This window comes from Lolium rigidum, chromosome 3 (genome assembly GCF_022539505.1).
Source record: "Lolium rigidum isolate FL_2022 chromosome 3, APGP_CSIRO_Lrig_0.1, whole genome shotgun sequence".
NCBI lineage: Eukaryota > Viridiplantae > Streptophyta > Magnoliopsida > Poales > Poaceae > Lolium > Lolium rigidum.
The window spans coordinates 50,129,368-50,201,456 of record NC_061510.1 but is presented as its reverse complement, the minus strand read 5'-3'; the positions used below and the strand labels follow the sequence as shown (position 1 = coordinate 50,201,456).

Sequence of the window (72,089 nt, the reverse complement as noted above, 5' to 3'; positions counted from 1 at the left end):
TTAACAGTCCCACGACATACCAGTATATAAAACAATGTTCTGGAAACTTATTGATGAGATGTGCCAATGAGAGTTTGTGGGGGATTGCTGGAATTTGGGGCATTTGGCCTTTGGCCCATGGCCCATTATCAAATTCTGAAACTCACATGGCCCATTCCAATAATCAGTGGCAACACTAGTGGGAGCTAAAGTTTAGTCCCACATTGCTAGTTGGGAGAGAGTTGGAGTGGTATATAAGGTGGGCTGTTCTAGTCCTAGTAAGTGAGTGAGAAGAGAGAGAGCCCTCGCGCACTCCACCTCCTCCGCAGCCCGCCTCGCCTCGTCACGACGCGCCGCGCCGCGCCGCGGGTTGCGGGAATCTCGCCGAGCCGAGCTTATTTTTTTTGCTGTTTGGGAAATTAATTGTGTAATCAATTTCGAGTCATTAACGGACGCGTTACTCAGCCGTTTTGCCTTCCGGTTTTTTCTGGATCGTGGCTGTGCCGACTCGGACGTGGGCTGCGTCCCACGACCTTCCCGAACCGCACTATATAAGCGCGGACTCCAACCCTAGTCCGTACTCGCACGCACATGCGACTACCTGTTTCCGGCTCATTGCGCCGCCGCCTTCGTCTTCCTCATCCCGTCTGTCGGCGTGCACCGACTGCCGGGACAGTAGGCCTCCGGAACCCCGCCTCTCGTGAACCTGTACGGGTGAGGGGCAATCAGGTTTTTGGGGAGCGCTCCGGCGCGACTAGTGGTATCACGATGTCGTCCTCGGACGACGAGTTCCTCCACACCGACAACTTCTTTCCGGACCTCGCCGACTTCCTCGGCAACCTCAACATGGGCGACAACGAAGCCGCTGCGAAGTATGTGATCTTGTCGTTTCTCTTTCAGCTTCGTTAGAGTTTCTTCTTCTAGTTTCTATGGTAGATGCAATCGGTTTGTCTTGTTTAGATGTGATCTGTTCATCTACTTTACTAGTCTGCATGATTAGTTTACTTGTTATTTTTGTAGTCATGATTTATCAATTATCTGTACGAATTATTTCATATGGATATTTGCTTATATATTCAACACCATCAACCCTGTTACCATTGTCTAGATGGCCTTGCCTCCATTCTCCACTCCTAGAGAAAACGAGAAGTATGGAGATAGTGAAATCAGGCCAAGGTCAGGATGTGAATGTGAACCAGCCAAATTCATATAAAAAAACATGGTACATACAACTTGTATATATAACAAATGGAATCTTTCCTGATACATGTCATTGTTTTCAAGTAAAACCTAGACTTACATCAGTAATAATAAAAATGAAATACATAATCTAATAAGTTGATCGGCAATTGAATCACTACAAATCTATATGAACCAACTTTTTTGGAGAGAGAGGGGTCGGTTCAGAGAGTGGGGAGCCTAGCAGGAGAGGGAAAATTTGAGCACACCTGTTCTCATTGGCAGCAATAACTTTTCAGTCAAGTAGAAAAAATAGACGCATGGTAACAATCTTTGCTGAACAACACCATTCCTTTAATTTGACCCATCTAGTAAAAAGTTGCTTGGCTGCTTCACATGAAGAGTATGATGGGAAAACGTGATCACAATCCATTACATCCATCAAAAATACTTAACATATAAACATGGATATAGCTACAGATCAAAGAAGTGGAGAAGGACGTACCATGAGGGATGACTCCAGCAGAGAACGCGAGGAGGCAGATCGGCGTTGGTGGCCTCGCGCGGTCGCGCCGGAGTGATCTTCCGGTTCACCTCTTTCTCCATAGGCTGCTCCACCTCCCCCTGCTCCTATTACCTCCTTCTCCTCCCTCCCGCATCAGCCGTCAGATCCATGGCGTGTTGATGTTGCTCGCGTGGTCACGTGCCCTCCGATGTCAAGGGGAGGCGCGTGCGAGCAGGAGGACGAGGGGCGCACGAGCGCGAGGGCGCGGGTGGATCCGGCTTGCGGGAAGATGGAGAGGATTGAGAAGGAGAATACGACAGGGGATTGGGGGAGGGGAAAGAGAGAGAGACGAGGTGGGGACTGGGCGAGACACGCAAAGGCCAATTTTTCCCTGATATTTTCCCTCGCTCGGGCCAACCAGATGCTGACGTGTGGCCCAATCGCTGAGAAGAAGCGAGGCGCTCGCCCAGCCCGCGCTCGCCTGGTGGCCTATCGTGGATGGCCTCTCCATGCCCCATGGGGGTGCAATAATTATGCCTTTAGATGCTTGTAGCATATGCAACCTATCTTTACTTTGAAGCAAGTGGGAGCAATAGTACTAGCCGTCAAATGGGAGTGTAAGTGTGGCACCTTAGATATTTATGCCTTGCTGATGACAAGACTATAACTCTGATCATATAGTCTATAGTATATATTTTGATTTTGTCATGTTTGTTTAATCAACATATCATGTTGGCCCTTCCGATTTGGAGCGCCTTATGAGAAACAAAATTTCCTTGATTAAGGACTGTTTATATCCAAGCTGGCTTAGATCGCTTAAAAGTAAAGTTGCAAAACCATAATTCATCATTTGCTGAAAGTTCACCAATATTATTAATACGGCAGAAAGAGGTGCTTAATGAGGATGCACCGAGGAAGATGAAGTGGTAGAGATTAGCATGTCGGAGTACATGGCTCGCAGTATTAACGATATGGATTTTTGTCCTTTCATGGCTAATGCCATTAAGGTATTCTCTTTCTCCCCCGGTACAAAAAGTTGAAAAAAAATCAGTTTTTCTTCAGAAGTTATAACAGAGGTTATTTACAAAAATGTTCATCTTTAATTATGATAAAGTGATATGACTGTATCACTTATGATAATTGATGCTTACCAAACAGTAGACATAGATGTAATAGCTACCTTGTAAGACAGATTTAACTACTTTTGCCGTGCTACTAATATTTTGTTAATCTTACATGTTAAACTGTATATCTCTGCAAGGATGTAACGGTCACTGATTTTTTTTGTTGCTGTCAGAGAGCACCTGATTCGTGGAACATACCTGTGGCTTATATCAGTGTTATTATTTTTCTTCCTATCATGGGAAATGACATAACGATAGGTGTTTTCTTGCGGTAATGTCAGCACTTGTTCAACTAAGTACGCTGCTGATATTTTTTTATATAAAGTGCGAAGTGTGCTGTTGGTCAATTCGTAGTAGAAACTGTCCTAGAGAGGTGGAGTTCAAAGTCAATATTTGGTGTGTTTTTGAGTGAATCACAAGTTCATTACAATTTGTGTTTTATTATTACAATTAGTGTCCCGTTTATTATGTAAGGCGGTTACCCCTTACACCATAAACTTGGGTTGCCAAAAAACCATATGCAATCGGGAAGGTTATTATATATGTTGTGTTGTGATTTTGTTATGATTAATCGAGACGTGCGTTGCACGCGCATGCTAACTAGTAGTACAAGCCCACGTGTATTTACTAGCCCACTCGAGGTTTTAGTTGATTCAGTTTATTATACATATTACCGTCTATATGATGTATTCATGTTATTGCGCATACTTTCCATCAGGGCACTATACTGGGGCGATCATTGCTAGTACTTATTATGGATTGACATAAGAGAGTATTTCTGAAAATTACGTGAACATCTCTTTTAAACATTCTTACACATCTCTTTTAAACATTCTTGCACATGAGGAGCTCCATCCAGGCCACTTGAATCCTGGCCGTCGGATTGAATGACGTGGCGCAGCGATGACCGTCTATTTTCCCGATCGTGCGATCTAAGTCGTCCAATCGGCATCTTGGTACTGCTCACGTGGTCCGAACCCTCCATTCCCGGATCGCTCCATGTCCGTGTGTAGTATACCCGCCGATCCACTGATTTGTGGGCCTGCTTTTCGCTGGATCCCACAGTCAGCGAGTGGGTGTACATGTCTGCTTGTGGACATGGAACCCAACAGTAACGTGCGGTGGTTGGCCCCGTGGATTCGCATCCAACTCAGGGGCAAAACGGTCTTTCATGTCCCCATTTGTCCTTCCTCTCCCGTCCCGTAGGTGCGTGGCGGAGGGCGACGCGCCGCCGTACGTGCACGCTACAGGGCGGCGGTCGGCGAGGCCCCTCCTCTCTATCTTCTCACCTTCAATCCCATCCTCTCCCCGTTGCCTGCTCTCTCTCTTTCTCTCCTCGTCCAGATCGGCTCAACATCTTTTAGGCCTTGTTTGGTACTAGTGTTTCAGTGGGGATTAGTGGGGATAATACTTTGGAGTATTGGGTGAATCACTGCTATCACCCAATCCCCACAAAACCCCATCTCCAATCCACTAGGTAGGGGTAGAGTATTGGGGATTGGAAAAATTACACTAAAATTTGGGGGAAAAGTGGGGATAAGTGGGGATTAAATTCTCTCATACTCTAGCACCAAACATGCATTGGGGATAAGTGGGGATTTAAAATTTGGAGCGGATTATCCCTGCTAATTCCTACTAAAACTCTAGTACCAAACAAGGCCTTAGGGTTTCTTGGAAAGAAGTCTAAATCACCCCCCTAAGTATTGCGTCACGGGCGCTAACCCCCCTTATGTATCAAGTGGGGCAAATTACCCCCCTAAGTATCAAAAACCGGACACATTACACCCTTAAGTATAGTTTAGCTGTTTTGGGCTCTCGTATTGCCACGGTGGACTCTGGTTTGAGCCACGTCGGTCCAAAACACCCCCCTAAGTAATTTCCTCTACGTCCTCAGTCAGAGAGCGAAAGAAGTCTAGATAACCCCCCTAACTATTGGGTTTGGGATGCTAAACCCCCCTAAGTTTGGATTGGGGCACTTAACCCCCTATGTATGAAATACCAGGCAAATTGCCCCCTCCAGCTAGTGATGGTGGTTTTGTTAGCTGTTTTCGTCCACCTGGACAATGGTTTTATCCAGCGTCGGCTCGACCAGAGCAAATAACCCCTATCTTGCGCACCGTCGACCTCCACTTTACCACGCGGATGTCTCCGGCAAGTCCGGCCACTGCCGGCTCGCCATGGACCTCTGGTGAGCTAGCGCCTCGTTCCCACCCATCTCCCCTTCTTCTCCGCCTCGCAGATGTCATCTCCGTCCCAGACCCGAGCGTGCACGCCATGACCACCATGCCAAGCTCGGCGTACGAGCATCCGCGGTTGTTGTGCACAAGCAACGCGCACGAGCGCGTCCGCATATCGTCCCATCACTCCAGCATCTCGAGCACACGGGCGCGCCTCCTGGTTTGGGTTCCCTTGATCCGTGCACAGATCGAACCAGCCGGCCGTGCCCTGCTTTCCTTGGTCCACGACAGGACGCCGCCTAACAGGCTACCACCCTGTGCTGATCGCGCTCGCCCGCAGCACCAGCATCGGCCGTCCGCTCGAGCCGCTCCAGCGCCACACCCAGCGCGCCCGATTACCCTGGCCCCGCCGGTCTCCTGCCGCCTTCGTTTTTCTGCAGTGCCAGGCCGATCCAGTAGTTCAGTGCCCCTGCCCGCCTTGGGTCCCTTGCGCGCATATAGAGCGGCCACTCCCATCCAGGCCCCAACTACAGCGCCACCGAGCTGCCTCCAGTGCCATGCATCCGCCAACCACTAGGCCGACGAACTTCTTGCCCCACCCGTTCTTGTCGCGGCTGCTCTCGAGTACGCTCGGCCTTGCACCCCGGCCAGGATCACCACGCCGTGTTGGACGTTGACGACGAGCCACATGGTGTCCGTGCCGCGTTTGTCGCCCGTCAGGCAGCCGAGGAAGCAGCTCCCGCAGTGGTGCCCCTCCGACAAGTTTTGAGTAACGGCGTCAACAGGCAGCCGGAGCGCCTCGCGTCCACGAACACCCGGAGCCCGTGCTTGCGCAAACTCCCCTGCAGGTGCCTCGCGTCCACGAACACCCGGAGCCCGTGCTTGCGCAAACTCCCCTGCAGGATGTCCCGTTGCGTGTGGATGCTGGCCCATTGTGGCCATTAAGCGCCAACATGGCTCAAACCACTATCCACGTCAGCAATACCGCCCAGCTAAACCGCTCTCATCATGCAAGGGGGTCAATTAGCTGGTATTGCATAGTTAGGGGGGTTAAGTGTTCCATTCTAAACTTAGGGGGGTTTAGCATCCCAAACCCAATAGTTAGGGGGGTTATTTGGACTTCTTTCGTCAGAGAGCCCACCCGCATCGTTGACCCGCACCGTACTGAGCCTCCGCCTCCCATCCACCGCCGCCGGTCGCCTCCACCCGGCCCTGGTGATCCTCCTCCGCGGCCCGCAGATCAGCCACGGCCTTCCCCGCCAGCGTCTCCGCCTCCCTCCTCCTCGCCTCCGCGGCCTCCCTGTCCCTCTCCGCCGCGGCCAGGGCGCGCACCAGGGCCTTCACCTCCGCCTCCAGCTTCTCGACCGCCTTCGCTTCCGTCCGCGGAGGCGACCATCCGCCGGATTTTGGTCTCTGCCTCGACCGACGAAGAAGAGGCCACCCCCGCCGTCCGCCTCCGCCTCCCCGCACCAAATCCGGCGGGGATGAATACTGGGAAGGCGCGGACGGTGGCCTCCGCCTGCACCGACGAAAAAGAGGCCACCCCCACCGGCCGCCTCCACCTCCCCGCACCAAATCCGGCAGGGATGAATCCTCGCAAGGCGCGGACGGTGGCCTCCGCCTCCACCGACCAAGAACAGGCCATCCCCACCGGCCGCCTCCGCCTCCCCCCACCAAATCCGGCGGCGATGAATCCTCCAAAGCTGCGGACTGGCGCGATGGCCGGCCATTCCCCGACGGGCGAGTTGGAGGTGAAGAAGAAAGCTTTTGGACAAGGAGACAGCTTTTGGTGACAATGTAGTAGTAGAGTAGCAATGTAGTTTGTAGCCTTTTGGAGATGGTGTCATGTAGGTTGCAGATGATCAACTTTGTTAGCATTGCATGGATTCAGTTGTGTTTAGCAAGTGTTGAATTCATACAAGCTTTGTGATTGAAACAAAGTTGTATCTTGGTAGTCAGAGTACCAACGTAATGTTGTCTTGTTTCGATGTGAATATAGATCACTGGTTTGTCGGAATTTCTTTCCAATTGTTACTGTTTGCAATTGTTTGTATTTTTGCAGATTGGATTTAAATGGAGACAAGAAAAGGAGGTGAAGTGTTGAAAAGCTATGGCTGTTGGTACTGATATGTGGAAAAGGTATGTACATTATACACACTGTTCTAGCACATAAGCTTTCCATGTTGTGTGTACTATGAACTAAATGTGTGTACTATGAACAAGTTAAGGAATGATGTGAAGCTGATTCAGTTACACATCTGGTGCCTGTTTCAGGGTGTCACCATTCTGTGTGAGATACACAGGAGAATGACAAAAAGATAAAAAATTTAAGAGTACTGATATCCTGGTGCATGCGCTATGTAGTTACAGAATTTTCATGCATATATTTGTTCTGCATTCTTCGGCAGCATATGAGTTGGTCATTTTTCCGGGTGCCAAGAAGGATTCATAGTTCAGGCGATAGTAAACTAAACTGAACAAACTAAAATGTAGAGGGCATAAGTTCATTTTCAAACCAGATTATGTAAAGGGAAACATTCTGTAATATCAAATTACATGAAACATCTGTAACTAGACTTATGCATCTGGATCTGGTGCACCTTCTTGACCTGTCTTGTTATTCCCCAACATGAACCATTTAAGTCTCCCATGCTTTGGCACTTGTTCTGTGACAACTTCAGACATTGGTATAGTTTGTCTTCGTCGAAATGTTCGATTGTGCATTGAAGAACCTGTCTGACTACTTGACTCAGTAGAATGTTGAGAACTGGAGTGACCCATTGCAGCTTCTGCTTGCTTTTTCTTTGGTGGAACAAAAGGCCTGTGCGCAGGAGGTTGCTTCTGCTGTGTAGGAGCTTGTTGTATGGCTGTAGGTTGTTGTCCAGCTGGATGTTCATGCATGGATGAAGGTTGCTGTTGGGCAGGAGCTTGCTTCCTTGACCTAGGCTGCTTTTCAAAATAGAGTACATGTTTCTCTTTAAGTTGGGCAGTACCATCCTGTAACAATCAATTTAGCCATCAAATAAATATACCAAACCAAGGATAATACTAACTAAATATTAGCAGCAAACAAAGGATAAAAAAATATGAATAACCTTAGTTGCTACTTCATCTTGCTTTTTCCTTGCACTTTTGGTTGCTCTTTTTTTCTGAGCATGTTCTCTCACAACATCTGGATCACTTGTGCACTTCCTGTTGTTATGATTTTCCCCTCCACATGCAGAGCATCGAACTATGCAACCTTTTCTGGATAATTTGTTGCCCTTTGGTTTCTCTTGTTCTTCTCTTTTTCTTTCTGTCCGTGGCCTTCCAAGCATATTCTTTTTAGCAGGTGCAAATGGCCTAGGGTTTGGAGCTACTGGCCAACTTTCTTTCCCCTCAACTGGCTGCAATACATGACTGTACACCTGGTCGTACAGATCAATCCTGTAGCAAGGTGCGATAAAATCGTCCAATTCTTTGTTTATTCTGTAAATAGCACTAATGGCATGGCAACATGGCAAACCAGATAGATCCCAGTATCTGCAACTGCATGTAAATCTCTCTAAATTCACAGTGAACCTTCTGCGTTCCCCTTCTTGAACCTCAAATCCTTCATTTCCATTGTACAGTACTGTGCAAATGTTGGATCTTTTCACATTTAGCTTCAGTTTCTTGAATATGTTGGGGCATATTGTACCGGACCAACCTTGTGACTTCACCTTGTTCTCTGCTATTCTAGCCATTACCTTTCTCCTCATTATTTCCATAGAAGTAATGACTGGATAAAATCTTGCTCTCATAATAGAATTGTTGAATGACTCACACAGATTATTTTCAACAGAATCACAGTAGGAACCAAGCCTAAAATTGGCTCTACACCAATGTTGAGGAGCAGTCTTCATCATATCCTTTGCACCATCTGGTGTTTTTTGTGCTAGCTTTGCCCTATTGTAGTTGAACTGAATCGTGTCACTTGACTTAGCACAAGCCCAAAAAGGTTTCTGGAAAGCCTTGTCTCTGTGCTTCTTTCTCCAATTTGCATAAATATGTCTTGCACACATTCTGTGTTCAGCCTCTGGGATTATCTCATTGACAGCCTTGATCAGGCCCCTTCGCCGGTCGGATATTATAACCCATCCGTCACCTTGGTTATTGATTTGTATGTCCTTTTGAAGTAGTGACAAAAACCAGCACTGGCTATCATGGTTTTCTCCTTCAACTCGTAGCCCATGCAATTGGGTACATTTGATTATTTGGATCTCACGCCAATTGCACACAAAATCGCTCGCGAAGCTGCACCTTTGAGGAAACATCCATCAAGGCCAACAACTCTTCTACACCCGAGCAAGGAAACCTCTCTTGCAACCTTCAAGGCAAACATACATTCTTTCGAACACGGGCTCGTCGGTTTCATCGGGGTTTAAAGTAACGCTAACTGTGCTTCCAGGGTTACTTCTTACAAGCTCCATATGGTAGTCGTACACTCGGGCATATTCTCCGTTAGTTCCATCAACAATCCTCTCCATTACAATTCTTTTAGCTCTCTTGCATTTTGAGTCACTAACATCAGCACACATATCAAGGAGCACTGCCTCCTGCATCTTCTCGATCCTCCATCCAGGGTTATCCTTGATCTCTCGAAAATATTTCTCCGCTATTACTGTGCTAGTAACCAACTTGTTATTTCTCCGTGCTACACAGTTGTGCACGTTTTCATACCTGCTGACTGTAAACCATGATGACCTACTAGGTACCAGTGAGCCGTATATTCTCCACTTGCAACCTACCCAGCTGCATTTCCCCAAGACTCTTGTCCTCTCATCTTTGGGAAATATTATGTGTTTGAAATTTTTTAAGCCATAATTGACTACTGCTTGCTTGAATTGTCTGCTATCTTGGAAAGCTTGCCCAACGAAAAACTCTTTCACCTCACTTGTTTCATCGTACACTCTGTGTTTTGTTTTCCTTGTGATCACATTTCCATCACTGTCTTCGTCATATGAAAGTTCGTCTTCCGTGTCGAAGCAATCACTCCCATCTTCGGCCTCTTCTTCAATTTCTTCTGGAACAATGAATTCTTCTGGCACTTTGGTTCCTTTATCCTCTACCTCTCCAAGCATTCTTCTTTTAACTATTTTCTTCGAGTTCCGATAGCTTGTTTTCTGTAACATATGGCCTCGTCATCATCACCACTACTATCTTCACTATCTTCCTCATGGACATCATCATAGTCACTATCATCTTCTATATCTTCTTCAAGAACATCTTCATGTGCACTGACATCTTGAATGCCTTTGCCTTTGTCTAGCACTTGCCTTGTTGCCCTCATAGCTGGCAACTTCTTTGCTGCATTGGGCTGGATTTGCTCATTAAGTTGCTCAATTAGCACCCCATCTTCTTGTTGTTCTTCTGAGTGGTGATGGTCATGCATTTCTGGGTGCTGCGCATGCATGTCTTCCTGCTGCTCTTGTACATGCTGATTTTGCTCAACGTGATGCTCCTGTAGGTGTTGCTCCTCATAAACTTGATACTGGTTAATGTCATGATGTGCCTCTGAATATTGTTGCTCTCCAAAGTGTTGCTCCTCAGCTGCGTCTTCTTCTGAACTATCTACTGTGACATTTTCTGGAATTATTGCGTAAATGTCAACAAAGCCATCTGCTGCTCTTAGCACATGCCGAGCCATGCTGATAGCATTTGTGTCGTCAACAATGCTGCACACAAAATTCAATTTTTTTTCATTGTCAAGTAGTCTCCAACTCAAACTTGTATCCACCAAATCTTGGTCCGAAATTTTCAAAAATTCAGCCAAGTGACTCTTCAACACTTGTACAGAGAGGTTTGAACCAGTCACAGTTGACATTCCAGTCCTTCCTCCTATGTACTGCCAATCCTTGCCATCATGTTCCAATCTCCCCCGAAAATGGAATCGAACCGACAAAACATCCATCCTACAGTAGTAAGTACCATCAAAGTGCAAAATTTAGCAATATGGTACTGTATTAGAGAAGCTAAGGACGGAAAATCCTACAGGCTGTAAATGACAGTACATTGATAAGTGACATTTGAGGGGAGCCTTTGATCAAAGCAAACATGAAGTTTATTCAGGTATGGAATATTTTCATTATATTCAGTTATGAAATGATGCCTAGGATCATTGCGTATTGTGGTTTGATTCCCTAGCTGAACTGAACATTGCCGGGTATGCATGCAAACTTAATGAAAATTACATAAGGAGGTGATATATAGCATGAGGCAAACATCAATTTTAATTAACTTCTGAAACATGAAACCAGGTTCTCCTGTACTGTCACCCAATCAACCATCCAGGGCACAAGTTTAATGCAAGTAATACTACATCCAGGGCACAAGTAGATCCTACAGAGGGTTCTTTTTGGCAGGAAATTACAGCTACTTCACATGAATTTCACAAAATTAGAGATGCTTCATAATGTATTTACTTCAAACAGATGTTATTGTATGTACAAGCACATGATATGTAGAATGCGAACTGAATTTCACAAACTAAATTTCACTAACTGAATTTGCAGTAACTGAATTTGTACTAACTGAATTTCCGAAAAACCTCTCTTTTCACAGCGCAGATTTCGGAGAGGAACTGATCTTAGCGTGCTGGAATGGGACGAGGGATGTTCCATGAACTCACCTGCTCGTCGGCGTCGCATTACAATCACCAGATGAAGCCGCCGATTGTCCGCCGTCGCCTCTATCCGGGGGTAACCGTCGGGGCCTTCGTCCACATGGAGGCGCCATGGTCGCAGGGGAGAGCGGAGATGGTAAGGGGAGAGAGGAGAGCTGCGCTGGATCATGAACAAACAGCCGTCGATCGTCCACATACCTCGCCGCCGTCGGGAGAGAAGATGGCAGCGGGCGATCAGGTGCGATCAGGTGACGACCAGGAGCGGACGATCAGGTGCGATCAGGTAATGACCAGGTACGTCTTCATGGCCCAGGTGAGTCTTCATGGCCCATGTCCGGCTAAACCCTGCCAGCGTGGAGCTAAACCAGAGTCCACCGTGGCAATACGAGAGCCCAAAACAGCTAAACTATATAATGTGTCCGGTTTTTGATACTTAGGGGGTAATTTGCCCCACTTGATACATAAGGGGGGTTAGCGCCCGTGACGCAATACTTAGGGGGGTGATTTAGACTTCTTTCGGGTTTCTTGTGGTGGAGACGCGAGAGGTGGTGGAGGTGGAGGGCAGCCGGCGGCGGCCACCAGGGGCGGAGCCAGGCCCAGGGCAACATGGGCCATGGCCCGGGTCGCAGGAAAAATTCTCCTTACCATAACCAAAAAAAAAAAATTGGCCTGGGGCGTTGGCCCAACTCAGCTGAAGCCTGAAGGAGCAAGCCTCGTTTCCGTAACTCCCCAAACGCGATCGCCCCACGACGCCCAGACCACGCGCAGCTCGCGTCGCGTAGATCGATCTCGTCAAGAACAGCGACGCCGGACGCTTTGCCGCCGCCCGCCCCGACGCCCCTGCCTGCGTGCTTGTACGTCGCCGGCTCGCCGCGCCTCTGGCCTCCGTTACTGGCTTACTGCTGCAGTGCTGCCCGGCCGCGGGCTGCCGCTGATCGGCCCCTGCTTCAGTTCTTCTCGTTGATCTCTGGGCAAACCTTTGAACTAGGTAATTTTTTGTTTTACAAATAGACAAGGATTAGGATTCAGGAAGTTGGAATAAATAATGAATAAGTATGGTTTAATAATTATTTGCAATTGGTTTCATGTTTAGGAACAGAAGATGAAGAGATTTTTTCCATCGATCTCAAAAGCGAATGCATCAACGAACCCTCAATCTGAAGAAATTGCTCAAAGCGAAGAACCTCCTCAAAGCGAAAATGGTACTGAAACTGAATCGACTCCCCAAAGTGGACCATCCATCGCATCTCGTGTTGCCAATGCAAATACTCGTCTCGGAGCTGGTATGAATGTTATTATTTCGGATCCCGGTCTTAGGACACCTATTGAGGATTTAGATCCTAACATACAAGATGTTGCTAGAAGGGAGTATGTTAATTTAGGTCCATGCCAACCTATTGGTCACAAATATAAGAGGACACCGTTTGGAAAAGCCGGTAGGCTTAGAAGCTTTCATGATAGTTGGTTCAAGAATCATGGCGATTGGTTAGAGTATAGTGTTGATAAAAATGCTGCATTTTGTTTCTATTGCTTTCTTTTTAAGCAAAGTAAAGCACACAACTTTGGCATTGAATCATTCACTAAGGTGGGCTTCAAAAATTGGAAAGATGGACCTAGTGTTCTTAATGCACACGTTGGTGGACTTGATAGTGCTCATAATAAATCTAGACAATGTTATGTGGCTTTCAAGAATCAAAGGCAATCAGTGACACATGTGATTGAGCGTGGTACCATAAAGGAACAACAACAGTACAAAGCTCGTCTTATCATTATTTTAGGTGTTATCAGATTTCTTATGTTGCAAGCACTTGCTTTTCGTGGTCATGATGAGTCTCCAAGCTCAAAGAATCAGGGGAACTTTTTGGAAATGATGAAATGGTACAAGAAAAAAGATCCAAATGCTAGGACTTTGCTTGACAGTGCCGGTGGGAACCATTTGATGACTTCTCATCAGATACAGTTGGACTTGTGCAAGGCTTGCGCGGAAGAGACCACCCGATCCATTATCGCCGATATTGGTGACCGGAAATTTTCTTTACTTGTTGATGAATCTAGAGATGCATCTATAAAGGAGCAAATGGCTATGGTTTTGAGGTTTGTAGCTTGTTTTTTGTTTGTTTATTTACATGTTAGTTAGTTATTTGTTTACTAATGATTATTTGTCTTATGTAGGTATGTTGACAAAAAAGGGTATGTGATTGAGAGATTTATTGGGATTAATCATGTTCCTGACACGAGAGCAGCTTCACTAAAGGCAGCTTTGGATGGTATGTTTCTTGATCATGGCTTGTCTATGTCCAAATTGAGAGGGCAAGGGTATGATGGAGCTTCTAACATGAGAGGACAATTTCGTGGCTTGCAAAGGTTAATACTGGATGAAAATCCATATGCATTTTACATTCATTGCTTTGCCCATCAGTTGCAGTTAGTGGTTGTTGCAGTGGCCAAGTGTTGTTCCTCCATATTGGATTTTTTTAACAACAGCACTTTGATTGTCAATACTGTTAATGCTTCTTGTAAAAGACATGATGAAGTAGCCCAACATCAACATGACACAATGGTGAGCAAACTAGAGTCTGGAGAAATATTTTCAGGAAGAGGAAAAACCAAGCAACCAATCTTGTAAAACCCGGGGATACACGGTGGGGCACACACCATAAAACTTTGTGTAGATTCATTTCAATGTGGGAATCTGTTCTTCATGTATTAGAGAATGTTCATGATGATGCGGAAAATCTTACACGGAGAACCACAGCTGGTGGCTTGATTACTCAGATGGAGAGCTTTGAGTTTGTTCTCATATTGCATCTTATGATCAGATTATTGGGCAAGACTAATGATTTGTCACATTGTTTGCAAAAGAAAGATCAAAACATTGTTCGTGCTGTGAGTTTGATTGGCGTAACATTGGAAAATCTTCAAGGTATCCGAGAAAATGGTTGGGATGAACTCTTCAATGAGACAAATGACTTTTGTGTCAAATATAAAATTGTAGTACCAAACATGGATGATACAATACCCGCTCGAGGTCGCTCCAGGGGTCGTGGAAGTACAATGGTAACTTACTATCACCGCTTTAGATATGAAATATTCAATGTTGTCCATGACCAAATTATTGTTGAGTTGAATAACCGCTTTGCTGAAAAGTCAACTCAGTTGTTGAGGTGCATCGCTTGCCTTGATCCAAAGAACTCATTTGCTAACTTTGATGAAGACAAACTTGTTGAACTTGCTGCGATGTATGCTGATGACTTCTCCATATATGAGATCTCTTTTGTTCTTAGAAACCAACTTGAGACATTTATTGCTGATGTGAGAGGTGATCCGGATTTTTTGAGTTGTCATGACCTTGGTAATCTTGCTGTGAAGATGGTTCAAACTGATAGACACACTGCTTTTCCTTTGGTGTATCGTCTTATTGAGTTGGCATTAATTTTGCCCGTTGCAACGGCATCAGTAGAGAGAGCTTTCTCGGCTATGAATATTATCAAGACCGAGTTGAGGAATAAAATGGGTGATGATTGGATGAATTATAACATGGTATGCTATATTGAACGAGACGTATTTCACTCTATCAATGATGATGATATCTTATATCGTTTTCAAGGATATAGCTCACGGAGAGGAATTTTACCTCGTCGTTTCGGTAAGTTTTCATTTTTGTATGAATAATTTTCTATTGCACTTCATGTTTACGCTTTTCCATAAGAAATATTCTTGCTTTCTTGAAGGTATTGGTTCCTCTTCTAGTGCTGATGAGGTTGTTGACGAAGTCATGGGAGGCACGGCCGCACAGAACTAGTGAATTGGTACCATATTTTGTATCCCATTAAACTATTTTAAGTTTTTTAGTTATTTCTTATGCATGTTCTTGGAGAATTAAGAAAGGATCTGAAAATATATATTCATTCTTGCTACCGTACCAATTTTTTTGTGCTATTACAAGATTTTTTTTAGTAGTTACTTTTGCGCTTAGTTTTTGGCCCGGGGCTTGCTTCAATCCTGGCTCCGCCACTGGCGGCCACGGCGGCTTACTCGCTGATCCTCGTTTGATCCAGTTGGGTGGGGGCCGAGTGGAGGCCAGCGACGACCATGCCAGCCCGCGCTGCGTGGCCAGGAGGATCTCGTGGCATCCGGGCGCGGCGGCGTCGACCAGGGAAGCTCGTGGAGCGGCCAGGAGGGTCTCTCCGACGAGGTCTCGTGCCTCTCGAGTAAAGGTCTATTTTCCCCTCTTTCCTTCTCAGATTTTTGCGTTTTAGTATCAGATCTGTTGGTGAACTGCTGGATTGGGAGGGATTGCTGGGCGTGGAGTTAATTATTTGGAGTAGTTCTTGACGAGGTTCCATGGGGAGCAGCAAGCAGGCAACCTTCTTCTTTTCTAGATTATTAGTAACTAACTCCCATGTTTTTTGCCCACAGATTTGGGGATCCAACGATTATGGTTTAGAGATTTTGCTTTCCACCTTAGACCCAGTTTGATTTTGGGGATCTTATGCCGTGGAACCTGCCAGGAGCAAACCCACAACACAAGATTGAAGAAGGTGAGCTCATGTTTTTCTTTGATTTCTCTATACTATTTCTGCACATCATTCAATGGATTATGATGTGATACTCTCCTATATAGTTGTGTCATAATTTCCTATTCTTAATTTGAGTAATGATAGTCACATCTTACTTGCAGCTACAATAGTTGAATTAGCTCACTCTTATGTTTCGACTAGCATAGTAATAACTGAAGTAATGAAGTTGCCGTTTTCTTGCCATGCTCCTCTAATCTCAGGAAATGAATAGCTCCAGTCTACTGTTTTATGTCGCAAGCTGTACACTACAGTGCTTGATGTCTTTCCTCCAATTTTTGGCATCCAGTAAAACTTTGAAGAGTGGTTCTGATTGTTAGCTGTAAGAAGCAACTTCAGTGACATATTATGTTCTTGATGCACTTCATAATATAACCGAATAATGTTGACTTCCATTTAGTAGGCCGTGTTCCAGAAAGTTCCCATTTCATTTTTTATTAGAAAAATAGGGTTGCTCCCTGGCTCCATTTAATCATGAAACAAATAGTTCACAGAGTCTCAATGCAAAGATAAGGCCGGAAGGGTCAGTGAACAAACAATGTTCTCGGAGGGTATCATAACAGAGAGCTATCCTATTACAATCCAAGAAGTTTTGACCAAGATTCATTCTCTTTGATTGATGTAGGAGGCGGGCAAAGAGCAAGAAAATTCAGAGGATGAGCAAGATTCTAAGCAAAACTCTGATATTCCAGATGGCCCTGATACATCTTCCTTTAGAGCATTCATGATCTCATTTTTTTCGCCATCTAGCTCTTTTAACGCTTCAATGGAGGTAATTCCTGAGCAGAGCGAAGATATTGGATACCCAACCTTAAAACCGGTTGGAAAGGCAAGCAACCTAACGGAACAAATGGCTCGTCCCACAGTAAGTCTAGATTCAATGGATTTAGTATCAAGAATAAGTCTACATTCAATGGACCTGATTATCTCGTACTCTTCCCAGGCCCATCCGGCTCTTCAGCTACTCTCCTCTTTCCTCGCTATTAGTACGAGCAAGTGGCGAGTTGTCCATGCCCACTCTACTCACTTTGCCTTTCCAATTTCTCAAATTTACTCTTGTTCTTGCCTTGCTCTACTCCGTGCTGTATACATGGCGTCGGCAGCGGTAGAGGGGATCAAGAGCCGGGTGCTGGTGATCGGCGGCACGGGGTACATCGGCAGGTTCATCGTCGCCGCCAGCGCACGAGAGGGCCACCCCACCGCCGTTCTCGTTCGCGATCTCACGCCCGCCGACGCGGCCAAGGCAGCCGTCCTCCAGGGCTTCCGCGATGCTGGCGTCACCCTCGTCAAGGTGGTTCCTTTTTTTATGTTTCTTCTGCCTTCGTGTGGTTAGTGGTTCTACCTAGGTGTTGTGATCTTGGTTCAAAAAAAAAACAGCTATTATTTGAAAAGGACTAAAAGCATCAACTCTGCAAATGACCTCTAATATACACTTTTTGTTGAAACAAGATAAAATATTTGCCATTTTCATTAACTAGGAGAAGGGAGGTGGCCGAATACCAGCCCCAAAAATGATACAAACACCCAACAATAAATTGACAATCTGATAATAGGGTTAGATGCATAGGAACACATACAGAAATGACGTCTATGTAGTGTTTCATAACAGTCCTTCTGCTGTTCGACAAAGAAAGTTTATTTGATGAGGCTGCACCTGCACGAAGCCAAAAATCTTTCGTGCCATCTAAAAATAGACAACAATTGTAGCAAGGACAATTACCATCTCTGATTGTGTCAGTATCTTACTATGATTAATCACATATTCTTATAAGATTGCATAGTGATGCCAAACTGTTTCGTTACTATTCGTCCTGAAGGGTGATCTATATGACCATGAGAGCCTGGTGTCAGCCATCAAGTCCGCAGATGTTGTGATCTCGACCGTGGGTTCTCTACAGATACCAGATCAAACCCGCATTATCGCGGCAATCAAGGAAGTCTGGGAATGTAAAGGTGAGCTTCAAGAGGTCCAAATCGTCAATATCAAATTATTATGTGTGCACACTGCTTTATGGCTTACTAAGAATGTTTAAACTGATATTAGTATTGTTCAGTTTTCTATATTATTGAAGAGTATGCAGTACTAATGCACAACGGCTTGTAGGTTTCACCAGTAACAAATTGTGTATCCGTTGAATTTCTTTGGGCTTCTTTGATTCATAAGATTCGTATAGGAATTGTGTAGTATTTAGATCCTATGTGAATTTTTCCTACACTAGTTGTTTGATTACTAGAAACAATATTCTATACGAACTAATCCTATAAGAATCGTGTAGTGCAAATCCTATAGGAATAAAACATTATGTCATACCTCATGGAAAATTTTCTTCGGGACAATCAAACACAACTCATCTTCATGTAGGATTCAATTAGCCGTGACATCTCAATCCTATACTTTTCATATTTCAATGATTTTCCCATCCTACCAAATAAAAGAGCCCTTTATGTAAAATAGTTCTACCCTGTTGAGCACAAGAAAATGGAAGGCATTGTTTTTTTAAATCAAAATTTGACATTCGGCCTCTTTTTTTTTTATGTCTGGTAGACTGCTACAAATGTCTGATGTCATTTTTCCGATGAGCTCTTCACAGAGATTCTTCCCTTCAGAGTTTGGTAATGATGTGGACCATGTAAATGCGGTTGAGCCTGCAAAGTCGATATTTGCTTTGAAAGCTCATATAAGGCGTGCCATTGAGGCTGAAGGGATTCCCTACACATACGTCTCTTCCAACTTCTTTGCTGGTTATTTCCTGCCAACCCTTGGACAGGTTGGGGTCACTGGACCACCAACTGACAAGGTTCTCATATTAGGTGATGGAAATGTAAAAGGTAAGTTTGATATGCCTTTACATTTTTATTACATTACAGTGGAGTGTCTATTTTGAAGACATCATCGATTTAATGAAAATATCGCTGCGTCTTTATGTGTATTGTTGACAATAGGAGTATTTTCCGTGGAGGACGACGTGGGCACATACACTATTAAAGCTGTTGATGATCCAAGAACTCTAAACAAGACCCTGTATCTGCGGCCGCCAAGCAACACTTTGACTCATAACGAGCTTGTCTCACTATGGGAGAAGAAACATGGGAAGACATTTGAGAGGGTCTACATCCCAGAAGATGAAGTCCTGAAGCAGATTCAAGGTCATAGGCCATGTTTTTTTTTTCACTTGAAACACTGAAGTTGTCGTCTACACTCCATACTTTTCTTTTCTTCCCGGACAATTTTTGGACTGAATTTTACCTCTTGCATATGTTTCAGAGTCTCCGGTGCCTCTGAATATAGTACTATCAATCAGCCACTCTGCCTGGGTGAAGGGGGACCACACTAACTTTGAGATCGAGCCATCATTTGGAGTTGAAGCCACTGAGCTTTACCCCGATGTGAAATATGTTACCGTGGATGAATACCTAAACAGGTTCATTTGAACTCCAAATTCCTATTGGCACCAATATTCATATGCACTGAATAATTATCGGAAGTCATGTATCTTACTAGAATGCCAAATGAATTATGTAATCAGAATGTGTGAGACCTCAATCTTTTGAGTTGTGAGGAAGAATGCAGACCATACTGGCAATGCATTGCCTTGATCTTAGGCCTCAAGATTGTAAACATGTTAATGTAATGTTTCTATAATGGATACTTATGGTTTTATCTGGTAACATCAAAAAGTTTAAGCCTTCAAAGTCTATGATATGAACATTAGCCTCCATCATTACAACAATGTGTAAATGTCGGTATTGTTACTTGTGCTCAGAGTTTATATTGTTCTAAAACTTCAGGACATAAAATCATTCAGCTTTCCTGATCCAGTTCATTGTAACAAGTTTCTTGAGCATAGAGCAGAGTTTATTCAGTCAATGGGGCTTACTACTATGTTCGGTAGGAAGTTATTTAGTTATTTCGCTGAAGATACTTACCACCATGAAAACTCATTTAAGAAACACGTAATAACCGGCATGTCCACGCCTCCAATCCTCATGGCAATGTTGTGAGCCATGGCTGAGTCTTAGATGTTGTGACAAAGCACAACAAATGGGAACAAAAAAGAGAAGGAATAGAACCACAATTAAAAATTAAATCTGGTCATTTACACAATGTATTTGGTTGGAATTTTGTGACACCATCAGTTAATAGTTGGCTTCTAGCATGCCTACAAACAAGGAATAACAAAAAAAAAAGAGGTAAATTGTAACAATAATGTGCTTCTATGCAAGATTTTTAAAAATAAAAAGGAAATTGTACTTGCTTTGGGTTGTTGCTCATTAAGTTTCTGTCCTCGATTTCTCCTGTTTTTTTTTTTTAATTTTCATCTCGTACGGCTCAAGCAGAAACACAAAAGTTATCAATGAATATTAGAAAAAAGTTTCAAAACTTCATCAGCAACTGGATTGGGTTTATTTTTGCCTTGAACATATGAAATAGTAAAAATTCTAAAGATATTCTTTGTGATGATAATGCCAAAAAATATCAAGTTGGCTCATCTATCTTTTTTCCTTTCCCATATGACAGTCATTAGAGGCCTCTTGACTTTTCTCTTCCCTATTTTGGATTTTTTTTGTGCATAATCGTAACATAGAAATTATCTTGTCGCGATCCTATGAATTAGTTCAATTAATACCTTAGATTCATATTAGAGCCACGATGATTGAGTCTAAAGCTAAACCAAGTGTTTTTTCGAATAAGAACCACTTGATAATCATTTAGTGAATCAGTGTAATGATTCGACAAAATCGGTGTCAGCATCTTCCTTTGACTTTGAGGAGGACCGACACAAAAAATAAACACGTGGCACACAAGTTTTTCAGACCACCCTAAACCCTATTCTAGAAAATAACTAAAAGGGAGTCTGTTGAAAAGAAACATAATCTAAATGAAAAAATAACAAACTTAATAACCGTGTACAAATATTTTTGTGTAGGTAGGTTGTGAAACGATTTTAGTGTCTCGCTAAAACTTGATCATGAATTTAGAAAATAACTAAACGGGAGTTTGTTGAAAGAATCATAATCTAAATGAAAAAATAACAAACTTAATAACCGTGTACAAATATTTTTGTGTAGGTAGGTTGTGAAACGATTTTAGTTTCTCGCTAAAACTTGATCATGAATTTAAGACCTTAGCAAACTTGCTGCACAAAGCATTTCCATATGAACATTTAGCTTAAGGGTACAAAAAAACTACATCAAAAAACACATAGGGGTAAGGTGAAATAAAAGCAGAAAAGTGAAGCATTGTTGAAGGGAACAAAAAAAAAGTGAGAACACTTGATAATTGTTAAAGATGACAAGCGTTTCAGAGGCCTTTACGATGCACACGAGTTGGAGTTGTTCTTGTACAAATCTAAGTAATATGCTATTATGTTCCCTTTTCATAGAAGCAAACTTGGAAACATTTCAGGGAGGGAATTTAACCCAAAGACAATTATCCGAGTAGGACACACGTGTAGGTTGTTGTAGTTAGGTGCATTCCTTGGGAGGGTAAAAACTAAGACTTATGAAAATGGATAAAGGAAAAAACCGAATAAAGCTTTCTGTAACTGGGCAATCAAAGACTCAATTCGAGAGCATAGTGGCATCTTCCCATGATCCCATCCACGTCAGCGTGTTTGCAAAAAAATGTGGCTTGACGGGTGGAATTCAGATAAAAATATGACAAAATATATTCAAGACTAGCCTCACAATATGGTACAAGCTCAATCCCCTCAGCTCGTAAATCAAGAGTATTGTGGATAGTTTGTTTTCGTGATAGGAATGTCCTTTTGGTCCACTAGATTTCAGAAAGCACGCAGTCAAAGTTCCCTGCTACCCCCTTCACAAACCTAAGTGGGGGCATACTTCTTGTTGAAATTTAGCAAACATTCTAAGTCAAAATTTGTCATGGTAGATATTTGCCTCATAGTCAAACACTTGTCTAAAATGAAAAGTATGTACTTGATAGCATACTGTGTATAATTATTTGTACGTGCACCCTTTGTTTCTGCCTTCTTGATCTACACAAGATAGAAACAAGAAGTTAAAAAACTAGAAAAAATGGAAAACTCATCAATTAAAGAAAAATAATGTAATACATAAAAAGCCCTAATACACTATGTTAGATGTAATCTTCGGTTTGAAAGCTCTTCATTGTCTGGAAAGACAAAACATAAAACCATATTAGAGACCAGAGAGGTGGTAGATGCCCACAAAAACGGAAACAAGTTCCGTATTAACAAAACCCCAACAATGCATTATCAAACTTTTCATCTTCCACTGACAGATCCTGACAACAAATCAAAAGGTAAATTTACGAAATAGAAAATAAAATATGAAGTGTCCGCATATAGGGACTCTTATGTAAAAAAGCACGCGGAAAGGAAAATAGTCAAACATGGAGATAAAGCAAGTAGAACACCACATTAGCCGCATCTTCACGAATGTCCTCTTGTAAATGAGGGATTGTCTTTTGCCCAAGAACTGCTACATATTTGCATACCAAGCGATGTGTGTTGCAAAATCTTCCAATTCTACTGAATCATGAAAGCAATCAAGCTGGCAAACTGTGTATTTTAAAACATACCATATGAACACACTGCAGAAAACATAACCACTATAAATTGTAAATGAGGGATTGTCTTTTGCCCAAGAACTGCTACATATTTGCATACCAAGCGATGTGTGTTGCAAAATCTTCCAATTCTACTGAATCATGAAAGCAATCAAGCTGGCAAACTGTGTATTTTAAAACATACCATATGAACACACTGCGAGAAAACATAACCACTATAAATTTGACCCCCCCCCCCCCAAGAAATAATATTACACTTGGTATGCAAATTAAGGAGTTTGTAACCATCAGTAGCGTCAGCAAAGATCAAAATCGGTTGCAAGCCCTAGACGTTTGTAAGAGAGTTCAATTCTCCAAGTACATAAATAACACACAAACACATGGCGTAATGAAAGACAAATAGCTCATATACCAAACTCCGCGCTCTTCGAGCACCATCTCTTGGCGCAAAACAACATTCTATGTATTCCCCTCAAATATCGTTGGCAGATACAAAAATAAACCAGCGGCAGCAAACCATAGTGTATATCGAGACAAAGAAACCAAATTGTGAGAAGCAAAATGGTTGAGTGCTATAGGAGGGGACCGGTAGACATGGAAACAATGATTAGCTTAAAGAAAACAAAAAAATCGACGGCAACCACCGATTCCACAAGTTTTCGCCCACACTTGCTCTATATCGCCCATAGGATCTCGGGCTCTCAAAGCCAATTTTTCACCAACCCCTCTTCCCTCTCTACATGCCGCCACAAACAAAATGCCACCCAATGATTTTTTTAGAGCAACCACGTATTTATTAATAGAAAATCAAGTTACCTAAGTAAACAAACATGAAAAAAAATGGGGAGAATTTTACTTCCCAGCCACTGCACCAACCAGGGATGTACACAACCATTTGACATGAGTACTAAGATTTTTAATCTTGGTTAAGATTAAAGCATAGTCCTCAACATAAATTGCATGAGTATCAGGACCAGTCTGGACCTTAAGTATAAATAGGAACCTTAATTCGCGTCCGTGAGGATTTGAACTCAGGTGATGGGTTTGTACATCCACTTCCCCAACAAGTTGAAAAGCTGGCAAAACCCTACCTCCTCCTCTCCCGCACCTCCCGGGCGGCGGCGGAGGATCCGCCCGCCCCGCCCCGAGCAGCCACCCCCCGGACCGCCGCCCCACAGTCATCGCTGTTGCCGGCCTCGGCCCCGGCTCTGGCGGCGATGGTGGCGCCCCTCCATCGAACGATGAGGGGGAGGAGAAGGCTTCCACGGCGGTGTTCCATGGGAGGTGATGAAGCGCCGGTGGAGGAAGCCGAGTGGCACGGCTACTTGGCCGGGGCCTGATGCTCTCCGTCGGTAGCCATGGAGGATTCGATGGAGCGGTGGCGGCCTCCACCCCTGGTGACGGTTCGGCGGTGGTACGCATGATCCACGCCGCCGTCCTCTTCCCTGGTGATCCGGCAAGAGGGATTGGCGGCGTGGGGGCTTCTGGTCTTGCTTTGTTTTTGGTGGCGGTCCTCGGGTTTCTCGCAAGCGAAGATGAAGACCTACCGGTGGTCAGTTTGCCTTCATCTGGCTAGAGAGATGAGTTCCGAAAGCTCCGCCGGCGAATGGAACAGCGCATCTTTTGCCTGGATTTTGCTGGATCGGTTGGTATTCGGTCGCGCGCACCCATGTTTTTATTCCGACTGTTTGGTTCCGGAGGGAGCGACGCGAAGCTCTATTTTGTGTTGACATCAGGTGACTTTTTGGTCCATGGTGAAGTCAGAAGAAGGAACATCATGAAGTCTGGATTGGTGAACTGGCTAAAAGGAGGTTCGAGTTTCCGTGATGCTAAGGAATTTGCTTGGCGTTCCGGGCTCTGCAGCAGTGGTATGCATGTGGGGGCAGCTCAGGGTGAAAACCCAAGGTCCGGCGTTTATTGTTTGTGTCTGGCAATGACCTTTGTTGGAGGCATTGTTTTGAGAGTGGGGGCTATCTTCAGGGTGAAAACGCGCGTTGGAAGAGACGTCGAGCCTCCACCATTGCTTAGTCCAAATGAGCACCATCGCTAACAGGGACTACACTTTGTGAGTCGATGAACAGACCCACTACAAACAACGGGACACGTGTCGTTGTGGCACGTCAACCGGGGGATGTCCCCGCACTAGCTTGGACCAAGGGGAACACATGCCTACTAAGGAGAGGGAAGCATTCCATTGCAAAAATCATTAACAAAGCAGCTAGGATGAGCGGCTTCAAGCAAAACGCAGAGCCTAAAATTGGCAGAGAGGTGGCAAATCATGCTGAACCAGTTGCACCTGTATTAGAGCTCGAAGAACCGAAGGAAGTTAGTTCCTTGAAGAATTTGCCAGTCATGACAGAGCCATCTGCCCATTTGTCAAAAATGATGCGATCCATTCTTTATTCCCCTCTTCCTATTCTCTCCCAAGGAAGGAGCTGCGTTTTGCTATACAGGTTTAAAGTCTGCTATCCCTATACCTTGTGACTGCACGTATCAACTGTTGTCTAATATTTATATTCACAATTTTGCAGCACATGGAGGCATGGAATATCTTATCTAATTTATATAGAAGGACTAAGCTATGCCCTGGTTACTCACTCTTGGTATGTTTCTTAGGTAGCTTGATGTGTATTAGGGTGAAGGCATGATATAGTTTTTAATCAATTTAATTTCATTTAGTCCGCTGATGGGGAAATCTGAAGTGTTCTGTAGTTGGATGCTCCAAAGGTAATTCTTTTCGGCATATTTTCTATCACCTTTTCTTGATGTTTATCAAGAAACTTGGATTCTATGTGTAGGTAGATGTTCCTGTAACTGTTTGTACTATGAGAATGAAATAAAATATATAACTTGATTGAAGCCATTAGTAAGCTACATCATTATACAGGGTGGTTTGGTAAAAAGCGATTTATTTGTTTTTATTTATTAAAAGAATACACAGACTACTCCCAATTATTTGAAATGATAAGTTACCAAATTTACTTTACACTAATACTCTCCTGTCAGCAAAGCTACATGGTTAGATGGGATAGTACCATGAGATTATTTTTCATTTTTGTAAGTTGGTACAATCTCTGCTTGTCTGGATTTCTTTATAATGAATAAGGTTCACCAAATTAGCATGATAATAGGATTTAGTTCATCTCTCATGCAAAGCTGCAACACTTCAGTGTATATAGGATCTGAATGCATGAAGTATTCATGAAGAGAAAACTATTGTTGCCAGCTCATTCTCTGTACTACCACTGATTAAGCAGTTCTATATGATAGGTATGGCTTGATTTTTTGGTTGCTTTGTGTGTCTCCCCTTTTACAGAGATATATGTGCTCTTGAATTTATAGTACCCGTGTGAGTTCAGTCCTTCAGTTAATAGCTAAAAAAATTGTGCGCTGATGAGCTACTCTGGTTTTCTTCTTGCTTTGTATGTCTCCCTTTTACAGACTGTTCTTGAATTTGTAGTACTCGTGTAACTTTAGTCCTTCAATCAATAGCTAAGTTTTTTGTGTGCTCATGTGATACTCAAGGTGATATAAGATTCTTCTTGCAATTGTGTCTTTAGCTTTTTGTTGTTACTTTCGTGATGATTTTAAATTGCTCTGCAAGTGCTATTTATTTTGACATGTTACAGTAGATTGTGTAGCAATGTCTTTTTGTGCCTGTACAGAAATAATGCCACCATCTTCTATGGAATCCTTTATGTGTTCAATGTTGTTCTGGCATCAGCAAATTATTCATTTAAGAATTTTGCGTTTCTTTGTAAAAAATACAATGGTGGAGCAAGATACTGGCAACGATCACTGATGTGTATTTCTTTGTCAAAAATGCAAGAGGCGGAGTTGCTGGTGCTGCTTAGGGAGAAGCAGGCCTAAGAAGAAGACAGCATGATCCATATAGATATAAGCGACGAAATGACGAATGCTGAAAAGAGTATCTTGGTGAGTGTTCATTTGATTTCTCTGAGGTACTCACTAACCATTATAAAAACAATTTAGAACCCTGAGCGAATGGAGTGGCTCTTTTCTATTTTTTACATAGATGTTCTATAGGAGATAGCACATGGTGCTGGTGGAACGCAGTTGGTTTAATTTAGCTTAGTGATAGTTTTCTGGCCCTGGGCAGTAGTATTTGTTTCTAGAGAACCTGAAAAATAGAAGCTGATATAAAATGAAGATATTACTATTAGATTCACGCTATAATTGATTGGAACAAATTTGGTAATTGCAGTTTCTATAGATAACAGTAGTAGTCTTTGTTAAATTCACTTATCAATATCATTTTAGTATGTTATTCCACATTGAAGAGGGAAGATGCTATTGAGGTCACTTTCTCCTAGCTGTAGTTCTAGCGTGGTTCCAACTTCCAAGCATGTACTACGACTTCTTTTTGTTTCTTTTGCTTTACAGATGGGTGTTCCGGTAGTTGAGGTATCATTGTATCAATGATACCTTTTTTTTCCATCAGTTGCTTCAAGGACTTCTGTACATTATCCAAAAGTCACGAATGAGTTAGTTTAGCTAAGCTTAAGCGTAAGAAAAGGCTTGAGGTTAAGCTAGGACGAAATTGGTCATTGGAATGCATACCACATGAGAATAGTGATACTTCGGCAATCACATATGTTCCCATGATATCGACAATCATGGAATGAAAATAATCTAGATTGAGATTTGCTCCTCATGGAGATAAATTCTTCTAACTGAACAACATGCTATACTATAATTCCATGGTAAAGATGCAAGCATGTTACCTGGACTTCATGAGCTTTTATTGTTATGTATGTACTTAATCACTCTGCTTAGGCAGGAACCAGGTGAGGCTGAAGCACAGTGCGCATCACTTTGTGAGAACCATAAGGTGACATTGTAAGAATTATTATCCCTTCTACCCAAGTAGTAAGACTGGACTACATTTTAGTGTGAGTGATAGGAGTATGTTGTTATATGGACTCACTGCATTTTGGCGCTCAAAGATTTCATCGCCGCGAAATTGATCTTAGTTTAGAAAAAAATCATGTAACAGAGTTTGAAGTGCCAAAGGTAAATTCTTCTGCTTTTTATCTAGAACTTTTTTCCTTTTGAGCATCATGGTAATTCCTATGACCTCTGATCATTCTGAAGCTATTGTTAAAGATCATGCTCACAAGTGGAATGATGACATGAGAGATTATTTAACACATGTTTTTTAGGTACGCGAAGAACTACCAGAATAAAAATCCATGAGAGATCAACAATGTCCATTGTAAGGTATTTGTTATTATGCCTGGACTTCCATCTACCTACTTTTGAAAGTAGTTTATATGCAACTTGTAGTTTTTATGCCTGTATAACTGAATCTCCGCCCATTCCTCGAATATTCGGCATGATTTGCTTTTTAATTACTCTCCAAATGTTTTTGCAAGTTAGCTTTGGTCTTTATTTATAAATTGCGTACTCCATACCTTTGTTATTTGTGGACTAAGTGAACGTCTAATGTAGTGACATCAGTTCTGGAATCTGCATGTTCTGAAACTCAGTTAAATGAATCTAAAAAGGCATCGGCATGTTCTAGCGAAGAATTGAACTTAGAAGGGATCATATCAATGGTGAAAATATTGGCACAAAAGAACATTCAACGGTGTGTTCCTTTTGCTTGATTTTTTGTTTATAAGCATTGCCATACATATCTTATTAACCTTGGGGTTCTAAAGGCCCAATATATGTATTTATTTGTGAACAAAGGGGGTGCCAAAGATGTAGTATCAACAACTAACAGTCAATGCAAGAGATGGGACAAAATGAGGGAGCTTCTGACTGAATGGACACCCTACATGGCTACGCTCTTCCAAACAGAATTGTTTCTTTTTCCATGGACTTAAGATATCTCAATCACATATTTTATTGACTTTAAGAGGTACTGCTAAAATTTCAGTACATGAAGTGATGCATGTCCATCTCCCTCGACACTGATAGATACCTTCTTACAGGTACATACGAAATTGAAGAGGAAAACGACTTCCAATGGCCCAACGATTGCTGCGCGAAGAACGAGGCTCTTGTTTCTAGGTGCCGCCAGCAGCTCCACAAGGAGCTTTCTGGCTACAGGATGTAGCTTGATGGCGGCAACCTCTCAAGCAAAGATATGATTGTCTGCTTGTTGGAGGAGAGCACTCTTGGACTAGCAAGGTTGGTGGATCAGACATTTGAGAAGTTGGAGGAATCGAGGGTATCTCGGTGGCTTCTGTTCGTAGTTGGGCAGAGCTAGCCCAGATGCTGATCTATCAGAAGATGAATCAAAACCGTCTCTAATTGGTGCTTGGAGGTAAATCCGATGTTACTAATTTACAAATTGGTGTCATAATAGCTTAGTTCACTGCCAGTTTCTTCGGAAATATTTGTTCTGTTAGAAATTTGTTTTGATCCTCTGTGGTAGCTCATTTTGTTGTTGTTAGCTTACACCTACGGATTAGCATGATGACAACAAAGTTCTCATCTTATTTCATATTTTGAGGATAACACCTATTTATTTTAATTTAGCATTTCATTACTAAAGAGCGCCTCTGAAGCTTCATTGGACATGAAATCAGTTATGTACTTTGAGGCCTACATTTTAGAAAACCGCACTGAATACTCATTACACAAGGAGTTACATTTACTACTATGTGCTTGATTCCTTGAGTATTCAATTTATTTAGCTTAACATATACACTTATGTTCCAAACCAGAATGTATATCTGAATTTTCTTATATTTGTTCTACTGAATATTGCTCTAACAGACTTGCATACAATATTTTTTTTTGTCTTAGTCTATGCAGGATACCGAAACTATCTAGATTTCTGCTTAATTATTTGTGTTGGATTGATTGTGACCATGCATGAAATAACAATTCTCAAATTTGAAGTCCATGTTGTTGTCAAAAGATTTAGACTTTTGTATGCCTCAAGCGTTCCAACTATGCTTACTCGGAGGAGACATTTCTCTTCAGTCTAGGGTACCTTCATGAGATGTTTCCTGGTCGCCTACCCTATTTACTATGTAGCCAACTTTTACTGCCCTTGCTCTGATTTTTTTTATTTGAAATTCAGTATAGTTGTTGATCTTGAGTAGTTTTTATCCATTTCCCACTTAGTTATGTTTATTTCCTCCTTGATTAATGCATACATGGATGAGACTATCCTATGTCCATCACCATGTTCGCTTTGTAACGGATACTTTCCTTGTTTAATGGATGATTTCCTAATTTTCTTTTGTTGGTTCTTGGACTGCAGCATTATTGGTTTATCATCATCATGGCTAGGATTAGCCCTTCACAGCCATAGGTGATTCAACTGAGACCATATCTGTTTTCATAATGGAGTCACTGCCTTTGTACTGTATTGTTGTTCTAGGGATAGAGGAAACCGAGTGTAGTATCTCTGCTTCATGCTATACCATTATCATGTTATCATCCAGCTGTACATATCTTGATCAATAATAAATGCACAATTGTTGAAGTGATTTTCACTGCATAACACACCTTTGTTCACATGAATTGTTTGAGTCCTTTTGTACAAATACACACACAAATTTTGATACTTATATAGGATTTATTGCTGACGATTTAGTTGATAATTTTTTTGTCCCCGAGTACATGTATTCTTATCTCTCTAAACTTGAAAAATGAAGATGCAAAAATGAAGTTACCTTCTAGATTTGTTACTCCTTCTATGGGGGCACATGGCTTCATGCCTTATACCTTTTTGTCCACATTTACTCACATCACCCCAATGTGTATTTAAAAGCATATTTTTTATTGACTATTCATATATGGTTGCTCGCCGTAGGCGGGCAAGCGCGCGGCAAGCCGCGGCTTCCTACCTAGTACTACCTCCATTTCAAGGAATAAGGCGCACGCGTATTTTAAGACGAACTTTGACCATACAAATTGAGCAACAAAATCTTGATTATATTATATGTATATAGTATCGTTGGATTCGTATTGAAAATCACTTTTTAATGATACTAATTTCATACAAAAAATATTTATCTATTTGAAGTAATTCTTGGTCAAATAAAAAACTCGTAAAACGAGGGCGTCTTATTCCTTGAAATGGAGGTAGTATTTATAGATATGTGAAGATATATTGTCTAAATTACGTAATACATATTTTGATAAGAGGGTTTTTTTCACATGATTATGCTTATGGGCCTGTGACCGGATGCTGGCCCTATAGAACCCGGGTCCCATAATTCGAAAAGGAAATCTCATGGGTCGTGGGCTAATAAGTAGTGGATTTGGGCCGTTCTACAGAGATTAGGCCTCGATCTTTGCTTATCAGTTCAATTCTAATTAAGGTCAGTGTCAGAACACTGCTAGTTTCGTAAATATTTGAATCTTAAAAATTGTTTTTTGTTAAGTCTTAATTAGTTGCATTCCGGTGTACATACATAAGTTTCAAAAGAAAATCCACCCTGCCAATTATGGACTCAATTTTCTTTATTTAGTACACATCAATTATCTTGATTTGAGGGAACATTTTAGAGTATGAAAAATGACTAAATAAGGAATGCTTAATTATAGCAATAAATTTTGATTCAATTGGACAATTAATTTCTTTATTTTGAGGAACACTTTGATGGAATGTTAATTATGCAGATAATAATTTGATTGTTTGTGATTTAGTGGGCGGCCTATATATAGGGCAGATGCCTCCGCCTCAGTGCACTATATATACTACTATCCTAGCCCTCATATTAAGATATATATCGACTATAAACTTTGCGCAATCGAAGCAACAAGCCATGGCCATGCAACATATACTGCTCCTCGTCTTCGTCTCCATAGCTTCCATCCTCCACGCCGCCTCCTCCACCTCAAGTAACTCAACGATAGATGGTACGACTGTGACTGCGTACGACATCCTAGAGCAAAACAACTTGCCACGGGGTCTTCTCCCGCTTGGTGTGGAATCGTACGTGCTCCATGAGGGTACTATAGAGGTGACACTTCCGGGCGAGTGCAACTTCTTTGTTCCGATCGGTGGCGACCAATACAAGTTTCGGTATGGAAGCAAGGTCGGCGGGGTAATTAAATCCGGATCCCTAACCCAAGTGTATGGCACTAGATTTCAGGCGGTATCTGAGTGGCTTGGGTTCAACACGGTTGAGCGCGTCGGTGATCAGCTCACAATCCAGGCCCAAGCGTTGGCAAAGTCATTCCCGGCAAGCGCATTTGCCAATAGCCCCAAGTGCAGCTAAGGGCCCAAACGACCAGCACTAGAAAGCACACACTGTCTTTTGTTTGAGGTGCCTCATGCATGTGTGTTGCATGCAAGTTTTTTCTTATATTTTAATATCCAACATGCCTTCTTGTGAGTTTGTCATATATGAATAAATATATTTGGTGAAAGATTAAGGTCCGGAGTATGCCAAGTAACTACTCTATCCTCTCACAAAAATTTTACTCGCTTTCGCCTATTTATTTGTCGCAGACCATGTACAATCAAGCATGTTGTTGAACAATTAGGTATAGGAGAAAGAGGGAGTATATATTATAGGGACGTGTTCGATGCTTCGTTAGGAAAGCGCAGGTCAAGAAACTCTACACGACGCGTCGCCGTTAAAAAATATGCGGGTGCTTCTTTCGTCGCCTTTGTTCGCGAGGGATTTTTTTTTCTTTTACATCACATGATTATGAAGATATTGTCTAAATTACGTAATACTTATTTTGATAAGAGGATTTTTTTCTTTTACATCGCATGATTATGATTATGGGCCTGTGACCGGATGTTGGCCGTATAGAACCCGAGTCCCTTAATTCGAAAGAGAAATCTTATGGGTCGTGGGCTAATAATTTTTTAATTTGGGCCGTTGTGCAGAGATTAGGCCTCGATCTTTGCTTATCGGTTCAGTACTAATTAAATTAGGGTTCTTTTGTGGTACCCTCAAATAAATTACAGCCATTAATTTCTGTCCATCCAATGGCTCAAAAAGATTCATACCACAGACTAAAACTAGAGAGGTATGTTACATACCTCAAGCATTTTTCGCACCACAGAAAGAAAAACGTAGACGGACCTGGCCCAATAAACGGGCCCAGCCCAATAGACTGGTCCAGCCTCAGATCTTGTGGTCGCAGGTCGCAGCGGGTAAGGTTCATTCTCTGCGGAGGTCCTGCCGCCGCCGCCGCCGCCGCTCTCTCTCCATCCACAACTCCGGCGCCACCGTCCCCTTGCCCCAAATCTTCCGCAACACCAGAAGCTCATCCTCGACACGCATCCGCCTCCTCGCATTCCCGACTACGTCGCGGACGTCCGCTCGCGTCACCGCACCGGCATGTCGTCGCCCTTGTCGGTCTTCTCCACTCGCGCATCAGCGGCGCTGACCCTGCTTCTCGGCGGCGTCCACTCATCCCCATCTGCCGTCTTCCCAATACTATCTCGGCGGCGGCAGCCTTGGCCCTTGGCCTACGCGTGGATCACTCATCACTGGATCCAAGATCGGGGGCGCCGTCTTCGTCGCTCGCCAAGGTGGCCAAGCACACCACGCGGTTCCGGGAGCGCTGCCTGGCTGTCGTCTTGGCAGTGCTGCAGGAGGTGGTAGGAGGCCGACGAACTCCTTTCATTCGAGGTCAAATGGAAGGAGTCGATGGTAGGCGTCGCCGGCGCTTGTTTCGGTGGTCGCAGGCGCGTCTCCTTCTCCTCGTCTCTGTCTTCGATCCTTCCGTGTTCTCCTCTGCATGCTGCTCCATATAAGTGCATTTGTGGTACCAGTTTTCCATTAGCACCCAATCATACACATGAAGCAGCTTGTCAGCGTGGATCCAAATGGCATAATTGCACTAGTTCTAGAGTTCCAGGCCTCCCAAAGTTTCCTATAGGTTGTATCTGTTGGGTTAGTTGACATTTTGAGATCAAGGATGAGATATGATTAGGCTGCAAGTTAGACTGACACTTTGCCCCCAAAACAATTGCTTAGGTTTTTGAGGAATGAGATCAGATTGCATATTGTGCAAGTATGTGTATGCAATTGTGGGTGTGTGTGTGACTGTATGTGCAGGGCTGATCAGTTCTGCTGCATTTAGTGTAACATATCCACTCAAACCACAGTCCTAAAAATTGAAGTACCTAGTGTAAGAGTCACCCAAGCTTGTCTATTTTATATGAGCATTGGTAGGAGTTTTATTTATGTTTATATTTTTTAGAACTATTAACATTAGCTGAGTTAAGGTGCAAGATCGGGTGATTTAAACTCTGTTGGCATTACGTTGCTAGCATGTATAAGATGGTACTTTCTTTATTTTTTTTATGTACTGTTTTATAAAATATTTATCTATTTGTTAAAAAAGTGGAATAAAACATGTAAGTGTTGATTTGCGGTAAAACAGTTGTTTTGCTTCAATGTTTGTGTCTGTAATCACATGTTCTCTTCCTTATTCTGTGGTGGAGATGAATCGTAACTTTTTTGTTCTGGATTTTCAATTGGTTCTGTGTGACAGTCCGATCAAATTAAGCAGTCACATAACATAATTTTATAGTATTACCAATTGGTTCTGTGGATTGAACTAAGTATAATGGTTATAATAATATGAATTTTGTGTCACTTCACATGTTGGCTTGAAGCTTATGTGAGTGGTGTCTTAGATCTATAAACAAGTTTCTTGCTCCTTAGTGCTACCTAGTGTAGTTCTGTCTGTTACATGTTCCTTATCTCTATCTTAATTGTAGTTTGAAATTTGACTTTCCTTGTAGTTTAAATATTTGTGTACTTTACATATACTGCCAGTCATTGTCAATTTCTCCCAGGTATATCTCCGATATTTCTGTTTAGTCATCTCTGACTACTATAGGCTTACGGTTACTTAGGATTGCTTCTTCAGTTCAACTATGGTTGTTATCAAGTGCACTATAACCGCTGTGCTACTAATAATACTCCTTTAACTCCTTTGATAGGATAAATCTTGGTGTGTCCGCTATATGGTTGCCAATTAATTATATCAGCTTTGCGAGGCTGTTGGCCCACAGCCTACAAGGTTAGTGTTGTTTTTTTCATCTATTCTAACATTTTTTTTTTCCATATCTGTATATGGTGTATGGATTTTTTTTGAAATGGATGGTAATTGGATATACCCATGGGGCAAGTTATGTATATGTCAATAAATAGATTTTAACCCGATTGATCTATTTGCTCATGTGTTGGGTAATAGAGCGGACCTGGTGCCTGCATATGTTTGCCTGCTTCGTGATAATGAGGGTGAAGTGTGGAAAGTCACGAAGTTCTGTAGGATATTAAGTCCAGAACTTGCAATTGCGCACATTCTTCCATGTGTTAAGTTGGGAGGACAGGGCCGTCACTGAACATCGTTTGTATTCTGCTGCTGTTATTGTCTACAGGCTAACTTGTGCCAATTATATTTGCAAGACTTATCATCGGATTTGTCTCAGCATTTCCTTTGTTAAGCTATAAGACTTGGAAACCAACGTCATTGTTCTTTTTCATGGAGGTGGGTTTGTTGCTTGGTGCTCATACAAGACCATGCCACTTGTTGAAGATAGTGGGTTCAAAGTCAATGCAATGGTGCTGATGTACTGGAAGATGGAGTTTCACACTAAGCTGAGCATTGAGGGCCTCCCAGAGGAGCCGCAAAGGCGTGCTCGGCGAGATGCTGCCGGCGACTCACCTCTGGTTGTGACGGTCACTGCGTCCAAGCTTTATTTATTACTATGGCACATTAACTTATTTAGCATGAAACAATTATTAATTTATCATCACAGATGTACTCAAAGTTGGAGATCTTGATTCAATTACTATTTCTGTGTACATGGCATTACATATCGTCAGGTTAGTATTGACTTATTCAGGCAATTTTGACTCCTAGATTACAGGGTTTCACTTAATGATACCTAGATTCTCTACCATCGATCTGCTGCAAATTATCAAATAAACTGCACAAATGCAAATGTGACTCTTGCCCTGTTATCCTCCCTGGCCTGATCTTCAATTAGTAAGTAAGCTCTTTACCTCACCAGCGCCTTGACCTTCCATGTCTGAAAACCACAAACATAAAAATAAGATTCATGTTACTAGTCAAGTAAAATGGATATGTTGTTTCAACTGATAGGTCAAGCAGCTCTCATACATTCAGAAGTCATGACAATTCATAATATGCAGATATGGAACAAACAAAGTAGTTCCCTAGAATTACAAAACACTGCAGACCTCAGCACCTAGCAGATACCTGGGAATCGGATAATGCACGGCGTTTTGTTAACTTGCTATTTTCCACAACTTTCAGTTGTATGTACCACATTCATGCATGTTATTTTGAGGGTACAGACAAAACATGTACTATCTTAATTGAAGTGGTAAAACCATCTCCAGAATATAAATGCACCATTCAGCTGGTCCATGACCAAAAGCAAGGGAAGTCTAATACTATATTAATCTTTATCATGGATGCTGCAGAATGATATGAACATTAGCTTTGACTGTGCCACTGATCTACCTAAATTGAAGATTACCGTGTCAAGAGTACCTGAGTTGGCAACTAAGCTAAGAATAAAGAGTCGAGGATTCTAAGATCAGTGTACATGGCCTTTACTTGTTATTCTGTTTTGATGCTTAAATAAAAACACTTCTACTATAACAATTTCTACACCTTTACCCTAAAGCCCCACCGACCACCCTGCAATGGTATGATCTAGTGTGCAGCTTCCCAGTCAAAATTTAACCAATTCATGCATTGCACCTCCTTTCAAGTCGCTACACTGGATGGAGACATGTTCTAGAGACTAGCAGTGGTGTTGATAGTGTGTTCTGAATTGTATGGTCCTGTATCAAAGCAACTCAATTCAACCGGCCAGCTTGAAAAAGTACTCACATTTAGCTAGAATTGACTGTTCCAATTTGAATCAAATCACACAAGAAAGCACTAAATTGAAAAATCAAACCTGCTGAATTATTAATGGCTAAAACTGAGCGCTAAGCACTAGAACAACCACCAAGATTTCATAGGATTGGACAAAGTACTCGCCTTGAGATTAGACTTAAAACACAGAGCACACCTGTTTGTGCGTGGGAGCTAACATATTTTGCCGAGCACGATATCATTGGTTAGAGAAACCTAACCTAAAATTCTACATCTAACTCACCTACTTGTCATCTACAAATTCTCTACTGATCTGAACAAGCACACTATTATTGAACCTCTTATTTTATCTGCATTTAATCCTAATTACTCCCAACTCAGCAAAATTAATCAAATATGTTCGTTCATGTAGGTAGAGAGAGAAGACGGGAGGTTTCCTACCGGCCGCGCGACAGTGGTCTTGTTCCCCGTGAGCTTGTCGCAGGAGACCGTCGGGACGGAGCACGTCGGATGCGTACTGCAGCGGTGCGGCCCCATGGAGGAGGAAGCCTGGAAGGAGGGATCCACGAGCGGGACGTGGCGGTCGAGATGCCGGCAGAGTGCTCGGGCATGTGGGTGAATTCTGGCCGCGCGACGAAAGAGGCGGCGTCGCTGGTGGCGGCGTGCCCGGCCTTCTGGGAAGTGGTCTTCTGCGATCTGGAGGTGGCGGCGTCGCTGGTGGATGTTGCGGCGGCGTCGTAGGGGATTTTCCGGCGGCGGCGTCGCTCGCTTGAGAAACTTGATTCGGCAAAGGCTGGGCCGGGCTGAATACTACAAATTTGTTTTTTTTCATTACCTACGTACAGCTGGGCTGCCGGGCCTAATCTAACTCGTTTAATCTAAACCGATACCTCTCCCATTTTAGGAGTGGTAAAAGGTAGTGTAAAATAAGCCTTAAATTAAGGTCAGTATGCTAGTTCCCGGTACGAAAATCATGGCAGGAGTGAAGATCACAGACGAAATTGATGCTGGTATTGTTCGCAACCTATTCCGTTCCTTCTGACCCGGGTCCACCCTCATCTCGCCAGCGTCCTTTTCGTCAGGTCGCCATAGCCGCCGCCGCTAGCGTCCTCACTACATCCGAAACAGAACCATACTACGGGTTGGGGGCATGACCCGGAGGTGGGCAACTACTATGGACAGGGACACCGATGAAGCCGCACCACATCCGCATGATGCACTCCAGTGCCGGTGCAAGTACGGTCTCCTCGACCGGATGCATGTCTTCAAGCCGCACCTAGCCGGCGTCAGCGACCTCTGCCGCTTTCATGATCCTCACGACTACTTCTCCTTCCTTCGCTCCTTCGTGCTCGAGGCCCAGCAGGACCCAATTCGAAGAAAAGTCTGCAGTTAATGCCTCTCTTCTTCTATAGAGAGGAGTCCAGTTCTATTGGTCGATGCAATTTGTAGGTAAACGCCATGAAACTGTTACAGGACATCCTTGCTCCACTACTTAGCTTATTCCTACCATGAACATCTTTCCGCTGATCTTAGTATGAGGTACTTCTCTTACTAGCAAACAGGATGTAAATCTCTTACAGTTCACCACTTCTTTGATTATCAAGTACTAATGTGCATGCTCCACTACTATATATCATATAATCAGAAGGTAGATCACCAATACTTTCAGAACAAGTGGACGTTTGCAAAAGATATTGTAGGGAAAACCTTATTTCTTTCTTTTCCACATAAAAACAGGTTGGGAAAAGTGTAACCGCAAGCAGTGCGCCGCGCACGGCTATCTTCACCATCCATCGGGAAGTTGACTTTTCTTTTTGCTACTCTCTCCCTACATGCATATAATCCAAAATTTTGTGCCATCTTTCTTAGAAAAGACAAAACTCACATGCATGCACAGATTCTCCCACCAAAGCTAACAATCACAAAAAGATAAATCTACGGTTCGCGTGCGCGGTGCGCACCTGCTCAAAAATCCAGCCTCAAACAGGTTTATACGGGGGTATGTTCTTCCATGGTAAGTCTCCGATAATAAAATCAAAATTTATTTCCTGCAGCCAAGCTGATGTAGTGAACTCAGGTTTACTTTCATTTCTGTTTTGGGACTGATGTTTCCCGTTGTTTTTCATTTCACACATTCAGATGCGCAGCAAGGAGCTTCGAGGTTTCTCTTTCAAGGTTCGGTAGTTCTATTATATGCTTGTAGCATATGCAACCTATATTTACTTTGAAGCAAGTGGGAGCAATAGTACTAGCCGTCAAATGGGAGTGTAAATGTGGCACCTTAGATATTTATGCCTTGCTGATGACAAGACTATAACTCTGATCATATAGTCTATAGTATATATTTTGATTTTGTCATGTTTGTTTAATCAACGCATCATGTTGGCCCTTCCGATTTGGAGCGCCTTATGAGAAACAAAATTTCCTTGAGAGCTTGCTCGGCTAGATAGAGGAGCCAAAAAGAAAAAAAATGAAACGAACCGGTACTGTGGTAATTTGATTTAATATCCAACATGCCTTCTTGTGAGTCCGTCGTATATGAAAAAATATATTTGGTGAATATCCAACATGTCTTCTTGTGATTATGCTTATGGGCCTGTGACCGGATGCTGGCCCTATAGAGCCCGGGTCCCTTAATTCGAAAAGTAAATCTCATGGGTCGTGGGCTAATCAGTTTTGGATTTGGGCCGTTCTGCAGAGATTAGGCCTCGATCTTTTCTTATCAGTTCAATTCTAATTAAGGTCAGTGTCAGAACACTGCTAGTTTCGTAAATATTTGAATCTTAAAAATTGTTTTTTGTGAAGTCTTAATTAGTTGGATTCCGGTGTACATACATAAGTTTCAAAAGAATATCCACTCTACCAATTATGTACTCAATTTTCTTTATTTAGTACATATCAATTATCTTGATTTGAGGGAACATTTTAGAGTATGAAAAATGACTAAATAAGGAATGCTTAATTATAGCAATAAATTTTGATTCAATTGGACAATTAATTTCTTTATTTTGAGGAACACTTTGATGGAATGTTAATTATGCAGATAATAATTTGATTGTTTATGATTTGGTGGGCGGCCTATATATAGGGCAGATGCCTCCGCCTCAGTGCACTATATATACTACTATCCTAGCCCTCATATTAAGATATATATCGACTATAAACTTTGCGCAATCGAAGCAACAAGCCATGGCCATGCAACATATACTGCTCCTCGTCTTCATAGCTTCCATCCTCCACGCCGCCTCATCCACCTCAAGCAACTCAACGATAGATGAGTACGACTGTGATTGCGTACGACATCCTAGAGCAAAACAACTTGCCACGGGGTCTTCTCCCGCTTGGTGTGGAATCATACGTGCTCCACGAGGGTACTATAGAGGTGACACTTCCGAGGCGAGTGCAACTTCTTTGTTCCGATCGGCGGCGACCAATACAAGTTTCGGTATGGAAGCAAGGTCGGCGGGGTAATTAAATCCGGATCCCTAACCCAAGTGTATGGCACTAGGTTTCAGGCGGTATACGAGTGGCTTGGGTTCAACACGGTTGAGCGTGTCGGTGATCAGCTCACAATCCGGGCCCGGGCGTTGGCAAAGTCATTCCCGGCAAGCGCCTTTGCCAATAGCCCCAAGTGCGGCTAAGGGTCCAAACGACCAGCGAGCAGAAAGCACACTGCTTGTCTTTTGTTTGAGGTGCCTCATGCATGTGTGTTGCATGCAAGTTTTTTCTTATATTTCAATATCCAACATGTCTTGTTGTGAGTCATGTTGTATATGAATAAATATATTTGGTGAAAGATTAAGGCCGGGAGTATGCCAAGTAACTACTCTATCCTCTCACAAAATTGTTACTCGCTTTCGCCCATTTATTTGTTGCAGACAATGTACAATCAAGCATGCTGTTGAATAATTAGGTATAGGAGAAAGAAGGAGCAGTATATTATTCGATGCTTCGTTAGGAAAGCGCAGGTCAAGAAACTCTACGCGACGCGTAGCCGTTAAAAAAAATGTGCGGGTGCTTTTTCGCGTCGCCTTTGTTCGCGGGGGATTTTTTTTCTTTTACATGACATGATTATGCAGATATTGTCTAAATTAGGTAATATACTATTTGTGATAAGATGATTTTCTTTTTTTCTTTTACATCACATGATTATGATTATGGGCCTGTGACCGGATGCTGGCCCTATAGAACCCCCTTAGGCCTTAATTCGAAAGAGAAATCTCATGGGTTCGTGGGCTAATAAGTTTTGGATTTGGGCCTCGATCTTTGCTTATCGGTTGAGTACTAATTAAATTAAGGTCAGTATGCTAGTTCCCGCTACAAAACAGAGGCGAAATTTCTTTCTGGCCGGAGACTGGAGTAGACGACAATGGGGTCGTGTAGCAGTGGGCAGTTGGCTTATGGGAGCTGAAAAGAGGCTGCCCCCGAGGCCCGAGCTGATGAAAAGAGAAAGCTGATTCCCTCCGTGAACTACCTCCTCCATTCCCCTTGCTAGCCGCTAGGGTTTGCACCGCGAGGCGCATCTCGCCGCTCCCACCTCCCACCTCGTTCCCCCGCCGCTCCCACCTCCCACCTCCTGTCCTTCGCATCGCCTTTGTTCGCGAGGGATCCGGCGGGGAGCAGATCGACGGCGGATCGGCTTGGCTGGAGAGTGGAGACTGATCGAGTCGTCCAGACCTCCGGCCCCGGCCTGGTCCGCACTGTCGCCTGCCGCTTTCTAGGTCTCCGGTGAGCAGCGACACCCGCATTAACATATTTATTTATGTCTGGGGCGGATTTCACACACACCTGCAGGGCTGACGAGATTCATCCGTGTATTCTTGATTTGACTGCCAATTTTTTTTACAAACAGGATATTAATTTTGTGGAATTTGCGCTGTCGTTTCTGTGTCGTTAGGTGCAGCCACTGAAAGCTTTTCTTGTTCTGTACAGTCTGCCTCGCTCAACTATTCTTCCAACAGGCACTAAATATTAGTATTAGTCATGCTTCCTTTTCTATATTGTCTACAGTACACAGTTAAAGGATCCGCCTAACAAGGAAATCCCTACTGAATAGTGACTGTATTGTTTATAGCTCTACATCAACTGAAATCCAGTAAGCAAATAAAGAAAACGAAATTAGGTGCTGTTGGCAACAACAACAACAACAACAAGGTACCATCAAGGGGTTAAAAGGGAAGCATAATGTATGTTCAGTCATCAGAATAATATACTAAGCTCAATCCATGATTCACCCAACACCTTCTAGCAATGCAGCATGGCACGTCTTGAGGACGACTTAATTAATATCCAGAAAATACAGACATTTTGCTTCCTCCATCCTTTACTTGTTCTCATGCAACTGAAATTTAGATGTAGCTCCGAAGCTTTGGGTTGTCCTTCTAAGGATCCAGTTTCTCATACCGGCCTTGTGAACTTTTTGCAGGTTCACTCATGAACACTGTGGTTCAACCACGACCATCAAATAACATAACTTTATATTTTTCATAATAGCATGCTTATTCTCTTGCATTTTGTTTATTGATATATGCTACAACATTTTGGGCATTTACCTATATTTTCTTCCAGCTATCTCAGGCACCTCAACAATGGACTTGCGGCGTTCTGCTCTGTTCCTTGCCCTGTCCTTCCTCCTTCTTCACGGTGCGCAACAAGGAGCTGCCGCCACTAGCTCCGGCGATGCTAACGAGCGAGTGGGGCTACGTGCCGGTACGACAGCAGAGTACGTACCAAAGTGCCCTCTTGCTTATGCCTCAACAAACTCTTTCGATGTTTTATGCATTTTTTGTGTGCACAAGTCTAACTCTGAACTTTGGCGCGAGAGGCCCACGTGTTTTGGTGGTTTTACAAGAGCCCGCAAAGGGTCTCGTCGCTGGTGAAGCCATGGCCGACCATCCTGTGGCTGCAGGGGTGGCCCGGTACGTTTCTGCTATATTTTATCACTCCTAAGTCTTTTCTTATTTGAAGCAACATACACTCCGATTTCATTAATAGAAACTGCATCACCACAAGATCCTAGTTTAACATGATTTAAAAAGAACAGAAAAGTAAACTAACAGTGAGTCCTCTCCTTCTCAGCCTAGCACTTGGATCCATCCTGGAAGGTTATCATTTTCCAAATACATCACAACACCACCGCAAAATCTATGATCATCATTTTCTTCTTCCGCCCTGAAAACTGGACCAACCATATGTTGAAACAGTCATCTACACTTCTGAAACCGCAAGTACTGAAGTACAACTATCAGTATTACAAATATATTTGGCCAGCGGGAAGCAGAAGAAATGATCAATAGATTTGTCATCACCACACAATAAACATTTTTCCTCACACATACCCCCAATGTGTAATAACACATCTCTAGTCAGGATGCTTTTGAAGCACCATCGTAACAGAAAATATTGATTCACACACTCAGTTTCACTCCCCATAGGAAGAAAAAGAAGAATGTTAAAACAGTCATCTTTTACCGCTAAGTAGCTCGCCATTTCTTTTCTTTGGTCGATGACAAAGTATTAATTAACATTATCTTCATCGTGTTCTTACGGGGAGGGTCAGCTGTCGGGCGTGGCAACTTCCTAGAAGATCGGGCCGCTAGACGCCAACTCTGAAGCAACGCAACTCAACATGGCTGCAGAAGGCCGATCTCATCTTTGTGGTCGGTGAGTTGTTTCTTCATCACATACCATTCAAGGTCATTTGTGTTGGAAGTAACGAGTATGTTGGCATGCAGGATTTACCGGTGGGCGTTGGGTACAGCTACACGGAAGACCCGAGTGTAATCGCAACGACGGACTCGCAGGTGGCAGCAGATGCCATTGAGCTCGTAAGTGCGCTCACCAAGAAGATACCTACCCTGCAGAGCAGCCCGCTGTTCCTGGTCGGCGAGTCATATGGTGGCAAGCTTGCTGCCATCATCGGTATCTCCATGTCAAGGGCCATCCAGTGGCATTCTTCAGCTCACACTTGGCGGTGTTGTCCTCGGTGACAGCTGGATCTCGCCAGATGATTTTGCGGTGAGGAAATCATGTTTAGTTTCTTGGAGTCTCTTAATGGACAAGTCAGTTCCATTTTTCTTGCAAAAAACTGTTCTCATCCAGTGCTTTGGTTCCATCCAGCTCTCGTATGCGCAGTTGCTGCACAGCATGTCAAGGTTAACTGACAATGCAGTAGCACCTGCCACTGAGTAAGAGTTTTCTACCTCTAATTTACCTTGATTTCCAAAGGCATGCGCATGTGAGCACTAATTTTATTCTTCTTCCCCAGAATGGCAGCAAAGCTAAAGGAGGAGATGGCATTAGGACAGTTTGCCACAGCTCGAAAGATTTGGATCGACTTACTTGATTTAATTGACTCGGAAAGCTGGCAGCGTGGTAAGTGTTCAATAACCACCACTTTGTATGAAACACTGTGTAGATTACAGCTATTAAGTATTAAATTCTTTTCATGATAAAGTGTTTCCCAGTACTCACCACAAATTGCTAAACCTGCATGACCTTTTTGCGAGAATATGGAAAATTTGTTGCTTGAATCCAACATGAACTCGTTATTGGCTCAGTCAGCTCCCAACACCATCGACGATATCATGAATGGGGCCATTAAAAGAAAGCTCAAGATCATTCCCAAGGATCTCATGTGAGTGTCATCTCCTTCTATATATGTCAAAGTCTTAAGCCACTATATTGATATATTTCCTCTTGTCTATAAAACTGCCCTCCTTGAATTAATTTGATTTCAATTGAACTGCTAGTTGGCGGCAGGTCTCAATTCCGGTCTACAAAGCGATGGCTAATACCTTTATGAAACCAGCAATCAATGAGGCAAAAATAATAATGACTCAACTTATGTAATTTCTTTGACTGTGATGTAATTTGTGGTGTCTGATACATTCCATTACGCAGGTTGATGAGCTGCTATCACAAGGTGTGGATGTGACTATATACAACGGACAGGTGGGCAGAAAATATTTCTCGTGACATTATCAGCGATTTTTACTTGGAATTCTAAGAGTGTCGGATTATATATCTTCTTTTTAGCTGGAATATCTACTATTCCAGTTTCGGTACGACCAACAAAATCAGTTGTGGCTGAATCTTGTCCAAAATTAGGCACATCATCTGACCATACACATGGCCTTATCTTGCACCATGCATCGCTAGAGTAATCCGTTTCAAGTCCTTGTGCAATGAACAATGCTAAAATTGAAAAAAGTTGAAACAATCAAAAAACTTAACCTCTCGGAACGTGGCACTTCATCTTGTCCAAAATCAGGCGCATCATCTGTCCATACACATGGCCTAATCTTGCACCATGCATTCGCTAGAGTAATCCGTTACAAGTCCTTGTGCAATGAACAATGCTAAAATTGAAAAGGTTGAAACAAGCAAAAAAAACTTAATCTCTCGGAACGTGGCGCCATTGAGGGACCTATCTTGGTCGGTGTCTGGACCACTAGCTTTGGAATAATAGAATCCATCTTTATGGTTACTCGTGTCATGCCCCCATCTCCGTCTTTGCACATACTTCGGAGAAAGGCTTCGGCTTGAGCGTGCAATGGGTCCCAGTATATGTGCAATATGCCCGGATCCTGCACCTCTCGCTTCTCCCATCATGTTCTATCTCCATTTTCCACCAGATTGGCTCTACGGTTTTGCACTTCGAGAACAGGTGCATCCATCCTCTTTTAGCTGTTGGCACATTGGGTAGATCGTGTTGATGTCAACACCATGTCACCATGCTCTGTTGTTATACTCCATCTAGGAGGTTGTTAGCCACATAAATTGCTCGGACCTTGGATGGCAATGCAGGGCGCCATATGCTTTGCCAATTGAACCCTAGCCCTTGGATTCTGCTCTCCCTTGGCTGCACTCTATTTGCTATCGACCGAATTTGGCGCTACATCTTGTATGCCGAATTAACAATGAACATTCCTTTTCTATCATAGTGCCAAGCCCACGCATCTTCGAAATATTCGCATAACGGTAGCGCCATAATACTTCTCGCATCCATCGGCCAAAAGATGTCATTTACTAGTGCTTCGTCCCACTCGACCTGTAATAGGATCGGTCGGGGGTTACACCTTCGGATGATTGTGTGACCGACCAGCGATATTCGTCCCAAGGTAGCCATAGCCCATAGGTCTTGCTATATGTCGATCTTCATGCTACCGCCTACTCTTCGATTACTCCGTTTGTCGGAGCATCTACTCCTCTCATAATTCTTCTCCAAGTAGCTCCCTCATTTACCTCGACGACGATCACATGAGAGTTGCGGTAGTACTTTGCTTTGAGTACCTGGACACACAAAGTTGTCAACAGCCTCCATCCTTGTTTCAGCTGGCATCGCTAAGTTGAAAGTGTACAAGTCTTGTTGAACCCCCCCCCCCCACACACACACACACACATCCTGTATCGTCCATCAAAATGTGTTTTTTTTCTGTATGCAAAGGTTCTAGTTCCCGACCTCCCCACATGGACAAGCAAGCCCGGCCGCTGCGCGGTATGTACTCCGCTTCTCACACCAAGGCTGTTCATCATCATGGTTTTTCGGTGACGCTTATATTCTTACTGAATCCGTAGCAGACTTGTCCCTATTTGTTGTCCGCTCTCCGAGCAAACTTCATAAAGATTCTTAAAGCTTCGTGCATTTGGGCACACCCATATCCCTTCCGAACCCCATTCTGCTCAGCACTATTCAATAAATTTGAGAATGCCTGTAGAAGGCTTCTACCTAAAATAACTTCATCCGTCATTATTTCATTGAATTTTAATAGGTATCTCACTGTTGTCACACACCTCATAATCAGCTGGACAATCTTTGCTTGAAACCTCTTTTCCATCATTCTCTTAAGGAAAGGCCATTCCACTCGGTCATTTATAGGCTTTATTTACTCACATCTGGTTTTTGTGTCACCACACCCTCAACACCGGACCTTTTCTTCGCATATAATTTGTGACTCTATAAGCTAATAAGGAATTATGAGTGATTGACCTCCCAAGAACAAACACACACCGAATAGGAGCAATAATTTCCGGAAGAATCAGCTTCGAGTCTATTTGCTAAAACTTTCTATTTCTAGATCAACTTGTAAAGAACATTGCAAAGGATAATTGGACGAGAGATCTTCAAGCAATCCAGATTCTTTACCTTTGAATCAAAAACATGTTGGTTTTATTCCAATCATCCAAGATGGCAATTTTGTTTAGTACCTTCACTTCAGCCCTAACCGTGCCCCTCACCGGCTTCCCGGTAGCACTACTAAAATTTCACCGACATGCCGGGTCACGGCCTTCTCAGCCGTGACCTTCTCAGTAGTGAAATCTTTCATAAGCCAGAATCATAAGCTCCTCCAAGCAATCACCTGCGGGAGGGGTGGTAAAAAGATCTTAAGAATAGTTAGTAATTACCGCTGCCATCTCTGAATTTAGTATATTTTCTGAGCATGAATGAATAAAGTGTGTTTCATCTTCGAAGTTGGATGTGATCTGCTCGACGATTGGCGTAGAAGGATGGGTGAAAAAGCTAAAGTAAGACATCTTGATTTGCCTATGTTGTGCAATTTCAAACATGTTTGTTCTAACTTAATTATGTTTTTTCAGATGGGATGGCCTCGAAGAGCTTCTCGAACCTGTCAAGGCAGCCTTGGAAGCTGCGACTCTTCGGGGCACTGTTCTGGCCCCATCAAGGCGTATGTTAGATCGTTCAAGAATTTGCACTTCTACTGGATCCTTGGAGCTGGACACGCCGTAAGCCTCAGTACCATCAGATGTATTTCGTAGATTGAATGCCAAATCTAAAGTGTTACTTGCATGTGCTCTCTACAGGTGCCTATTGACCAACCCGACACTTGCACTAAAGATGATTGGTAACATAACTCATTCATCACGCAAGTAGAAAAGACTCGTACGGAAGTTGGAGTAAAGCGTGCTGTGAGAGACCTTGTGAACTCCTAGGCCTTGGAACTTTGACTGCTGCTCGAACTAGTATCAAGTAGGCAGTAGTACATTGCTGAAGACGTAACTATTGATATGTTGCCCACGTATTCAGGTGGTGCATTGGACCTGTATGGTGCGCATTAATGTCTGTAGTCAGTAAGTGCAGGTATTGGTGAATGACACTCCCCAGATTGCAAGTATCTATTGGTTTAGAATGTGTATCTCAACATTGTCAAATTTGCCACATCACAGCTGGTTACCCAATGCGTTCTGGTTATGTAGCCATGGATCGATACTAGTTTGAAGACAGAATTGCGACCGCCATCTTGCTCACAGGTTGTTGCACATGTGTGCAACAAAATATGGCGATGGTCCTGACGTGCGTGCTGGCTGAGCCAGTCTCTTGGTGAACATAGTGGTCTGCTGCTGCTGATGATCTCACCATCGGTTTGTGGCGAGCGAGCAGCCACCATCATTTCTCCAGCTTTAGGTTCCTTTCTCCGGGCGAAGGGTCGCTGCCAACGCCCTCTCCAGTCTCCATCGTGCGGAATGCTCTGCTCCGTCTTGGTCGCGTGTGGTGTATGGCGACATGCCGCTCCTCTCTACCCTAACCTAGCTTCTTAAATCCCTCAATCCATCGACCTTCTCTCATCCTTTCTTCTTCTCATGATCCGACAACCACGCTCTTCATCACCACCTAGCCGTCCAAAAACTCCTGACCTCTACGAACCACCGACACCTTCACTTCATCAGTTTGTTCTTATGCAGTTTGCAAGAGCAAATAATCGAGGGCTCTCAGAGCAAGCAAATCAACCGGATGGATCTACAGAGCGTCAACCGCTCTCACCAGTTAGAGCTGAAGGAAGTCCTGCAGCCCCTCACACCGCCCAAGGATCTTGCAAGTACCAGAGGTTCCGCAGCTCGAGCTTGATCTGCAGGCTATGTCAATTACTGAGCAGCAGCAAGATCATATTCAAGAAGCACAAGGAGAGCAATATGCAATCTATATGAAGCTTGCAGCGACCAGATCAACACCTAGAAGCATCTCTTTAACCACCCTGCAAGTACAGATGAAGAGAGCTTGGAGAGCTCACTATGGAGATATCACTCAGGTTCATGATTTTGTTTTTAAAGCTTCTTTCAATTCGTTCCTGTCTATGATGTGGGTTTATGAGAAGCAACCCTGGAGGATTGGACCAGATATTATTCTGTTGGAACTAGCAGATCCAGAGGGAGAAGGATATCAGCTTGAACAACAAAAATCAGTGCAACAACAAGGTACACCGAAGTACTCTTTCAGATTTGTGTATGTCTCTGTTAGAGCTTATGGAATACCCAAAGAGAAGAGATCTTTGCAGCTGTTAGCAGAGATTATGAATATGGTTGGAAGACAGTCTGATCTCCACCAGCCAAGAACTAGCATGATAAATGCACACCCTGATTACATCTGGGGAGTTATAAGGCACACTGTTTGTAACCCAGTTCTTGACAGAATCAAACTAGTGCTTAGCCCACAACAGCAATGTGTTGCCTATCTACATTATGAAAAAATTGGTAGGATCTGTCTGTTTACGTGGAGTGATGTTTCACACTAGTGTTATCTGCGCAAAAGCATTGTTTCAGAGAGAATCAGGCATAACCACAATCCAGCTCAAGTACCTTTTCAGAGGTATGGAACATGGATTATTGATGACTCGCAGATTCCACTGGACAAGACGGTTCAGAGAAAACCGGTGTTTAGCACTTTTCAGAATCCTGAGCTGAGCACTTTTAACAATGTTTTTCGACCCAAGAAGGAAGAAGTGGACGTTTATCCGAGGCGGCAGCGGCACAAATCATGAATAGAATGGAGGCGGCAAGAACCGGAGCAGCGGCTCCCATGGCGACACAACGCGGTGAGGAAGAAGGTGCGCTGTAGTGGTGACACCTACACCTACGGGAACTATTGATCGCCACACTCGCGACATGCACATCATACACGTGGAGAAGCAAGTCCAAGCGAGTGGGAATAGAGAGCAAGGTCAGCATGCCACCGTCGACGGCTCTCTACAACATCAAGATCAAGAGGAGGAACCGGACAACGAGAAAGGTATAGAAGAGATGGACTTTGAGTACATACAAAGTCAGCGACAAAACCAGCCTGCGTTTCGGACACTTCGACGGTTAGAGCGGGAAGGGGTTTTACCGTATACTCTCGGTACTTGTTTGGGCCACGCAAGCCTCGTCCAACGCCAAGCCCAACACCAGCTGTCCACGACCCCACAGCTCCTTCAGCTTCCAAACACCTAGCAATCACAGGTGTCTTCCACCCACGGCGAGTTCATTCGAACAAACCCCCGTGAGCAAACTCCACTTCGAGAGACACCGCCGCCCTCCCATGCTTGCTTCTCTGCCACCCCAAGTTGGAGAACACACCGCCGACGATGTCTCCGAGAACAATAGGCATTTGCCTCGCCGTTCCCACCCATCTACCCACATTCATCACCAGAGCCGCCAGCCGCTTCCTCCACAGTTTTCTGCTACCAAAAGGCCGGCCTCGCCGGCGGATCCGCTTCTCCTCCCGCCGAGGAAGAGGGCGGTGCTGGCCTCCTCCGATGGAGCCCCGCAAGCATGGCTTGCGCTCGGCATCTCGCCGGTGCGAGCCGCCGACGGATCGGGCGAGGTGATGGAGGATCGGGAGGCTGGGCAAGATCATGTTCGGGCGGGACTACGCTCCGATCCTGCCTCGGGTAGGTCGCCGGGAAGAGGAGCGCAGCAGCGAAGCGGAGAAGGAGATCGCGGAGAAGAACATCCAAGGCAAGAAGGGATCCTTGGAGGTAGGCCGCACCCGGGAATTTATGCGTCAAACTTTTGGCGTCGGCCTCGGCGAGGGAAGAACGGCGCCGCCGAGCAATCAGGTGGCCAACGGTGCCTCCAGTCCAGCGATTGGGAATCGCTGCCGAAGATCTCGATGGGATTCGCCAACGCCAGTTCAAGCTCGAGGTATGAACCGTTCTACTCCTAGATACGCTCTCAATATCTCTGGTGCTTCCGTTTGGCGCCGTGACAGCAACGCCGGCGAGGTGGGCGGAGGCGGTGCACGTGCGCTGCGGTCGGAGGTCCGGGAGCTGCCTGTGCACGCCATGGCTCAAGGGGAAAGCTCGCGCAATGAACCACTATCCCCAGACATTGCCAATTACGATCTCCACTCGCCATCCTTGGAATCGCAGGGCACTGAGGATTCTCATGTCGGTCACTTCTCACCTTCTGGAGTGGCTCGCGGGATCAACATGGTTCATTATCTTGCTCCTCGTCCTACTGCAGCCGTCAACACTATACATGCTACAACCGAAGATCAATTTGCAGGCAGTGATCTTCCTAGCCAGATACATATGCGAGGAAATTCGAGAGTAGCGGTCAAGAATGCGGTGGACCAACAGGCAGCGGCGCCAGCCTCCAAGGCGCCAGGGGCGCCATGAGAGCTCTAGCCTGGAACTGCCAAGGCGTTGGCAAGGGCCTAGGCAGTCCTAAAATGCTTCACCTTGCCAGGATGATCACAACATCTAAACCTCAGGTAACTTTCATTTCAGAGATCAAATCGACCAAATTCACCTCTGTAGACATTGCTTCTCGTTTTAATATGCATGACAGTATTGTAGTACGTTCAAGCAGAAGATCAGGAGGACTCTGGCTTTTGTGGACTGACGAGATGGATATTACTATTCAGACGGCCTCCTTTAACCTAATCTTAGCTCTAGCAAAGGACAAATCCACTAATGTGTCCTTTCGTTTAGTATGTGTGTATGGTGATCCTTATCATAAAAATACCAGTACTATTTGGACTCAGGTTGCAGATTTTGCAAATGTAAATAGCAACCTTCCCATCGTTTTCTTAGGAGATATGAATGACATTATGTATGAAAATGAAAAAAGCAATGCTAATGTCAATATTAATCGTTTGGCTTTATTCAGAGATCTTGTTAAGCGAGTCGGCTTGTTTGATCTTGGCTACAATGGTCCTGCTTACACTTGGACAAATAGGCGGTTTTCTTCTACACCTTTATTTCAACGCCTAAATAGATGTTTAGCCAACAACCAATGGTGTGTCAACTACCCAATCACTAAAGTTTACAATATGCCTTTAATCTATAATTTTAGTGATCATGCTCCCATTTTGCTATCAACTAATGGTAAAGCCACTAAAACTAAATCTCATTTCAAATTTGAAAATTGGTGGCTCAAAGAAGATGACTTCCAAACCCATGCTAAAAGTTATTGGCAGCAATCTATAGGCAAGCCTTATCATTCCGGAGCTAATCACTTAGTTGCCTCTTTGAAAATTTGGTGCAAAAAGAAAAAACCTTTGCAGGGAGGAACTAAAGGATCCGGAAGGTGAATTTTTAAAACTGCAATGTGCTCCACCAGGCAATCAAGACTTTGCAAAGGAACAGGGACTTAACCACCAGGTATGAACAAACAACTACTAAATTAAATGATTTCTATATGCTGAGAGAGCAAAGAAAAGTCTGGGCAAAAGATGGTGACGAAACACTGACTTTCTTTCATAGAGCGATTGCTAGAAGAAGAAGAAATTCTATTATGTCAATAAGAGATGAGCAAAATGTAACTCATTTTATGCCTCAACAAATTGCAAACACTTTTGTCCATTATTTCAGATCCATTTTTGCATCCCAAACAAATGATCCAGACTCATTGATGACCCACAAGTATAGGGGGTGTATCATAGTATTTTCGATAAATAAGAGTGTCGAACCCAACGAGGAGCAGAAGGTGTTGACAAGCAGTTTCGATGAAGGATTCACTATAAATGCTCACGAGACAAGTTTGCGGGAGGTTTTGATATAGCGAGATAAATAAAATACAAGTAAGTAAAATGCGAGAGTAATAATTGCGGCGAGTGGCCCAATCCTTTTTAGCACAAAGGACAAGCCGGTTTGTTTACTTATAATGACCAAACGTTCTTGAGGACACACGGGAATTTAGTCTAGTGCTTTCGCTTCATATAGTTGATTAATCTTCATTGTTTTGATAAGTGTTGTGTGGGTGAACCTATGCTAATGCACCGCCCTTCCTAGGACTAATACATACTTGTGATTAAACCCCTTGCAAGCATCCGCAAATACAAGAAAGTAATTAAGATAAATCTAACCACGGCCTTAAACTATGAGATCCTACTATCCCTCATGCATCGATATACCAACGGGGTTCGAGTTCTTGTCACTCCGGCAACCCCACAATTAGCAAAAGAATACAAGATGCATTCCCCTAGGCCCATAAAGGTGAAGTATCATGTAGTCGACGTTCACATGACACCACTAGAAGAATAACACCACAACTTAAATATCAAACCATTAAATATTACTCAACATAGTTCACTACTAACATTTAGACTTCACCCATGTCCTCAAGAACTAAACGAACTACTCACAAGACATCATATGGAACATGATCAGAGGTGATATGATGATGGATAACAATCTGAACATAAACCTTGATTCAACGGTTTCACTCAATAGCATCAATAACTAGTAGAAATCAACACCGGGAGAGTTTCCCCTATGAAATACTCAAGATCAAACCCAAATTGCTACAGCAGAGACGAGGTGCAGCGGTGGAGATGACGGTGTCGGTGGTGGAGATGATGATGATGATGATGATCCCAATGAAGTCCAGCTCGATGACGGTGACGATGGCGACGATTTCCCCCTCCGGGAGGGAATTTCCCCGGCGGATTTACGCTCGTGGGAGAGCTCTTTTCTCTCTCGGTGTTTTTCCGCCCCGCGAGGCGGCGGTGTCTATCCTCGATGCCTCCTCGCACCTTAGGGTTTTCGGGAGATGAAGTACGCGAAAGGGCGATGGCCGAGGGGGTCGTGGGCCCCCTCCCCACGTGGCGGCGCGCCGGCCTTGGTGGCCGCGCCAGCCTATGGGGAGGGCCCATGGCGTCCCTCCTAGGCCTCCCCTTTTGGCTGGCTCCGTCATCTGGACAAATAGGAGCTTCGGTATATTTTCCGTCAATTGTTGATCTTCAGAAATATTGTATCCTGACGGTGCTTTTTCCAGCAGAATTCTGACTTCGGTGAGTAATTCTCCAATAATCATGAAACATGCAAAATAGGTGAAATAACATAAGTATCATCTCTAAATATCAAATATATCAATGAATAACAGTAAATTATGATATAAAATAGTGATGCAAAATGGACGTATCAACTCCCCCAAGCTTAGACCTCGCTTGTCCCCAAGCGAAACCGAACTTCGGTAAACAAGACCACATGTTTATGGAGTGAAGAGTCGATAAATAAAACACGGACAAGAAGCATCACATTTATTAATTCACACAAGACATTCTAGTAAACAACTTCCTCATATAACTCAACTTGAAATAAGTAAAGAGAAATCACAAATAAAGGTGCATAGGAAATCATAATTGGTGATGGCAAACTTTGTTCTTGGTCAAAGAACTATTAACAGATTGTACTTATCTTTCAAGCGAGCCTTTATATTAGAGCTTATATGGCAGAACTTACATGCTCAATCATAACAATCTCCTCATAATCATTGATAACTTTCAAAGTCATATGCACTCAGATAAAATTTGTACTAAACCAGGAAGAATAAAAGACATGATTAAATAGATCACAATATAAATATTTGGATCACAACAACTCAATTGCTTGCTTGAGATAGAGGAAAATAGGTTTACTGACTCAACATAAAAGTAAAAGATAGGCCCTTCGCGAGAGAGAAGCGAGGATTAAATCATGTGCTAGAGCTTTTTAAGTTTTGAAATCATAAAGAGAGCATAAAAATAAAGTTTTGAGAGGTGTTTGTTGTTGTCAACGTATGGTAGTGGGCACTCTAACCCCCTTGTCAAACGAGACTTTCAAAGAGCGGCTCCCATGAAGGACGTTATCTCTACCGGCAAAGGTAGATCATCCCTCTTTTCTTTTGTTTACACATGTACTTTAGTTTTATTTATGGATGACACTCCTCCCAACCTTTGCTTTCACAAGCCATGGCTAACCAGATCCTCGGGTGCCTTCCAACATTTCACATACCATGGAGGAGTGCTATTGCAAAATTAAGTTGCTTCGCGATAAATCGGGGCAAAACATGTGAAGATAATTATTAATGACGGTTATTAATTGGGGGCTGGGAACCCCGTTGCCAGCTCTTTTTGCAAAATTATTGGATAAGAGGATGTATATGCCACTAGTCCATTGGTGAAAGTCTGCCCAACAAGATTGAAAGATAAAATACCACATACTTCCTCATGAGCTATAAAACATTGACACAAATAAGAGATAATAACTTTTGAATTGTTTAAAGGTAGCACATGAAATATTTACTTGGAGTGGCGCAAAATACCACATAGTAGGTAGTTAGGGTGGACACAAATGGCATGGGTTTGGTTTAAGGTTTTGGATGCACGAGAAGCATTCCCTCTCAGTACAGGTCTTTGGCTAGCAAGGTATTTTCGTCTTCTAAATTTTCTTGTTTTTATCAACTGGTATTTCAGGTTGGATAATTGCATTGTACAACGAACTTACAGAGAAATTTCCATTGAATTGTAAGTTCCAACAAAATTCATCGTGCCCTTCAGACAACTGAATGGATTCCAAACGTAGAAGTAAGGCATTCCATGCAAGAAGTCTCGGACCGATTAAATTCTGTCTAAACGTCACTGCTAGAAGGTGAGGTTGCCATTACTAAAGCAGTGGTATCACTTTTGCGACGAACAATGTTGTATAACGCTGGATATTGTTCAGAGAGAAGCATATTCCTTACCCATGTATCCTTCCAGAACCGTATCTGCGATCCATCCTTAATATTGAAAGTACCATATACGAAGAAAATTTCTTCATTGCCATTACGCACTGCCAGAAATGCGAGTCTCCCGGTTTTCAATGGATGCGGGGTAACGCTTTCTCGCCAATGTACTCTCTTTTAACCATAGTACGCCATACGCCATGTTACTGTTAGAAGCTTAAAGAGCCACTTACCTAACAAAGCCGAATTCTTGACCTCAAGGTCATGAACCCCTAGCCCACCCATATCTCTGAGTCGGCATACAATAGACCACTTGACCAGTCGACTTTTTTTTTTTACTATCCCCTTGCCAAAAAAATCTCGATCTATAATAATCGAGCTTGTGTAACACACCTTTTGGCAAGATGAAGAAGGATATCATATACAACACCATGTTAGTGAGTACTTCATTAATGAGAACCAGTCTTCCTGCGAGGGATAGCATTTTACCTTTCCAACTACTAAGTCTCTTCGGAGTCTTTCCTCGACTAGTTTCCACTCAGCTATAGTTAATCTCCGATAATAAATCGGGATGCCTAGATAGTTGATAGGAAGCGGCCACCTCACGACCAAACGAGTTCCGAATATTCGGCGGCGAGTTCGAGCTTCACCAATGCGAAACGGTTCGCTTTTATGGAAATTTATTTTGAGACCAGATAAATGCTCGAAAGCTACCAATATTAGCTTTAAATTTCGAGCTTTTCGATGTCATGTTCCATAAATAAGATATTATCATCCGCGTATTGAAGAATTGATAAACCCCCATGAACAAGATGTGGGATCACACCTTCAATTTGGCCATCAGATTTAGCTCGTTCGATCAAGATAGCGAGCATATCAGCCACAATGTTGAATAATAGTGGTGATAGTGGATTGCCCTAGCGTAGGCCTTTTCGTGTCTAAAAGAAGCGTCCCGTGTCATCATTGACACGAATCGCAACACTTCCTCCATACACAAAATTATTGATCAATGCTTTTCACTCGGGTGAAAAACCTTTCATCATGAGTATCTGATGAAGAAAAACCAATTAACTTTATCATAAGCCTTCTCGAAGTCAAGTTTTAAAATTACCCCATTCATCTTTTTGGTATGGAGCTCATGAACTGCCTCACGTAGAACTACAAACCCATCTAGGATATTACATCCTTGCATGAAAGCGGTTTGAGATGGCACGACCACATGATCGGCCACTTGTATTCGATCTAACGGTGGCCACTTTCGTGAAAATCTTGAAACTTACATTTAAGAGAGCGAGATGTGTCTATATTGTTAAATCCTTTCCGCCTCTTTAAATTTGGGTAGTAACAAGATAACCTCACCAAAATTTAGACAAGAATAATTCTAGCTATCCGAGCGTGTAAAACAACGAACATTTCTAGAAGATCCTCTTTAATGGTATCCCGAAGAAAGTCGACAAAATTCAGCGGGAAACCATGCTGGACCCGGGGCTTTGTTATGTTCCATTTGGAAAACCGTTAAAGAGCGTTCTCCTCTTGAGACACTTGGGGTATATCTGCTATTTGGGACTCACCAGAGAGAAGGAACTCTCTTACGGAGAATCAAATAAGCTCTTGTAATAATTAGTAATGTAGGATTTGAGTTGTTCATGGCCTTCAATTAGATCTTCATCTTGTACTAGGGATTGAATATGCTTTTTCCTCTGACGGTCATTGGCAATCCCATGAAAATATCTCGTATTTGAATCCCCCTCCAGAATAAATTGGGATTTAGAACAGCTGGTACCATTTCAACTCTTCTTCCCGAAGAAGACCCGCTATTTGAGTATTAGATTGATTTTTCAAATCTAATTCAATGCTTGGTAAGCGGTCTCGCTTCAGCAAGCGCTTCTTACTCATCAATGATAGTTGATAAGCGAAGCTTCTCCTTTTTAAGAATACCAGCTGTATGACTCGTCCATCCAGAAAGGTGTTTGCGAACTGCTTGCATCTTTTTATTCCACCTTAGAACCAGATTGTTGGCATATACTGGTTTTTCCCATACATTTTTAACCATCTCGTGAAAACCTTCCCGTTGTAACCATCCAAGTTCAAACTTAAATGGTTTCTTAGACATCGATCTTGTTAAACCGGTAGTTAAAAGTATGGGAGCATGGTCGACTTGAGTTTATTGATATCGAGTGTATTGTTAATAAATACTTTACAAGGCATGTATAAATTGATGGACACAATCATTTGCGTAAGTCAATATTTTAATCTTCTTAGTATTATTAGTATTATAATAAATCTGGCTATTCTTTTGTCTTTGAAGCTCCACGTCTAGCTTTGCTACAAATTAGTCCCTATTTTATTTTCAACTGATTTTTCACATAGTTTATTGAAATAAGAACCAGCTCAATATATTGAACTTCGAAAATACAATACACGCGCTACTTCCAATCACGCGTGGTCCTTGATTATGAAAAAAATAAGTGCCTACAAGCACTAATGATTGGTTCGTAACTAATTATTTTTCTTAGTCTTTTTGGTGTTTGTTTTCAGATTGCCATTACATTCTAGATCTTAGCACAATATGTTCTTCATATTTTGAATATTGAACAATCCGGACAACGAGGTTATGTTGTCAAAGTCTTACTCCCACTACAGGAATGGGCCGAGGTGTCGATGGCCTGGCCCTACGCCGAGGGCCAAATGTCGGGGCGTCGGCACAGGACGGCTAGGCCAGCCTAATAAATAAAAACCTGCGTACAGAAGCCCTCGGCGCATGCTGGCGGCTCAGCCGACGGCTGCCTTTGGTGCCTCTATGGCCGTTGGCGTACGCCTGAGCACGCAGCCCACCCCAGCCAGGCCGTGATGGCCCTGAAACGGCGACAGGTCTATGCCGAGAGCTACCATCGGCATTGCCTAGCCCCCCCCCTTTTTTTCTTTTCCCTCTAGCTTCTCCCATCAAGTGACGTCACAGCCGAGGGCCCGTATGCCGAGGGGTAGATCTGGCCATCGGCCTCTCGCGTCTACGCCGAGGGTCGTGTGGTCTCGCCAAGGGCAACCTTTGCCGATGGTCTACGCCGACGGCAGCCCTCGGCATAGGATACGCCAACGACCTCTCCTGTCTACGCCGAGGGCCCATCGCCATCGGCACCTTGAGTGATTCCTGTAGTGTCCCTAATCCCTATGCTTTCAGAAACATGTGTATGTATCGTTATCCTCTCCCATGCAACTAAGCACGATTACATTCAGATTCAATTGGGCTTCTCTGCTGCTCAATTGTCTCCACGGCACAATGAGGATGTTGCGCGACCCAAATTCAGACTCATAGTTGTAGCTTGAACGCAAATTAACTTTTGACCTAAGTTTTGAATCATAAAAAAAGCTGCCAATATCGCTACTTCTAGTTTGTGAATCATTACCAAGCTGGAAGTATCACAACTGCTCTTAGTCTTGTATTAATAAACTTAATCATCAACTCCGGTGAAGTATGTACCCTCCGGTTTATGCAAACGAGCGCTCGGGCCCCTCCTCCATAAAAACTTATATGTTGCTAATTTGTATTGTGTACATATAGTAAACATCGGATCAATACTGACGTGTCTTGCTTCACTTATCGATCAATCAACGATCACCCTCCGGAGTTCTACATGTTGTGATCAAATGATCGATCCATGGCTTCGCCGCCGCGTTAAATGAAACATTATGCATTCGTGCCTAATAAAACTTCGCACCCGCAAATGAAACATCGCGTCGAATGAAGCAGCTGCGCCCAAGAGTACGACGCCATCCTAAGGAAGATTTTGCTCATCCTCGAGAATTTTTGGCAAAAAGGACCACTCGAAAGGATCGTATGCCGCACCTAGAGGGGGGGGGGGTGAATAGGTGCTAACCAATTTTTAGTTCTTTTTCAATTTAGGCTTGATACAAAGGTAAATTCTCTAGATATACAACTAAGTGAATTTACCTATATGACAAGATAAGCAACTAAGCAAGATATAGCTACACAATATAAGAGATAGAATAGGATAGAGGTAGCAGAGAGTGGAGCACGCGATGACACGGAGATGATTCCCGTAGTTCCCTTCCTTTGCAAGAAGGTACGTCTACGTTTGGAGGAGTGTGGTTGCTACGAAAGCCAAACCAACAGCCACGAAGGCTTCACCCGGATCTCACGTGAGCAACGCCACAAAGGCCTAGCCCACTTCCACTAAGGGATTTCCTCAGGCGGAAACCAGGCCTTTACAAGGTTCTTGGGGCACACATCCACAAGCGGAATTGGAGGCTCCCAAATGCGTAACAATACAACAATCAACAACAACACATCAACACAAATCAACTAGGGAACCAAATAGGAACACTAGCATGAGATCCCTCAAACAAATGAGGGGAAATGAAGAACGCTTTGGTGAGGATGTAGATCGGTGTCTTCTCCTTCGAATCTCCAAAGATCAAGAGCTTCGGTTGGGGGAGGAAGGAGATCTTGCAAATCTTGTGTTCTTGAGGTGGCTCTAATGGTGGTGAAACTTGGAAGATTTTTCTTGCAATGATTGAGCAACTTGTCCCTTTGGAGAAGAGAGCTATTTATATGATTGGAGCTCTCGGATCGACCGTTGAGGCGAAATCCACTAACACAGGAAGTTCCGGCCGGGATGGCCGGAAGTTCGGCTAGCTGCCGGAAGTACGGCCGGGAGGGCGGAACTTCCGCCGAGAAAAAACTTCGTCGGACAACCGGTTCAGCATATGTTTGGGCGGAACTAGGGCGGAACTTCCGGTGGCCGGAAGTTCGGCCAAGTCGGAATGTGAGAAAACCTTCTTGGACTATGCTGAGCCACAATTGCCGATTTCCGGAACTTGCCGGAAGTTGGGCGGAAGTTCCGCTGGCCGGAACTTCGGCCACCGAGCGTCGGAACTTCCGGCCGGGGAACGAAACAACAAGCAACAACTGCTGGCTGAAGGGGCTCTGCAGAACATACCGGGCGGAAGTTCCGCCTGCTGAGTGCGGAACTTCCGCTGAAGTAAAAACCCTTCAGAACTTGAACAGGGCAAACCATCTCGCCGAACAAATATATATTCCGAAAACTTGTACCTGTCTACATCAACACACATAAATATATACCTAGTGTTGACATCAAACACACAAAACCCAAAAGGGCGGGAAATATTCTTTCAATCTCCCCCTTTTTGGTGTTTGATGACAACACAAGTATTTGCAAGGAATGAAGCATGTAAACCAACAATGTGCAAGATGTAGAGGAGCTCCCCCTAGATATGAGCATTGGTACATAAGAAGCTCCCCCTATATCTTGCAACCATCTTCCATGGGTTAGCAATAAGATCATGCACAATACAATATAGTGATAGGCATATGGATAAAAAGATCATGCACACATAGATAACCATGGAAGACTCACATACGGAGTTTACCATACACATAGATAAGGTTCCAAACACATAGATAGTGTTTACAAGCCAAATAAACTAGGACATAGTTCGACACCACAAGATAAATAGAATCACAAGCGATAAAAATCAAAGCCAACACGAGCTTGTGACTCCCCCATGCAAATACCCAACGGAGAGCAACCTAATAAGGTTCTCACTCTCCCCCTTTGGCACCAAGGCACCAAAAAGGGAAAGGAGAAACTACACGTCCCAAGGGTCGGCGTTAGCCCAGCCGGGAGGGAGGTTCGATGTAGCGCTGGGTAGGGAGGAGTGTGAGGAGGAGACTCGATCTCAAGACCATCTGGAGGGAGAGGCATGCCATGCTGAGAGACCCACTCTGCCTCCGGAGTGATGTTCTCCTCGGATCCGGGAGGAGACACTTCCACCTCAAGAGCCCTCATGATGCTCTTCGACGAACCCGAGACTTCTTGGCTCACGCATGCTGCACGTGCGACGGTGGTTGACTTGCGAGAGGTGAGGCAAAAAATCTGTCTCATGCGGCGAGCAAGCTTAGAAGCCCAGCTAGGTGGCTTCTCATCCATGGGAGTAACATCTTCTATAGGGGAGTTGTGGCGCTTGGTCCTCAAAACCTTCACTTCATGGGATGTGATATTGAGAGGAATAGAGTGAATGAGGGTACTCTCATAAGTATCAACCCAAGTGTCCTCAATGAGCTTCATAATGTATGGAGCAAATGCGGGAAGCTTCTTCTCCATCACACATGACCACATCTCATGATAGATGTAGTCCATCACATCAAGCCTCTCACCGGTGCCCTTCTTAGCAAAAGAGTTTGCCATGAGATCCACTTCATAAAGATGTAACTCATCAAGTTTGCCACCCTTTGGTCCAATGGTTTCCCGGTAGACTCTAAGCATAGTGTCCCAAGTAGGGAGAAGATCCGCATTCTTGCCCGGAATACCCCAACCTTTGATGTAGAGGGGCTCCAAGACTTCCCTTGTTTGAGCAAAGGAGCTATCATGGCACCTCCAACCATTTGCATCAATGTCCGGGTAGCCAGGGTATCCAAGGGCGCTTCCAAACTTAGCCAAGTTAGACTCAAGGAGCCTTTCATGAGACATCCACCGGAATGTTCTAGCTGCATCCGATTCAAAGTGTACGGTGGCATAGAATAGTTGGATCAACCCGACATCATAATCCTTGTTGAGCTCCATAATGGGATAGAGCCCAAACTCACCACACATAGCATAGGCTTCTTGAAAGTACGTAGAAGCGGCCATCTTCCGGTGTCAATGGCATGTTGAGGGGCTACCCCTTCTTGAATGGCACATACACCTCATAGAAAATCTCTTCTTGAGTCTTGTTGCGGAACCTCTTATCCAGTAACCCTATTGCTCCGAGGGGTGAGGTAAGGGTTAATGTCACGGAGCTCCTTGTACTCAAGATATTGCATGGACTTCACGGATACATGGATGTTCTTGCCTCTCACTGCGGGTGTCTTTTGCCTTTGAGCGGATTGTTGACGAGCGGTGAGCTTGGATGGTCTAGTTTGCTCAAACTCTTCCTCAATCTCATCCACATGACCCTTGCCTCTCTTCTTGGAACCACCGGTATGAGATCAACATGATAGGGATGATAAGTGAGTGCACACTAGCAAGGAGGCCAAAACCAGAGCACCGCACGAGGATATTTAGTAACAACGAGAAAAATTCGCCGGGCCGGAAGTTCCGGTGAGAACCGGCGGAAGTTCCGCCCGGGGCGGAAGTTCGGCGTGTGGAGCCGGAACTTCGGCTGATCGAACACAACGGCGGTTTCTCACCGGATCCGAGGCAATGGCTTGGTGAACCGCATTACAACAACATCCTATGCAAGATCTAGTAAAGGAAAGGCATCTAGAGATGTTCTACCATAGCTTTGCCAAGAGTATGCCCTATAGTTCATCTAGTGAGGTCTACCCACACATAGAGAGGGAGAGGGCACAAACCAGGGGGAGCCATGGAGGAGGAGAGGGAGGGGATGCCAATCCACGGAGCCGTCCGGCGGAGGACGCCGGAGGAGGGAGATCCGGCCGGAGGGAGGAGCGGCCACCACGGGGAGAGAGAGAGTTTGAACGGATCTTGGGTGGGGGAAAGTGAAGGCGGGGAACTGCCTCCACGATAACCCACAAGTATAGGGGATCGCGACGGTCTTCGCGGGTAGTGAAACCCAATTTATTGATTCAACACAAGGGGAGACAAAGAATACTTGAAAGCCTTAACAGCGGAGTTGTCAATTCAGCTGCACACGGAAACGAGACTTGCTCGCAAGAGTTTATCGATAGTAACAGGTTTTATAGCGGTAGCGGTAGTGAAATAACAACGGCGAGTAACGAGAGACGGCAATAGTGATTATAGTAAACGGCGGGATTAAAATACGTAGGCACGGGGACGGATAACGGGCGTTGCATGGATGAGAGAAACTCATGTAACAATCAAGCGAGGGCATTTGCGAGATAATAAAACGGTGTCCAAGTACAAAGCAATCAATAGGCATGTGTTCCAATTATAGTCGTACGTGCTCGCAATGAGAAACTTGCACAACATCTTTTGTCCTACCAGTCGGTGGCGAGCCGGGCCTCAAGGGAATCTACTGGATATTAAGGTACTCCTTTTAATAGAGTACCAGAGCAAAGCATTAACACTCCGTGAACACATGTGATCCTCACATCACTACCATCCCCTCCGGTTGTCCCGATTTCTGTCATGATGAAACAATAACATGTTCAGATCTGAGATCATGGCACTCGGGCCCTAGTGACAAGCATTAAGCATAACAAGTTGCAACAATATCATCGAAGTACCAATTACGGAAACTAGGCACTATGCCCTAACAATCTTATACTATTACATGACCAATCTCATCCAATCCCTACCATCCCCTTCGGCCTACGGCGGGGGAATTACTCACACATGGATGGGGGAAACATGGCTGGTCGATGGAGAGGCGTCGGTGGTGATGGTGGCGATGATCTCCTCCAATTTCCCGTCCCGGCGGAGTGCCAGAACGGAGACTTCTGGCTCCCGAGACGGAGTTTCGCGATGTGGCGGCGTTCTGGAGGGTTTCTGGCGACTTCGACTTCCTCCCGTGCGTTTTTAGGTCGAAGGAAATAAGTAGTCCGAAGGAGGGCGTCGGGGGCCGGCCGAGGGCCGCCACACACTAGGGCCGCGCGGGCCCCTCTGGGCCGCGCCGGCCTGGTGTGTGGGGCCCTCGGGCCCCACACAGCTTGCCCTTCGGCTCAGTAAGTATTCGGGAAAATAGGACCTTCGCATAAATTCAGAGGTTTTCCTGAAAGTTGGATTTCTGCACAAAAACAAGACACCGGAACAATTCTGTGAAAATAGCGTTAGTCCGTGTTAGTTGTATCCAAAATACACAAATTAGAGGCAAAACAATAGCAAAAGTGTTCGGGAAAGTAGATACGTTTTGGACGTATCAACTCCCCAAGCTTAGCTTATTGCTTGTCCTCAAGCAATTCGATTAACAACTGAGCGATAAAAGAACTTTCACGAACACATTTGTTCATATGATGTAAATATTCTCATGCTATGGCTAACACTTAGGCAGTTCATAATAAGATACATGCAAATAAGATCATCTAATAGCTATGTCAATCATGGAAAGGTACCAACAATTAATAATTAATAAGCATCATGAATCATGTATATAAGCAGGATTGCAATGTTCATAAAAGAGTATGATAGAGTGGTATCTCGCTTGCCCATATTTGATCGGCAAAACATAAATGCTCAGGGCACCTGCTGAAGTTCATAGAAAGACTAGAAATAGTGATTGTCAAAGATAAAAGCATCAAAGTTATACCACAATCAATCATATTTTGAGACAAGCGTATTACACTAAGAATAACGGTTGTGCTCTCAAGAAAGTGCTCAAAGAAAGGATGGAGACACAACATAAAAGTAAAAGATTGACCCTTCGCGAGAGGAAGCGAGGATTAACATGCGCTAGAGCTTTTCATTTTTAAAACGGGAGTAAAATTGTTTTCGAGAGGTGTTTGTTGTTGTCAACGAATGGTAATGGGTACACCAACTACCTCGCCAATCGGACTTTCAAGAGCGGATCCCATGAAGGACGTTATCTCTACCAGCAAGGTAGATCATCCCTCTTCTCTTTTGTTTACACGCGTATTTTAGTTTTATTATGGGTGACACTCCCCCCAACCTTTGCTTACACAAGCCATGGCTAACCGAATCCTCGGGTGCCTTCCATCAATCACATACCATGGAGGAGTATCTATTTGCAAAATTAAGTTGCAAACTGATGAATCAGAGCAAAACATGTGAAGAGAATTATTAGTAAAGTTTGATTAATCGGGGCTGGGAACCCCATTGCCAGCTCTTTTTGCAAAATTATTGGATAAGCGGATGTGCCACTAGTCCATATGAAAGTCCGTCCAGAGTAAATGACAAGGTTGAAAGTTAAACACCACATACTTCCTCATGAGCTATGAAACATTAACGAAATTGAGAAGCATTTTGAAGGTTTAAAGGTAGCGCATGAGAATTTACTTGGAATGGTTTGAAATGCCATGCATAGGTATTTATGGTGGACACTTTGGAATAACTTGGTTTTCATGTGTTTGGAAGCACGAGCAGCGTTCCCGCTCGGTACAAGTGAAGGCTAGCAATAGGCTGGGAAGCGACAATCAAGAGAGCGATAGCTTGTCATAATCATGCTTGTGACAAAATAAATTAAGTGAGGCATAAAAGTGATACAAGAATTCTGAAGCAATGTAAATCATCGAGGCTTAATTGACTTTTGTTCAGTCATATGCATGCGTGAGCATGTGCCAAGTTAATTCAAACGAATTATTCAGAGGAGGATACCACAATATCATACCTATTTATGAATAAAACAATGCAAGCAAACATCCATGACATGCTACTCATATTAATAAATTGGAGCTAAACATGAGAGATCATGAACTACTAGACTTTCTTAAATGACATATACCTCACATGAACCAACTAAGCATGCTCACATGGATGAGTATATGTACAAAAATGAAAACAAATAGAGTTCATACCAGCCTCTCACCATAATCGGATCGTCGTATATCGTCATTATTGCCTTTTCACTTGTGTAGCTTGGATAATATGAAATGAAAACCACGCTCCAGCCACCGAAGACCATTGAACTCATAATGAACTTTACAAAACCAAAGAAGAACAGCAAATATTTTTGGTGTTTTCGAATTTGGAAGCAAGAACAAAAGGAAACAAGCAAACAAAGCAAAATCTTTTTGGATTTTCTTATAGCAAACCTACGATAGCAAATAAAGCAAGATAAAAGCAAGAAACTAAAATAAACAAGTGGTGAAGAGAAAAAACAGAAATATTTTTGGTCTTTTTGTGTTTTAGGAAAGAAACAAAGCAAAAACAAGAAATGGCAAACTAGAAAAGTCACATAAACACAAAGCGACGAGAAATTCGTCAAACTTGACAGCAGATACGAGTACTCGATTTTTAAGAAATTCTTCCACTGCTGAAATCGAAAAGTGTTCAACTAATGAAAGTTAGATAACAACCTGGGGAACATGCACAAAAATTGGCTTCGTAAAATATCGTTACGGCTATTTTTTGAGAATTTTTCGGTAACGAGTCCAGAATCTGTTTTCAGGCAGCACTTCCCCAAATATCATCTCCCTCTCATTAGAAAACCACTCAAAGAAACTAAACAAGTATGTACAAGTACCCAGCAACCATAATATGCAAAGAATGAGTGATGCCGGTATACCTCCCCCCAAGCTTAGGCTTTTGGCCTAAGTGGAGATCAACCCCAACGAGGGTCTGGGTTCCATGCAGGTGGATCATACATGGCGTAGTCATAATAAGGTCCCGATGCAGAAGAAAAGCGTGGAGGCTCCTCATGCCCAACTTGTTGATGCGAAGAACTTGCTGCATCGGATGACGAGTCGAGGTGTTCCTCGTCCTCCTCCGTGTTGTCTCTTGCACGATGGCCTCCTCCCTCTATGTATGCATTAAGTGCACTTTCCAGTGATCCTACTAATTTTTCGGTTTTCTTAGTTATTCTCCAAGCTTTCTTGTAAAATGTTATTCTATAAGACAGGTTGCTCAAATTGGACGAATCGAAACAAATTCATGCTTAATCATGGAGACTATGTCAAGTTTCTCTATGGGAAGTTGAATATCAAGATGGTGAGGTTCTACACCATGCATAGCTAATAAACGAGAGGCGATGAGACCTCCACAAATTCTTCCCTTCTCACGGTTAGTAGCAAGTCTGTTGGCTATCAAAGCACCCAAGTTGTAAGTCCTATCACTTTGTAATGCAGCGAGCTAGAAAGGCTAGATCCTGGATAGATAACTTACTTCCATTCTTTCTAGCAAGAACGCACTTGGTGATGAAATAAGCAAAGTAACGAATAGTTGGGAGTTGAATGCTACTGATTTTACCACCATCCTCTGAGAAGCTTCTTCCATGACAAATCATCTTGAAGAGGTCCAAGAACTCTTGCGGCGATCCCCTTATATTTTCGCATGATCCCCATTGCGGCACTCTGATTGCTGCACAAAAATCATTGAATGGCAAGTTAACAATTTTATTATAAATCTTGTACTGAACCATGGGGTTAGATTGCGACCAATTGAACTTAAAATCCTGCACAACAGACATAGTCAATTTTGCATATTGGCATGGTTCACCATCAACAAAATCATCCAACCACGCACGAGAAATTAAACTTCGAACATCTTGCAAGATTCCTGCACTACTCATAAAATCCACGCACGGGTAGTAAGCGGGGTATACTCCTTCTTCGCGGTGAACTCTCATGACCGGTTGCACCTCCAATTCTTGTTGGTTGAGTTGGTGCCTACTCCCTTCCATTTTCTGAAATTTTTCAACAAACAATATAAAATTTGATTTGGTGACATATAATTGAGGGAAACTACCATAGGAACTTGCTATAGTACTAATCATGCATCAAAACTAGTTTCTACCACTTAGAACAAGCATGCAAGCTCACTAAACATGTTACCTACATCAGCAAAATATTCAAGATATACTCCACCAAACAAAATTCTACTTGGATAATCGGAGGAGTCACATACGGAGAGCAAATGTGCCAAATTTCGGACAGAAATGCAGGGTTGAGCAAAGAGATCGAGAAATGCGGAGCTCTTGAGCAAAAACGCGAGTGAGAGGAACCTGGTGCGAGTTTTTTCGGGAGAGAGAAGAGAGTGGGAGGAAGAGATGATGAAGTGGGGCAAAGGGGGACCCACACACCAGGGTGGCGCGCCCGCCTATGGGGTGCCACCCTGGGGTGCCCCACTGGTCATCCCCAGGTGCTCCCAGGTGCATTTTCGAAAAATAGGACCAACGGTATAATTTTTGTGAATTTTTGAAAACTTTGAAAAATGCACATTTACGGGTATTAAGTTTAGGGATTTCTATTTTCGTGCCCTCGGTTCCTTAGTTGTGCTCAGTTTTCCCCAGCTCCTTAGTTTTTCCTCAGTTTTCCCCAAGTGCTTGTCTAAAACCATCACAGGTGCTATAACGGCCGGTTGCCCGACGGTTGACCGTTATCTTCTGACTAGTGGGGCCACGTAGAGCCCGCAAAGACACGTCAGACCATCCATCTTTGTTTGACCGTAAGCATCGTCTGTATCACGACCAAAACACGCACGAGTGGGGCTTCGGTTTATCGAATGACAAGTGGGTCATGGCGGCGATACAAGGGGCAATACACGGGTAGGAATAGATTTTTAAACGGAGCTCTACGAGCGATGGCACGGAGGAGGTGGCATGCGGGGTGCCGAGATGAGATCGACGTCCACAAAGAGCGCATGAGGCGAGACCCGGACGCATTAGATAGATATGAACTAGACGCGTTTAACCATGCAAAGAAGAGAAGAAATGGTCGACGACATCGACGACTACCTCAAAACTTTGACTGGCCGTGTCCAGACACGAACGCGAGCAATGTAGAGAAAACTAGTGTCTCTCCTTTACGGCGTGTATAGATGGGTGCTAGAAGAGTGTGGTGGCGAAGGGAAAGACCTCGCGGTGGTACGTGGCGTCCAACATAGCGGGCGGCGTGGCCGTGCCCACGTCGGCGTGGATGCATGTTCGGCATTGGCATCGGCATGTACGTTCGGCATTGACCTCGGCGGTATCTCCGGTGTGTCAGTGATCGAATGAGGGGACGGGATTGAGGGTGCATCCCGACGGTGACCTAGCAGTGGCGTCGAGCATAGCCGTTCTGACCATGCCGATATCGGCATCGGCAAATTTGGAGGCTGTGGTGCTCGAATCAAAGAGGGATTTGTTTCTTGTACGCCAAAAGTGATTTGAAACAAGTTTCGTGTTGAAGGTTAGGTAACGAAAGTTTGTAACTAAGCCCAAAATTATACTAGCGCCATGGTGAGGTTCTTTTTGATAGAGCTATACGGTTGGGCAAACTTTTTTGACACTTTTTAGATAGGGTTCCTTGTTGTTACACGTATGGCATCATGTATGGCAAATTTGGGATCATTTGGAGATGTTCGAAAAAATCACTTTGCTTAAACGCATGCCGTTTCGTCTCATTGAAACCAGCTTTTCTAACAAGGTGATTTATTCTACCTCCTCTAAATGACCTCAAATTTCATACAGACTGATCTTCTATACATAGATAGATAGATTGTTTCGTTTTTATATTTTTCGAACTTTTTATTTCCCTTTATAATATCTAATTGATTTTCGGGTCAAAACCTCGAAAAACAGACATCATGTATGGCATCATTTTCGCCATAAATTTCAAATTTTGTGAAACTTTCCCTTTTAGATATTCCTTGTTGTTATAGATATGGCATAATGTATGCCAAATTTGGTTAGGTCTCACTGAAACCAGCTTTTGTAACAAGTTAGGTTTTTTCGACCTTCTCAAAAGGGATTTTTTCTACCTTCTCTAAATGACCTCAAAAATCATACAGACGATCTTCTATACAAAGATAGGTAGATTGTTTCGTTTTTACATTTTTTTGAACTTTTATTTCCCTTTATAATACCCATTTGTTTTTGGGTCAAAACCTCAAATACGAGAGATAGATAGATTGGTTCGTTTATCATTTTTTACCGTGAATAGTAATGGCTACAAGAAATCGGTAATGGTCTATCAATTTTTGCGTGAAAAGTAATGGATACAACAAATCGGTGATGGTTTATCATTTTTTGCGTGAAAATTAATGGCTACAACAAATCGGAGATGGTTTATCATTTGGGATTTTCGTGCAAATTAATGGCTACAACAAATCGATGATGGTTTATCATTTTTTGCGTGAAAATTTATGGCTACAACAAATCGGTGATGGTTTATCATTTTTTGCGTGAAAAGTAATGCCTAAAAGAGTTTATAATTTTTAGCGCGTGAAAATAAATACAGAAAACCGCCCTTTAGCATACTTAGAGAGTGGAAGGTAACCGCCGACGGAGAGAGAGAGGGTTATCCTGCCCGTTAGATCATACGATCAACGGTCGGCGGGCACGATCCGCGTGACATGGGCTAGACCAATCGGGGCAATGTTGCACGTGTGAGAGAATTTGTGGAGGGAGAGGGCAAAACTGAGTAGTATCAAGAAACCAAGGGAACCTATGTAAAAAACAGACTAAGGGATTCAAATATGAGATTTAAAAAATGGAAAATGCGTGTTTTGTACAATAAAACCCTCTTGGCCTATCTCAAACTATTTGCAATACAAATATACATGAGTGTGAGAATTGTGGCCTCATTTAGACAAAGTATATTTTGGGAAGGGTTTATTGTGGAAAACCATGCACCTTCATAGCTACTAGGTGATTTGAGAAGGCCTTTGAGAAGTGGCAATTTGTGGTAAAACTTGATTTATCTATGACTTATCTATGTTTTGAGAACTAGCAATTTGTGGTAAAGACTCCATGAGTATGTGCCACTATTTTTCTGAATTTTTTGCACATTAAATGACTCATTTAACTAGTTAATCCCATTTGTTGACTGTCTGTTGACCAACTACTTGAGGGTAAAACTGAGCATATTGCACTAGCCAGTATTAGCACTCAAGGGGAAGCTGAGCACACAAAAAATGCTAGTATAATGCTCGAGGTTATACACTGAGTATATCTAATTTCCGGGGTTAGACTCGAGGACGCGTGTTGCGGTGCGGAAATGAAAGACGTGCAATTGTTGACGCGTAGACGCCGGTCGCGGTGCGGAAGTCGAAGACGTGCAATCGTGGACGCGTGGCGCATTGCGAAGTCCAAGACGTGCGGCGGTGGACGCGTAGGACGCGGGTCGCATTAACCACCCCTTGCCTTTATAGACGCCTCCTCCCACTATCTCTGTCACTCTCACTCGCCTACGCAACGCCCCCTCTCTCACGTCCCATCATCTTCTCCAAAGCAAAAAACCCTCTCCCTCTCCCTCTCCTCTGCCGGCGAGATGGACAAGGAGAATGCCAATCCCATCGTCCACGGCGCCGTCGGCTCCAAGCGCGACGCCTCCCTCTTCGACGCCGTCCCCTCAACGGACGTCGCCGCCGTCCCTCAACGGACGTCGCCGCCGCCTCCGCCGGTGCATCGGAGGCTGCTGCCGCCGGTCGCGGCCGGATCCCGCCGGGATGGGACCCCTACGAGCCGGTGCCGTACGTCCCGCCCCCGAACCGCTACGACACCTCCATAGAGGACCCATGGAACGAGGTAACTACGGTTTGCTTCCTTTTTTGTTCCCCATTCCTTTTTGAACCCTATTTGTGCTGGTGTAGATGGATCTGTGGATGGATGAGTATTGGGCTAACATTTGCGCCGATTTTATTCCATTTTGCTTTGATCCCTCCTTGATTTCGTTTAAGATTTGGGGTTCGGCCGTTCGGTTAATTTATGCAAGTAATAATGGGATCTCAATCGGTTAATTTATGCAAGTAATCATAGGATCTCAATCGGTTATTTTATGCACGAATCAAAAGATATCAACCGTTTAATTTGCAAATAATCCGGAATGTGTTCAAGTTCAGATCTGAAATCTGTTTCTTTGCCTATGATGAATCGGTGGGCACAGATTTTTACAGGGAGGGTTCAGCGAACCATTTCTGTGTACAAATCTGTTGTGCATGAGCTTTGGTTCGCTTACACCGTCCCTGTAGACATATAATCGTGTCCACTCTAACTGAGGCTGCCTCTGTTTTTCCTAACTTTGTTATCATGCACGTTTGCAACTCATTCACTAATAAATTCCCGTTTGATATGGATCAGCTGTCTAGCAGCGACGACGAGCACCATGACGTCAAGACTCGCCAGGTGCTGGGGAGGCTGCAGGTCGGCCAGTACGTCTCCTACCTCGACGTCGCCAAGGGTGTCTACAGGTGCCCCTTCTGCACTAGGAGGCTCGGCGGCACTGACTTCAACTG

The 72,089-nt window shown here is 43.6% G+C and overlaps 1 long non-coding RNA gene and 2 pseudogenes across 5 annotated transcripts; all 3 read left to right on the top strand.

Annotated features, from left to right (window-relative positions):
* Positions 1–16,813: 16,813 nt before the first annotated feature.
* Positions 16,814–19,853, top strand: LOC124701583 (annotated as a pseudogene).
* Positions 19,854–25,073: 5,220 nt separating this feature from the next.
* On the top strand, positions 25,074–30,220 carry LOC124701584. 5 transcript variants are annotated; one of them, XR_007002099.1, is made up of 9 exons: positions 25,074–25,190; positions 25,269–25,340; positions 25,417–25,464; positions 25,917–26,673; positions 27,535–27,978; positions 28,210–28,348; positions 28,422–28,624; positions 28,698–29,032; positions 29,981–30,220. It is a non-coding gene; the product is annotated as an uncharacterized LOC124701584 (long non-coding RNA). The 5 variants fall into 5 exon arrangements; XR_007002100.1 differs by having other exon boundaries at positions 25,417–26,007; positions 26,567–26,673; XR_007002097.1 differs by having other exon boundaries at positions 25,417–26,673; positions 27,539–27,978.
* A 12,026-nt stretch (positions 30,221–42,246) lies between these two features.
* Positions 42,247–47,757, top strand: LOC124694811 (annotated as a pseudogene).
* The last annotated feature ends 24,332 nt before the right edge of the window (positions 47,758–72,089 follow it).